Source organism: Pongo pygmaeus, chromosome 3 (assembly GCF_028885625.2).
Source record: "Pongo pygmaeus isolate AG05252 chromosome 3, NHGRI_mPonPyg2-v2.0_pri, whole genome shotgun sequence".
NCBI lineage: Eukaryota > Metazoa > Chordata > Mammalia > Primates > Hominidae > Pongo > Pongo pygmaeus.
In genome coordinates, this window is record NC_072376.2 from 8,584,573 (window position 1) to 8,647,050 (window position 62,478).

General features: G+C 44.4%; 2 protein-coding genes across 7 annotated transcripts; one reads left to right on the forward strand and one right to left on the reverse strand.

Annotated features, from left to right (window-relative positions):
* Positions 1–6,333: 6,333 nt before the first annotated feature.
* ZBTB49 (zinc finger and BTB domain containing 49) lies at positions 6,334–37,764 on the reverse strand. 4 transcript variants are annotated; one of them, XM_054485126.2, is made up of 8 exons: positions 37,633–37,764; positions 27,964–28,134; positions 24,957–26,062; positions 21,912–21,958; positions 15,013–15,086; positions 12,412–12,494; positions 12,160–12,321; positions 6,334–7,446 (listed from the first exon to the last, which is right to left on the reverse strand). In XM_054485126.2, exons 2-8 carry the CDS (start codon positions 28,113–28,115, stop codon positions 6,770–6,772), a joined length of 2,301 nt encoding a protein of 766 aa, XP_054341101.1. In that variant the 5' UTR covers positions 28,116–28,134; positions 37,633–37,764; the 3' UTR covers positions 6,334–6,769. The 4 variants fall into 4 exon arrangements, with proteins under 4 accessions (XP_054341101.1, XP_054341104.1, XP_054341102.1 ...); XM_054485129.2 differs by lacking the exon at positions 37,633–37,764 and having other exon boundaries at positions 24,957–25,737; positions 27,964–28,034; XM_054485127.2 differs by lacking the exons at positions 27,964–28,134; positions 37,633–37,764 and adding an exon at positions 27,020–27,541.
* Positions 37,733–59,923, forward strand: LYAR (Ly1 antibody reactive). 3 transcript variants are annotated; one of them, XM_054485133.2, is made up of 10 exons: positions 37,733–37,949; positions 41,077–41,130; positions 43,858–44,032; positions 45,750–45,864; positions 47,899–48,006; positions 48,118–48,201; positions 52,900–53,302; positions 54,006–54,092; positions 59,014–59,099; positions 59,607–59,923. In XM_054485133.2, the coding sequence occupies exons 3-10, from the start codon at positions 43,911–43,913 to the stop codon at positions 59,739–59,741; spliced, it is 1,140 nt and encodes a 379-aa protein (XP_054341108.1). In that variant the 5' UTR covers positions 37,733–37,949; positions 41,077–41,130; positions 43,858–43,910; the 3' UTR covers positions 59,742–59,923. The 3 variants fall into 3 exon arrangements, with proteins under 3 accessions (XP_054341108.1, XP_054341106.1, XP_054341109.1); XM_054485131.2 differs by lacking the exon at positions 41,077–41,130 and having other exon boundaries at positions 37,805–37,949; XM_054485134.2 differs by lacking the exons at positions 37,733–37,949; positions 41,077–41,130 and adding an exon at positions 41,158–41,216.
* The last annotated feature ends 2,555 nt before the right edge of the window (positions 59,924–62,478 follow it).

Below are 62,478 nucleotides of genomic sequence, written 5' to 3' on the forward strand. Positions count from 1 at the left end.
TCTCTATGGATTTGTCTGCTCTGGACATTTCATAAAAATGGGATAATAGGCCGGGCGTGGTCACCGAGGCTCCCCTGGGAGCTTGGCCAAGTTCACGCTGCTGTCAGATGCGGCGCCTGTTGGGAGCTGGGAGGTGGGGCCCGGGCTGGGTTGCTCCTAGGGCAGCCCCAGCCTGAACGCTAAAGTCCAGGCCACAGTCAGCTCAACAGGGTGAAAAATACTTGACCCACTTCCCTTCTCAGGACACGCGCCTCCAAACTGGGGCAAAAGAGAGCGCCACTCTCCAACGGGCCCCTGGGGGTCGAAGGGGAAGGTTCCCAATGTGCTTGGTCACCTGCCCAGGGTTGCAGAAATGCTGCCTCTGCTGGTGGCGTTAACACAGCGAACAGCCGGGCCACGTCTCTGCCTGTTGCCAGTGGCTATGTTGCCATCTGGTGGCTGGAAGGAAACGCTGTAGCCCTGGGAATTCAGGGAAGAGGGAGCTTGGACGGAGCTCCTCCTGCCTGCTCAGAACCATTGCGGGGCCTTCACAGACGTCCTGAGCTGAAGGGAAGTGACAGGAGTTTCACAGAGATTCAGAGTCAGTGTCGAAACACACGTTTTCTGACAAAGGAAGATGTTTATGGCAATTTGCTACATGAAAGGCAGATTACAAAGTAGGATATATGGTATAAGCTACTTTAAAAAGCGTTCGCTGGGAGAGGTGGCTCGCGCCTGTAATCCCGGCACTTTGGAGGCCGAGGCAGGCGGATCACGAGGTTAGGAGATCGAGACCATCCTGGCTAACACAGTGAAACCCTGTCTCTACTAAAAATACAAAAAAATAAAAAAAGAAAAAAGAAAAAGAAAAGAAAAATAGCCAGGCTGAGGCAGGAGAATGGCGTGAACCTGGGAGGCGGAGTTTGCAGTGAGCCGAGATGGCGCCACTGCACTCCAGCCTCGGCGACAGAGTAAGAAAAAAAAAAAAAAAAAACCTTCAAGTGTCTATATTTCTTTGTGTCTGATTGCAGAGGGAAATGTCTGACAGGAAATAAACCGAGATGTGAACAGTGTGCCGCCATATCGGATTGTCAAGGGATTTCACGAGAGAACGCATGTGATGCATGAAGGCCTTTTTTCCTTTTTACTTCTTTGTATTTTCTGATATATTTTCCTGTTGTCCATGTATTATTACTTGAGTAATTTAAGAAAAAAGAAGTGGCTGGGCACGGTGGCTCATGCCTGTAATCCCAGCACTTTGGGAGGCCGAGGTGTGAGGATTTCTTGAGTTGAGGAGTTTGAGATCAGCCTGGGCAACACAGTGAGACCTCATCTCTACAAAAAAAATTTTTTTAATTAGCCGGGTGTGGTGGTGCCTGCCTGTGGTCCCAGCTACTCGGGAGATTGAGGTGGGAGGATTGCTTGAGGCCAGGAGTTCCAGACCAGCCTGGGCAACATAGTGAGACTCCATCTCTACAAAAAGTAAAAAAAAATTTAGCCAGGCGTGGTGGTACTCGCCTGTGGTCCCAGACTATTTGGGAGGCTGAGGTGGGAAGATCACATGAGCATGGGAGGTTGAGGCTGCCATGAGCTGTGATCACCACTGCACTCCAGCCTGGGCAACAAAGTGAGACTGTGTCTCAAAGAGTAGTTAAAATAACGGGGAAGAATGCAAGACCCTCCTGGAGCCGGATGGGTGATGAGTATCGTGATTACAATAGTAGTAGGTGTGTCTCCAGATCCATCACAACCCGGCAGGTGAGCCCTGTGCTCCGTTCCAGGCTGCATCTGATCCTGGCTTGGGGCTTTGCCACCAGGTCATCCTGGAACTTTGGGACCCAACTTTCCTGGCTAGGTGGTATTGGGCAAGATCCTTGACCTCTCAGGGAGTCACTTTCCCCAACTGTCCATGGGGCAATTATGAGATACACCTTATAGGGTTCTTATGAAGCTTGAGACAACTTGCAGAGCATTTACCATTGAGCTGGCACATGATAGACACAATACGTCCTTGCTACTGTTATTATCCAGCGAGTCACTTCACATTTCAGGGTGTCTGTACAATGTGGGATTCACACTAGATCAGCGTGCCTTCAAGTACTGTCCTTGCACTCCCTGCCTCAGAATCATCTAGAAAACCAGTTAAATGCAGATTCCTAGACCTTACCCCAACCTATAGAATCATTTCCAAACATCTGCATTGTCAACAAGTCTTCCAGCTGAGTCACAAAAGGTTGAAGCCCATGGAATAGGATACAATTGCTAAGGTCCCTTTCCACTCAGACATTTTAAGATGCTGGGGGTTTTCTGATGAACTGCCCAGCCTCTTGGCCTCTACTCCCAACTTGGTAATGGAAGCCAGGTCTTGACCCTGGAAGGTTCTACCGAAACCTAGCCATAGGCCATTCTTAGAAAATCATAGAGCTCTAAATGGAAATTCTGTAGCCATTGCATGTCAGGACACTGAAGACCAGTGAGAAGAGGGCATTTGTCACACAGTCAGCTAGCGATGGAGCCAAGAACACAGTCCTCGTGTCCTGACTGGGATAAAAGGTGAGTGCACACATGCGGGAACACACACACACACACACACACACAGTTATTCTTGCTGTGGATGGCCCATGCTGTGTGTACAGCACAAGGTCAAGGTCTGGTCCACTGTCAGATAATTTGCTGTCCAAGTTTGCATTCACACATATGCAAGCCTTTTCACCTCTTCTGAGATTTTCTTTCTTTAGGATAAGGCTTTGGGGCAGAAAAGGAAGAAACAGGAAATGTGAATGAAGAGAGCTTTGGGGTTTTGGTTTGTTTTTGGAGACACAGTCTCGTTCTATTGCCCAGGCTGGGGTGCAGTGGCACGATCTCAGCTCACTGCAACCTCTGCCTCCTGATTCAAGCGATTCTCCAGTCTCAGCCTCCTGAGTAGCTGGGATCACAGGCGCCCGCCACCACACCTGGCTGATTTTTGTATTTTTAGTAGAGATGGGGTTTCACCATGTTGGCCAGGCTGGTCTTGAACTCTTGACATCTACCCACCTCAGCCTCCCAAAGTGCTGGAATTACAGGCATGAGCCACTGAGCCCAGCTGAGAGCTTTGGTTTTAATGCTATTCCCTAAAGTTTTATTCTACAAGAGCAAATTATTGTCCTCATCAAGCAGATTTATTAAAAAATGTGACTTGGCCTAGGTGTCTTGTTTTCTGAGCCTTTGGCAAATCCAGCGCCTGGCATACAGGAGGCAACTCCATACTTATACTGATGAAGTAAGATAACTCTTAAGGTTTTTAGTCTGAGTAAAACCCTCAGGATTTTTACTCAATAAAATCCTGGAGGAACAGGATTGCCATTTAATAAGGTGGCCATGAATTGAGAAGACAAGGAGCTTGGTCTTGAAAGCTCTTGGTCTGGGGTGTCTGTGAAGACACTGGTAGGCAGCTCAGGACAGGAATCCAGAGTTTTGGGAGAAGTCATAGGCAGACAGTGTGAGTGTAAGAGTTAAATAAAGTGTAAGTGAGTATAAGTCAGAGATGTGAGTATAAGAGTTAAATAAAGAGGAAAGAAACATGAAAAGCCGCTCAACAGTCAAAGATAGGGTATTTTGGAGAATAAACCTGAGAGGGGCTTCTGGCTGAGTTAGATCAGAGGCCCTCTCTCTTACAAACTAAGAGTATTTAAGGGTTCAGGGTGGGAGAGCTTATCACAGGCTCGGAATGTTTCTGTGTCTCTTTGTCTTGCTTATCTGGGAGGGAGAGTTTTTGCGTCTGTTCCCACACATCTTCCTGCAGCTGCAGGCATACCACCCGAGTTTGCTTTTAGCTTCCCTATCTCAGTGTGCCTAAAGAGAAAGGAGTGTGCTTATTAGGGCCCACTGTTTTACTGGGGCCCATTGTACGAGGGTGAAGTTTGGTGGTTACGAAGAGACTTTCCCTCCTCCCTCTGTGCTCAAGCTGTCTTATCCGTGTTTCATTGTCTGCTCTTCCTGGCTGCTTGTTGTTAGAAGTGATTTCCTTGAAATGTATGAGGTTAGAAAGGGAGCTGGAACTTTTGGAGTTGTTTGTCCAAGATGACGGTGCTCCTGCTCTGTCATTGAGGAGATGGCCTAGGGACAGAGCCAAGGCCAGAGAGGAGGTCCAGGGCCTGTGCTCTTAAAGTTGGGGCAGGGGAAGGAGTCCAAGACAGAGCCACCCGTGCATGAAGGGGAAACCTAGCAGGAGTGGTCCTCTTGGTTGTTGTTTCAAGGAGAAAAAAGGAATGCACTTGCTGCTGAAGTGTCATATACTGCCTCAGAGTCATTAGGATGGGGATTGAGAATTCTCACTCGGTTTAGCAATGGGGAGGTCATGGGCCACCTGGGCAAAAAGTATTTCAGTGGAGTCTGATGAACAAGGTTCAGGAGAAAAAAATCAATCAATCTAGGAGGTCCAGTATTTTGACTAAAAAGTATTCCAAAGACATTCATTTGACTATTTGTTACTGAGCATTTAGGGTCAGGCACTGTTCTGGGCACTGAGGATAAAGCAGTGAAAAAAGAGACACAAAGAGTTTACATCCTGGCCAGGCTCGGTGGCTCATGCCCGTAATCCTAGCACTTTGGGAGGCCTAGGCGGGAGGATTACTTGAGCTCAGGAGTTTGAGACCAGCCTGGGCAACATAGTGAGACTCTGTCTCTATTTAAAAAAAAAAAAAGAAGAGGTTACATCGTAATGGGGGAAGATTATATAGTAGATCAGATGGTGATAATAAGACTTAGTGAGAAAAAGCAGAGGTGGGAAATCAAGGGGTTGGGGGCAGGTCGGTTTTAGATGGGAAAATGCAGAGTCCACGGGCACAGATGTGGGGAGGTAGGGAGGTGTTATGGGAGCTTGAGGAATGTTCTATTTGTTTTTCTTTTCCTTTTTTTTTTTTTTTTTTTTTTTTTTTGAGACAGCCTTGCTCGGTTGCCCAGGCTGGAGTGCAGGGGTGTGATCTCACTGCAACCTCCGCTTCCCAGGTTCAAGCGATTCTCGTGCCTCAGCCTCCTGAGTAGCTGGGACTACAGGCGTGTGGCACTATACCTAATTTTTGCCTAATTTTTGTATTTTTAGTAGAGATGAGGTTTCACCATGTTGGCCAGGCTGGTCTCGAACACCTGACCTCAAGTGACCCGCCCGCCTCAGCCTCCCAACGTGTTGGGATTACAGGTGTGAGCCACCACACCTGGCCCCTATTTGCTTCTAGGTTCTGAGAGAAATAGGAAGCAAGGCCATAAGCAGGAGGACAGGTGAGCTGCAGAGGTCTGAGAAGATGTGACACAAGTGCCTAGGGCAGCACGTGGCCTGGATCAAGGAGAAGGGATTGTAGGATAGGGCGGGGGCTCAGGAGAGCTGTAGAAACTGGAGAATGGCTGTTTGTCACCAGCCTGGCTGGGCTCCCTGTGTGTAGTGCTGGAGGTTCACCAGGTGGAATGGATAAAGGGGTTGGTGGGTGAACCATGGCCGAGGAGGGTCTACAGGGACAGCCAAGGGGATGGATGTGCTGTAGGTGCTGGGAGGCTGAAGAGCTACAGGAGTTGGGATGAGGGAGGAGCCAGAGGAGGCCATGAGAGGAGAGGACACAGGGAGGAAGGAGAAAGATCTGCATTCACGTGTGGCCATTGTGTTCCAAGTTCACTCCATGTGTGCAACGGGGACAACAGACGCTCGCTGAGCCAGCCTGGCAGGAGCGCAGTGCAGCTGATGGTTGGGAAACCAGGAATTGCACCTGTAATGGACTTCGGAGCTGGTGCCCTACTCTGTAACTGTGCTGTTTTTCTATGAAAATCCTCTCCTCCTCTCTGGTCTCTCGTTGGGTATCTTGTACTTCTGAGTTAGAGCTGCTCATGGGTATTCAAGGGTGCTCTCCACACAGTCCTCCGTGCAGGCTGTGCTATAAGCAGATCACCTGTGACGTGCCACATCCAGTCTCACCTTGATATTCCAGTGACAGCGCCACGGGCACATCTTCCCGCAGAGGCTGTCAAGCCCGCTGGGAAGGGGAAGTAAATATTTAGAAAGCCCTGTCAAGGGCCAGGCCTGGGCAGGTATTTTCAAGTGGGTGCTCAGATCAGTCAAGCCTTGTAAAAATGCTGGAAGATGTTCCTCTCACACTGCAAAAAAGAAACCCCAGAGAAGATCCTGAGAGGGTGAACAGCTGACCCATGACCTTGCCAGTAAGTGGCAGCCAGGAGTCAGGCAGTTCTGACCACTGAGAAACCCGCTGTACCAGGAGGGAGACTGACTAATGAGGTTCTTATCCTTGCAGAGTGAGTCCTTGCTGCTATTTATTTTTATACCTCTATAGTCTTTAGATTAATAAAAATGCTAGAGGAAACATATAATATATAGAAAACTTTCATTTATTCAAATTAAATTATGGTATGAGTTTCATATACAAATAAATTCTGTGTAAATAATACAAAATGCTACAAATTTCCATCTTGCAAAAATACAAAAATACTTGTAATACTATACATATATAATTCCTTTAACATGACCAACATGCACAGTAGTTGACACAATGCACATGCGCTTCCCCCCAACAGCTGAAGCTGCTGAGACAGCATCAAGCCTTTGCTTCTGTGACGTCAGCGCTCCCTCCCGGCTGCCTCACGGTGAGCCAGCAGGCCCTCCCCCTCAAACCCCCGGCTCAAGATGCTTCAGATCATGAGCCATCATCAGGAGGAACCGTCATGGGGAAACTGGGTCCTCCTATACAGCCTTAACACCAGCCTGCCAAACTGAGAACAAGCCTCTACCGTGGAGAAGCGCGGTACATCACTGGTCTAACTCGTTTTCATTCTGCAGCGTCTTCATCGCTAGCCCCCAGAGAGTCATGCTGGAGAAAAACTGACCCTCTGAGTTCCTGTAAGTGGTGGAAGATGCTCGACTGCCCAGGGGGTCACCGCCGTGGTTGTCCAAAGCAGCCAGAGAGGAGCGGATCATGGCCATGCCATCGGCCTGCAGTGGTTCGCTGCCGGCTGAGGTGTCCGCATCCGAGTAAGCATAGGCCTGAGGCTGTGTCTGCTGCATCTGGGGCTTGGCAAGTTTACCAGGATCCAAACTCAGCTTCTCCTGGTCACTAACTCCATGAGGTTGGATCATGGACCGTAACTTACAATAGGAGCCGCCAGAGTGGCTATCAAATTCTGCCACAGAATTTTCCACTGGGTGGACAGGGAGTTTAACCGACACTGGCATCAGTGTCACGGACGTGTCTTGGGAGAAAGAGTCTGAGCTCTGAGATTTCTCGAGGTCGGAGGTCTCGATGGCTTGGCTGAGCTCCTCCAGCACATCTGGGCTCTCGTCACCAGCTTTGCAGTGCATCTTCTTGTGCCGCCGGAGCACCGCGGAGCGGGTAAAGCACTTGTTACAGATCTCACACGTGTACGGCTTCTCCCCAGTGTGAGTGCGGACATGCCTGCGGAGGTCACCTGATCCCCCAAAACATTTCCCTGGAAAAAGAAAAACAGTTATTTATTTACTTAAACAGGGTCTCACTATGTGGCCCTGGCTGGTCTTGAACTCCTAGCCTCAAACAATCCTCCTTCCTCAGCCTCTCAAGTAGCTGGGACGACAGGCGCATGACACCACGCCTGGCTAATATACACATACGTTTTGTAAAGACAGAGTCTTGCTATGATGCCCAGGCTGGAAAAAGATGCTTTTACAGTGGCCATTCTGGAAGGATTCTCCCCTCCCCTCCCAAGACACTGAACAACCCTGATCTGAGGAGAAGGGGTCACCTCACAGCTCCTGCTCACTCTGGAAGGCTTTCTATTCCTGTGGGAGGTGCTTCTCCAGCTGTGGACCCCTCCAGCAGATGGCCTTTGGGTTTTGAGTATCTCAGCGTCAGTCCTTCGATTCTCACTGAGTCTCCCTGCACATGGGTGCCATGGGCACCTGCCAAGCCCATGCTGAGAAACCACAGCTCTCCTTGTCAGTTCCACTACATGTTCATAAATCTAACACAGCCCATTTATAATTTAGACACATCTTTTCTAAAGGTGTTTGTGTATACAGGTATTTGTCTCGAAAAAAAGAAAAGAACTGCCCAGGCTGGAGTGAAGTGGCATGGTCTTGGCTCACTGCAACCTCTACCTCCGAGGTTCAAGTGATTCTCCTGCCTCAGCCTCCTGAGTAGCTGGGATTACAGACGCCTGACACCACGCCCGGCTAATTTTTGTATTAATATTTTTAGAAATGGCATTTCACCATGTTGGCCAGGCTGGTCTTGAACTCCTGACCTCAAGTGATCTGCCCACCTCAGCCTCCCAAAGTGCTGGGAGTGAGGCGCCCAGGCTGGAGTGAGGTGCAATCTCGGCTCACAGCAACCTCCACCTCCTGGGTTCAAGCGATTCTCATGACACAGCCTCCCGAGTAGCTGGGATTACAAGTGTGTGCCAACACACCAGGCTAATTTTTATATTTTTTGTAGAGATGGGGTTTTGCCATGTTGGCCTGGCTGGTCTTGAACTCTTGGCCTTAAGTGATCAGCTCATCTCAGCCTCCCAAAGTGCTGGGGTTACAGGCATGAGCCATGGTGCCTGGCCCTGTATTCAGCTTTTAACAAAATTTTATGCATTCCTGTCCAGGTTCTATTTCCTTTCTCTGTGAGTATGGTAAAGGTAAGGGATCGAGCTCCACCACTGGAATAGGTAAGATGAGAAGGAACTCAGCACATAACCTTACAAAGGCCACAGACTAGCCAAGAATGAGCTGCACAACTCACACGGACAAACATTTAGAACTTTTTACGTTACATCTGAATTATCAACTATCTAGCTCCAGTCAAGCAATGGCTAGGATATTTTTTTTTAAAGCCTTTGAATAATTAAACTGGATGTGAGCTTACATGCCTAAACTTTGGGCACATTTTCCATATAAAAAATACTGTAGGCCAGATGAGGTGGCTCACACCTGTAGTTCCAGCACTTTGGGAGTCTGAGGAGGGAGGACTGCTTGAGCTCAGGAGTTCAAGACCAGCCTAGGCAACATAGTGAGACCCTGTCTCTACAAAATTTAAAATAAAAATTAGCTGGGTGTGGTGGTGCATGCCTGTTCTCCCAGTACTGGGAAGACTGAGGCGGGAGGATCGCCTGTGCGCAGGAGGTCAAGGCTGCAGTGATCGCACCACTGCACTCCAGCATGAGCAACAAAGAACCCGTCTCAAAAAAAAAAAAAAAAAAAAAAGATTATAAAACCAAAAACCAAAACACTGCAACAACACATCACAGTGACCTTTGCCTTTGTGCTTTCACGTCTGTGTTTTGCCCACAATGTAAGGCTCAGGGTCCTTCACAGAACACTACAGTGAAAGCATATTTAGTTTCTGCGTTTTCCTTATAACACACACTTTACTCAGACATGCGGAATTTTGTGAATTAGAAGCTTCACTGCTGCACATGCTGGCTGCTTCCAACTGTTTGCTGCTCTAGCACAAAGTTTTTATCTTTTTTTGGTTTTGTTTTGTTTTTGAGATGGAGTCTCACTTTGTCGCCCAGGGTGGAATGCAGTGGCACGATCTCGGCTCACTGCAACCTCCGTCTCCCGGGTTCAAGTTAATTCTTGTGCCTCAGCCTCTTGAGTAGCTGGAACACACCACCATGCCCAGCTAATTTTTGTATTTTTAGTAGAGACAGGGTTTCGCCATGTTGGCCAGGCTGGTCTCAAACTCCTGACGTCAAGTGATCCACCTGCCTCGGCCTCCCAAAGTGTTGGGATTACAGGCGTGAGCCACCACACCTGGCCAAGTTTTTATCTTTCTTTACATCTTTTCTTCAAGATAAATTCTCAATAGTTGAATTACTGAACAAGATGGGACAACCACTTTTAGCATCCTTAATATGTAAAATTTTTAGTCATGACAGAGTTTCCACCAAGAAAGAGGTGTATGGGTGTCTCTCCTTCATCTTTCAAGTCGAGAGGAGCTTGGCTCCACCTGTGTCCTGTTGCGAGGAGGGCACAGGGGAACGGCGCCCACCTCCTGCACAGTAGGTCTAGTAGGGGACAGGGGGGTGGGCGCCACACTGCTGTGGGCCTGCAGGCCCCTGAATACAGGCTTGAGGGCTGCCACCCACTGGACAAAAGGCATGCTGGAGCTGCTCTCAATCAGCAGGGGACACTGCCCGGAAAGCAGTGAAACCCCAACGAAGCCTCCCTATAGTAAGCCGCCACTAAACCCAGGGAACCAGGAAAGATGCCAGCTGAACAGAAATGCATGGCTGTGTAGTGCAGGCCTGCATCTGGGAAAGCGCAGTGAAATGCTGGGGGAAGACAGGGAAGGCAGACTTGAGAACTACGAAGCCCAGCACGCACGAGACAGCGAGAGAACACGAGCCTGTGAGCAGTGTGAAACACTGAGAAGCTCAGCATGTGAAACCCTCTTAAGAGAACTGTCTACATATCCAAGAAAATGGAAACACACCCCCACAGAAGCCTTTGTACACAGAAGCCTTTGTACATGGAAACACACCCCACAGAAGCCTTTGTTCATAGCTGATTTGCTTAGTGCAAGAAGTCGACTACAAAATACCCCGTGTTGTATGAGTCCACGCGTAGGAAATGTCTAGAACGGGCAAGTCCACAGACACAGAACCTAGATGAGTGACAGCCAGGGGCCAGGGCTGGGAAGGGGGTTGCTAATGGGTATAAGGCTTCCTTCTGGGATGATGAAAATGTTCTAAAATTAGATTGTGTTGAGAGTTATACAACTTTGTGAATCTACCAAAAACCACTGAATTGTTCACTTTAAATTGGTAAATTTTATGGTATGGGAATATTGTCTCAAAGCTGTTAAAAAATTGACCCTGTCACATAACATTCCTGCTCTCTTCAGCTCTCCCCTATCCCCTAGAAGCTGACCTCATCAGGGTGGGAAACCAGGGTTAGTGAGGCAGGGAAAGGGCAGAACCCTAAGCAGGGCAGAGGGGACGGAAGGCCCCATTCCTCCACTGCAGGGTCTGAGCAGCATCAAGTCCTAGCGGGGGAATGAGGACAAAATTTACCTTTAAATCAAGTTCACAGTTGTGATAATTATTTGGAACTGACATTTTAAATTAGTGATTTGAGACTACATTACTGATGCTTCGAGATGAAGCTCTCGCTGTCACCCAGGCAGTGGTGCGATCTCGGCTCACTGCAGCCTCAGCCTGCTGGGCTCAAGAGATCCTCCAGCTTCAACCTCCCAAGTAGCTAGGATTACAGGCACACACCACCACAGTAGGCTCCTACATTAGTGATTTAAAGTGATGAAACTTCACTTTCTAAGAGTGATCAGAATGGTCATGGAGTTGCCTAAATCTGTATCCGGAAGATCTCTGTACAATTTAAATGGAGGGACAAAAACCAAATTTCCTCTGGTTACATGCAGAAGTCCTGCCGGTTTCAGATTCCAGTTACACTTAGAATGAACCCCTCTGAATGGTGCCCTGAATCCAGGCTCCCTACAGCTGGACTCTGCGCATTTCTTATTTGGTCTAAATAGATCATCATAAAAGTTGCTGTCACTCATAGTTTTGCCCTTGATTCAATAACCACATCAATTACTTGTCCTGGGTACACACGCTCCCTCTTTAGAGGCCATGTGTATAGGAATACTGGCTCCAACGCTGTGATCACAGGTCATGAGCTACCTGACCTTGAGCCTCCGTGTCCTCATCGGAGCAGTCAGGTGCCCTGAAACCGAGGGCTGCCAGCTTTCCACTCTCCTTCCCGGATGCTCAGAACGAAGCATCAAGTGCCCACGAGAATAATATCTGCTCTGTAAGTTTGTGATCTATAGAAGCCGACCCTCCGACCCCAGCATGTGCTCCTAATGCTCTGGCGGGTCCACCGCTCTCCTTCATGTGCGGCCACACATCCTGCTGTCCCCTACTTCCCCAGCCACCCTCCCTCTTCCCATCTGGACCAAGAGCCCTCAGCACCTGGGACTCTGTCTTAGTCATCTTTGTATTGGGAGCGTTTAGGACAGTTCCTAATACCTCAAAGACAAACAGCAAATGCCTGACACACAAATGCAGGAATGAACAAGAGATCATGTGAGGCAGTAAAAAAAACAGGAGAAAACAAAGGGCTCATCCCAGACACGCAATCAGCTAATGAAGGCTGGGGGACAAAGCCCTTCACACACACAGATAACTAGGGGACAGCCAGAAATCCAAACTCACCGCAGGCAGAGCAGCTGTAAGGCCGCTCCCCCGTGTGCCGAATTCTGTGCTTTACTAACTTCCTTTGCATATTAAAAGACTTTCCACACTCATCACAGGTGAAGACTTTATCAGCCGTGTGTGTCTTTTTGTGCTCCTTCAAATTACTGAAGTTACTAAACCCTAGAGAGACCATAACAGGTGTTAAGCTGAAGGACAGAGAACATTTTAATCAGAAATCTTCAAGAAGAATAGGAAAACACTCAGCAGTACCTCGACCACAGATGTCACACAAGTGTGGTTTTTCTCCTGAGTGAATAATAATGTGACGCTGGACGTCGCCAGAGGCTGCAAACCTAGAATGTAATTTGAAAATTCAATTAAGAGCCTTTCCACATTACTGTGGGTCTTTATAACTGCAACTCTCTGAGGGAGGAGATACCTGCTCCTGACACTGCTGCAGAAAGGAATGTGAACCGGACTGCTTTCATCTGAAATGTGCATGGAAAAAATCCTTTTCTATTTTTTTTAAGGAAAGCAGAACATGATGCAAGTGTCTTGTTTTTAAAGCATTTTTTTCTACCTGATTTCATCACACTTTCTTCCTCAGTTTAAAAGAGCACAAGATCAGATACTCTACGGTTTAGCATCACTACCTTAGGAGCTATGAAGAGAGTGAAAAAGGAGTCTCCCCAGTTCAGAGCCAAATGCCTCTTCCACCCTTGCAGTCCTGTCAAGGTTCCTGGGGTCTCATGGGAGAGACCCTAGCTGGGTGGTGCCAACCCAAGGAGGATGACCTTGAGAAAGCCGAGTGAGTTCTGCCCTGGTCTAGCCAGGTGCGACTCTCACTCTTTTCGCTATAAAGTAAAATGCAAAGAGGAGCTCAGAGTCTCAGGGACCAAGAGGTATGGCTGTCACCCTCCACTGTGAATATCCCCAGACAATAAGCTCTCCTCTTTCTGAGTCACAACAGAGACTTATACCTATCAGTCCTAACATTGAAAACAAGGGAACTAAAGGAAGAAAGGGAACCAGCATTCACTGAGCAGATGCTGTGTGCAGGTGATCGGTTACATGTTTAACAACCATTATCCCATCTAGTCGTTCCACAACACTGCCAGGCAGGCATTTTCACCCCCACTTTCCAGATGGGGAAACCAAGTTCTGAGGCGGTTACAACCTGCCTTAGACAGTAATTCCAACCCACGCCCTCAGATGTGGAAATCTATGTTCTCTCCTTTCCACTACGCTTGAAAGCAGAGTATGTTATATTCTGAGGAAGACGCTGCATATAGACCTGGTTTCAAACACATGCCTTGGCAGGGCACGGTGGCTCACATCTGTAATCTTAGCACTTTGGGAGGCAGAGGCGGGTGGATCACCTGAGGTCAGGAGTTCGAGACGGGCCTGGCCAGCATGGCGAAACCCTGTCTCTATTAAAAATACAAAACTTAGCCAGGTATGGTGGCACGTGCCTACAATCCCAGCTCCTTGGAAGGCAGAGGCAGGAGAATCGCTTGAACCCAGGGAGTGGAGGTTGCAGTGAGCCAAGATTGAGCCACTTCACTACAGCCTGGGCAAAAGAGCAAAAACTCTGTCTCAAAAAAATAAATAAATAAAAAATAAACACATGCCTCACTTTGAAATGGAATTCAGAAGGTTCAGATTTCAAACACCATGCAAAACAAGACATGCAGGGGCCAACAGTGAAGTGATGCCATCAGAGGCAGCAGGAGGTCTATGCTCCCAGGCATCTGGAAGCAGTGGCAGATGATACTGGGCCCTGAACTTGGCTTTCAGCGTTCAGGTAGCTACAGCAGAAAGGGAGATGCGCCGCTCGCCGCAGCTTTCGTTTGTTTTCTACCATTGGCAGAGAAATGGTTTTCCTGAAACTTAATGGAGAGTCGCTTCCTCCTCGGCTTTCCCCAGCATGTGCTGAGACTGAATATGAGGACATTGACTTCTAATTGACCCCATGACTATCTCTTGCCTCAAGATGCTTCGGTATGAATCTGTGACAGGCAGAGACTCTGTACTGTTTATTTTTATGGACCCATATAGCACTTGGCATACAGCAGGTGTCTAAAAAATGCTGAATCAATGAATGATTAAATAAATGAATATAAAAGCTACGTAACCAAGGTGCGTACAGAGCTTCATGACTGGTATAGTCCTGGCTGATGCCTGTTGTTCTGGTACAACCACCAGATGATGGAGTACATGGCCTGATTGACGTACAGCCCAAGGACAGGAAGGAGGGTCGAGGGTGCCAGCCTGCACACACAGCAGGGGAAGAGCTCCTCATTTATACCACGTTGCAGAGGAATCGAACTGCCACACACTTTATTCCACCTCAAGCGTCAGATTCTCTTTTGCCAGGTCAAAATTCTACCCACACATCAAGACTTGGCTTCCTCCTCCCCGGGGCGGAGCTCTCACAGGCTGTTCCAGACCCACGGCTTGTGGCACCTTCCACCACCTCCTTCTCTCCTGAAATCTAGTCACTCAGCTGGCAAGTCCCATTTCCCCTACTACACAGTCACCTCCTTGGGGGCATTAATCTATTATATTTTCAGAGACATTTTTAGAATGAATGAAAATATTAGTATAAAATAATTTTGTCGCATTTAAAACCCTATTTCCTTTTTGGGACTCCTGTCCCAGATTTTCTTTCTTTGAATTAACTTTTCTTTTATTATTCTCTCGTGTGTCATGTGCAAAGCCAGAAGGTTTGAATTTACCTGTGTTCTGCAGTGGCAGGGTGAACCCACATGTGACTCATCTGCGAGCCACCACTTCAGAGGACACTGACTGCCAAAGACACTGAGACTAGACATGCTCCCTTCCACACGGAAGAACACGCCCAGCACTGACCTCTTTCCACAGATCTCGCAGATGTATGGTTTTTCACCAGAATGCCGTCGTAAGTGAGTCTGCAAGTTACCTGCCTGCAAAAAGAGGAAAAGAAAAACACACCAATAATGAAAGTTTTTGGTTTTTTAAATTATATAAATTCAAAAGGAAAACTGACATATTTAGCCAGGTTCCAATTCAAATTCCAGATGAAGATGAGCTACACACAACTCAAAAGAAACCATGGGCAGGACCATGAAGAGCAGCCAGAGTGCCTGGCCACCTGCTGTACACGAGATGTGTCTCCACCCCGTCCTCCATGTGAGCCCTTGGCTGTGTCCCAGCTCAGGCACGCACTATGCAGTGCTTCCCTCTTAAACAGCACCCTGTGGAGGCTGCTTTGGTGGTCGCCAAGCCTGGACGTTAAATAGGCCTTGACGTATTTTATTTGGGCCATGTATTTAAAGCATCATTTCAAACAAACAAAAGCACCAGACATCCTTATTTCAGTATTGTTTCTTTCTAAAAAACATACTTCTGTTCATAAAGAAGGGAAGACATTTCCAAAAAGTACTTCCTCTGGCAAGTACATTTGTTTCTTTCTGACAGGTTTCTCAATTTTACCTTTGTGCAAAAGGGCAAATCAGGAGAATCACAGCAGCCTCTCAGGTGCAGGGCCATTGTGTTCCTAATTTCTGAAACTAGCAAGGCTTTGTGAAGAATAACACTGAAATGGAGATCATCAGGTGGATTTCTATGTACTAATCAACAGGAAATCAATATTAAATTACCTAAAGTACAGCGAAATTAAAACTGCAAATGCCTCAGATATTTAAAAAGCTAATTGCTAATGCTTCAAATTAGGTTTGGAAAGTCTTCCATTGCTGTAATTAATAGTCTCAACCTTTATTTTCCCCATTTTAATTTTCTACAGTGTTCTGTTGCAAAAAAAAGAAAAAGAAAAAAAAGGAAAACCTACTGAAATGAGGCAACATACCCAGCGGTAAAAATGAGCAGGTGTCATGCACAAGATAAGCAAAAAACAAGAATGAATACTAGCCAACTAACACACGGGGCTTTTTTTAATTTGCAAATTGTATTTTAAATAAAATGCAAAGATTAAGATTCATGGTTAAGATTTGAAGATGAGTTTGATATCGACTTGTGAATGAAAACTAGAATTCACAAGTATTAAAAAATGCCATCTGTGGACTATATAACGTGAAAGATTCATCATGTCTATCAAATTCTGGGAAACAGAGTTAGACATTACATTTAAGAATATGATAAATGTGGCTTCGAAAAAACTCAGGTTTATTTTCAACAACCAAAGAGAAAGAGTTTGACGAAACTTTGGAAAATGTCCAGCTTTTAATAGAATGGCTACTAATAACAATAAAACAAATATCAACAGCAATATACATTTGCTGAACTTCAAATTAGCCTTTACCATCTATTTTCTTGAGATAATAATACAACTAACACTGTATTCAGATAAACTGTACAATTACCATCGTATTCAGATAAATAAAGTAGTTGTCTCAGTTACATGGTGGGGCCAGAAATTAATACTGGTTGGTGTGAATCTAAACTCCTCTACTTGTGGGGAAACCCTGAGGATGCACAAGTTTCTACGAATGAAATAGTGTGTTTTGAATATTCAATATGACAGTAACTTTGCCACTCAGGAAACACATACTGGAGAGTTAAAAATAATACACCAGTGTTTTAAATTAGTCACTTGCAAATTTCAGAAAAGCTGATCAGTTACATAATAATCGGAATAGCACCATCTGCTGAACTGTTAAATTAGAGCCCTCTTTTTTCAGTTATTTTGTAAACTATGTATTCTGAATGAAATGCATTCTCGGTTAATTCTTAGCAATGTTGCATTTTTCCTTTTTAAAAATGGCATAACAATTACTTGTTTTCAAAAGAAATATAATCAAATGATCTTCCATTTAATATTTTAAGTGGTAGAAAAATCTTTAAATGTTCTTTACCTATTTTGTACTAGAAACAGATAATGAAAATAATCTTTCTCCCTGATACAGGAATGCATATTTCTGATAAATAATATAAAAGCAGATTAAATAAAACTAATGGAATGGGCCATGCAAAAAATCCAATAGTACATTCAGATAATTTATTCCAGGTTACATAGCAAACTCAGGCCCAGATTATTAGAGCTTTAGTCAATATTTTTATTTTTGGTAAACTTTTGATATATTCGAGTACTAAGGATATCTTAGGTGCACAGACCATGTCTTAGAAATCACCTATAGTTGTGTCCATAAAAATTCTAGCAAGTAGGCCGGGCGCAGTGGCTCATGCCCGTAATCCCAGCACTTTGGGAGGCTGAGGCAGGTGGATCACGAGGTCAGGAGATCGAGACCATCCTGGCTAACATGGTGAAACCCCATCTCTACCAAAAATACAAAAAAAAAAAAAAAAGAATTAGCTGGGCGTGGTGGCGGGCGCCTGTAGTCCCAGCTACTCAGGAGGCTGAGGCAGGAGAATGGCGTGAACCCAGGAGGCGGAGCTTGCAGTGAGCCGAGATCATGCCACTGCACTCCAGCCTGGGCGACGGGGCAAGACTCCGTCTCAAAAAAAAAAAAAAAAAAAAATCTAGCAAGTGGTAATAATAGCTCTCATTTATTAAGAACTTACTATGAATGAAGCTCTTTGCTAAACTGTTGCGAAGAGTATTTAACTTAGTCATCATAATGTCTTGTAAAGCAGTATTATCCATGTTTTACAGAGAAGTCAACAGAGGCTCTGAGAGGTAAGTAACCAGACTTGGGTCATAAAATGGGGACTGAATTCACTAATTCAGGTTTGCCTAGTGACTCCAAAGTTTGGACTGTTAAACCTATGTTAAAGATATTAGCAGTAAAGGAACTTTGATCCTTTCTAATACCATTTTAACTTCAGATGGAGTTAGAATTTTTAACAGAAAAACTATGCTGTAGAGAAGAATTAACATCTGCCTTCAGCAATTTTTATAATAAACTCCTTCTGACAGGTACTTGAACCTCAGTATTTAAACATGAACAAACCCAGCATCTATTCCCTATCATGAGCACTCTTAATGGCAGTTGAGTGTTTATATCAAAAAGAGTCAGGAATCGTAATCATTTACAGATAAAAGAGATCCCAGATCTTAAAAGTCAGCTAGCTCAGGAGTTTCAAGACTTTAGGATTTCACACAGCAATAAAATTAAAAACAAAAAAATGTAAGGTTTAACATAGAGATATCACTTAAACAATGACTACCATTTTGATAAAAGGACACTTCACGGTAAAGGTGTGGTAAATATAACCTCAGAGATGAAAATGTAATAGCTTGGGCAAAGCTCATTAAGTGTCCTTATTTTCATGTTTCCACCATGGATGGCTGACACTGTCACCTCTGGCATGAGTCCACATCAGCACCCTGGAAACGCCTCCTAGAGGGTAATCCTGCAGAAGGCACTAGCACCCCCGGACTCGGGCAGACAGCTGGTTACACAGCACTGCTGGCAGAGTACTGCCTCTCAAAATCCATGTCTCTGTACCAGCTGCCCAGTGTTTCTGTTTCTGCCTACTTGGAGGAACAAAAGCAATCCTACTCCTCTCCCCAAAGACAGGTAATTACGCCGCATTTTCTTTCCCGTTGCTCACATGACAAGCACTCAAAACAAGCACTCAAAACTTGTCGCTCTTTTGGTTCTCTCCAGTGCCCTCCAAACAGTCCATGTTCTATGCCAAGAGCAGTCACTTCCCTCTGAGTGACTCAGTCATACTCTAAAGTATGACATGACTCTTCCTTGCAGAGATCTGGACATATACAGTGTCCAGTCACACGGACAGATGCAGCTTCTGTGGTCACTCTAAGATGATGCTAACTTCCTTATGCTGGCATACCATCCTCATAATGAAGGCTGCGGTTAACTATTTTAAAAAGACTAACCCACTAAATACTAAATTCTCAGTAAGCAGGATGAGAGGTTCTTCTTTGCAAATGTTTTTATACAACAGCATTCCAATTCCATGTAACCACAAGCATTTATTCTAGTTCATTACAAGAAAATAATGTTAGGCATACGGTGGAGGATGGGCCAGCGGGCATTCTTCACCACGCATTCCTATGCGGACAATCTGACTGCTTTCTTGCCCCAGCATGCCAGGGATGCCAGGCTTGCCCGGTGCCTGCTTGTCTGCAGGGCTCACCTAAGCAGTCTCTCAAGCATTTCATGGCCTCATGCTGTCCCAAATACACCTTTCAGGTAGAAAGGACTACTGTCTTTTCTTTGCCCATAGATATCCATCAGCAATTCCAAATTTCACTGTACTTAATCATTTACATGTCTGTTTCTTCCTCTAAACAATAAGCTCCTGGAGGCCATGGCCATTTCTGTCCCCCCTCCAAGCACACAGCAGAGCTCACAGACAGCACATGGACACTGTAGGCTTGCAACAAACATTAAAACAGTTCCTTGTTCACAGAAATTCATACTTTACTATGAAAATAAAGTAGCAATATACATCTGAAAACTATCACTATATACGACTCTACAATCATAGAAACCTAACAAAAGTACACAAACGAATACAGAAGGGAAGGGTTTCTGGATCGGGCATGGCTACCCTTGGTAGGATTTAAGAGAGCAAGTGCAGGTCAAGGGCCATAGCGGTGGTTCTCAACCTTGGCTGCACACCAAAATTGCTGAATTTTTAAAAATACTGATACCTGGCTGGGCGCGGTGGCTCACGCCTGTAATCCCAGCACTTTGGGAGGCTGAGGCGGGTGGATCACGAGGTCTGGAGTTTGAGACCATCCTGGCCAACATGGTGAAACCCCATCTCTACTAAAAATATAAAAAATGAGCCGGGCATGGTGGCACGCATCTGTAGTCCCAGCTACTTGGGAGGCTGAGGCAAGACAATCGTTTGAACCTGGGAGACAGAGGTTGCAGTGAGTCCAGATTGCGCCACTGTACTCCAGCCTGGATGACAGAGTGAGACTCCATCCAAAAAATAAATAAATAAATAAATAAAACATCAATACCTGAGCCCCACTCCAAATCACAGAATCAGAATCTCTGATGTGGACACCAGGGATATGTGCCAGGAGACAGGAGTGGAGGTGGACTGCAGCCTGACTGAATGTCTGGTTTTAATTTATATGGTGAGCTATGGAGAGTCAGAGAAGGCATGAGAAGGATGGAACTTCTACTCTCAACGTAATTTAAATGTATAAAGGGCTTTCAGCTCTAGTTTTTCATTTCATTTTCCCACTAGTTCCATGAAGTAGTATTATCCCTATTTTAGGAATTAGAAAAGTGAGGCCCAAAGAAGTCGCAATTGCTAATTATTCATGGTCATTAGTCTGAGTCTCATGCTTTTCCGATCAAACCACAGCTGCTGAGATGAAAATGGTGGGGGCGGGGAGGTGCCTCAGAAAGACCGGCATCTGGGGGTCACCAGGATGGACAGGACAGGAGAAAGCGGATGGCAACAAGGTAGGGAATGCTGGCATTTCTTGAGTGCTTACTATGTGCCAGGCCCTGCTCTAAGGACTTTCCGTTATTACCTCATTTACTTCTCACACTCTATGGGGTTAACTAATCTTGTTATCCGTGTTTCACAGATAAGGAAACTGAAGGGGCAAAAGGTGAGACTGCCCAAAGTCACAGGGTAGTGACGCCCTGACAGAGGCAGAGCTCAGTTCCAGACTGTCCAGCCCCAGAGGCCCAGCTCTGAACCCCAGGCCAGGCTGGCAGGAAGAAGTGGGGGCTCATCAAGAATGGCAGCTGGAGGGATGAGCACTCAGCTCAGTTTATCAAATCCTTCCTGAACACCTGCTGGCTGCTGGGCGTTCTCCTGGATGGGAGAGAAGACATGGCCCCAGGCCCAGAGAAACTAAGCGCCCAGGAGGACATGACCCAACCGAGTATGCGATGGGAGACCGCGAGGACTTGGTGAATCCCAGCAGGCAGGGAGTGAGAGAGTGGGAGGGTGAAGAGTCATTAAGATGGCAGGTTTGGGTACGTGGAACTGACACCCTCAACGGATGAAGAGAAACTGGAAGAGTGTGCTCTACGGGGAATGCGAGCAAACACGGTGCTTGCCATTTCCAAGCTCTGTGGGGCCTGCCTCCCAGCTCCAGAGGCACGCACTGCTGCCACAGGATCTACCATGCTGTGTGTGAGACAGTTGTGCCAGTGACTGTGCCCTGAAGAGCTGCACCCTCACGCCCTGGAGCAGCTTCCATCTGATCTACCTCTGGAAGCCCAGGGCACTGCACATGGCGGTGAATAGTTACCTTCTGTTTCAGAGACAGTAGGTTCCCACAAGCCATTTTCTAGAAAACATTAGGTCTCTAGGTTTCTTTGTGTCCCATGCCCAGCACAGCACCTGGCCCATGGGAGGGTAAAACAAATGTTTCCTCAAGGACTGAATGACTATGTGTCCAAATGACCTTAATGGAGGTCAGCTAAAGGTAGCAGTCAAAACGAGGAACAAAACTTGTTTCATCTTTTTTCCAACATTCTGCAATCTGCAGTCCCAACAAGAATAAGGAGACTACTTGTCTTCAGCCTAGCCCGGCACAATGTGCAGCCTCCAGGTACACCAAGCTCAAGGTGGTTTACTGTGAACTTCATTCACGAAACGGAAGACATATGCTAAGTTTGGACTCATCCTTAGCAAGCGGAAAAAAGTATTGTAAGAATTCACACATGAAAATGCTATTTTTCTCTCAAAGAACTAGAAATCTGTTTCCTTGAAAAGGATTTCTCCTAATTTATTCTGAAGTCTTTAAGTTACAGCTATCATTAGAGGCTTCTCTCACAAGTACAAAAGTATGTCTTATTTCCAATAAAAAAACACTGTGTTGCAGGTTTCCAATTATTAACAATAAATAAGAGTATTCCCACCTGAGAGAAATGTTTCCCACAAATGTTACATTCAAAAGGTTTCTCACCTAAAACAAAACAAAACAACAACTTGTAAAATCATTACTAGTATTTGTTCAATAATTTTTTGTTTAAATGACCTCCTATGTAGTTTCAAAATGGCATTACATTCTGCATCCTAACAGTATGAAAATAAGGAGTGTCTACTACCTTATACTTCTCTCTTGCCTTTATTTCTACACAAAGATGATAAAATATTTTCCTCTAAAAAATTAAACTGTTCTCCAAGCAAAACCTATGTTAAAATCAATGTATTTATTTGCATCCAGAGCAACCCATGTTCTGGAAGTGGTCTTTTCCTGTGGTTGAGTTTTCCTGCTGAACAGCATGATCCCACTCACCTATTCTTCAGCCTGATGCCACCCAACCACCAATCCTAACAGACACAGGGTCACTTGTTCACACCACACAAGATATGAGCACAGAGAGCCCCAAACACAGTGGGACCTCCTGAAGCATGAGTGTGAAAGGCAAAGAGCCCCTCGCCACAGTCTTCCTGCCTTGGTTGGTCACAGGAAAAAGTAAGATTTCATTTCGGGAGATGTGCTCCTCTGCGGACTTCTTTATCACCTCTAATTTCAATAACTAAGTAACTGCACTTGGGGACAGAACAGATTGTAAGAATGGTACTCTACTATAAAAAAAAAAAAACACAGCTGTTCTGAAATGTGGCCTACAGAACATGATCTGAATTTAAAAGCACACTCCATGGTACTGCCTTGAATCTATATAACACTAACGAATAGACTTTGAACATTAAGAACCTCTCATTTTCTCCATTTCCCTGAAATCAAATGGTTTCATTAAGATCTTCAAAAAGTAAAAATGTTTTCCCTTCCTACTATATTGTTGGGGCTTGCTACCTTGAAGAAAGCAGCTTGCTAGCTTTCTGGGCTCATTCTAGGATATTTTTATTTTATTTTATTCTGAAAATGTCTAATGGCTTCCTTGACCCTGAATAATTATATTTCTATTAATTAATAATTATATTAATTCTGTATTGCAATAAATGAAACTGCATTTATGTCTGCAATTATTGGGGGTGACAGATAATAAGTTAAAGCCCCCATAAGAAATATAAGCATTTGAAAAGAGAGAGAGGTCACCAGTTACTAAGACTAATAAATGACCAAGGTTAACAGTCCTACTCCAGTAGGCCTCAGACTTTTTGGCCTCAGGACCCCTTCACACTCTTAAAATTGAGGTCCTAAAGAACTTTTGTTAATATGGGCTATAGCTATTGATATCTACCATATTAGAAATGAAAACAGAGTGATCTTTAGAACAGGTAAACACACACTTCACAGGCCACCAGGGTGAGGACTTCATCACACATCATGTAGCTTTGGGCAGACTAACTGTACACTCATGAGAGGAAGATAAAACAAGTAACATCTTAGATGATTTTGAAAATAGTATTGGCCTCACAGACCCCCAAAAAGGGTTCCCCAGACCATACTTTGAGAATTGCTGCCCTTCTCGGTAGAATATTTATGTGCCAGTAAGCATCTTTGCCATGACTGTATCTGTCATTCAAAGAGGTTCTCCCAGAATAAACAATTTTTGATTCCTTTAAAAGCTAAGCAGGTAAGTTTCACAAATAAAAAATTACATCCATCGGGCCAAGCGTTGTAGCTCATGCCTGTAATCCCAGCACTTTGGGAGGCCGAGGTGGGCAGATCACTTGAGGTTAGGAGTTTGAGAGCAGCCTGACCAACATGGTGAAACCTGTCTCTACTAAAAATACAAAAAAATTGGTGGCGCATGCCTGTAGTCCCAGCTACTCGGCAGGAGAATCACCTGAACCCAGGAGGCAGAGGTTGCAGTGAGCCGAGATTGTGCCACTGCACTCCAGCCTGGGCAACAGAGCGAAACTCCATCTCAAAAAAAAAAAAAAAAAAATTGCAGTAATCATTAGGCTGTAGGAAATTTAGGCAAACAGAATGATCTAAAGTTTTTTCAGGGCAAAACTAAGTCTGTGATATTGCCTTCACGTGGAATAATTTTGAACTACTAGTGATAATAACAGTACTTTATATTCAAATGCACTAAAATGTATAAAGGGCTTTCACAATTATCAAAGAAATCTCCCAATAATACAAGGTAGTAAAATGCAAACTGGGAATCCATAGTGATAACAGAAGGTCACATCAACAAACACAATTACACAAACACCTTAGAAGCAGCTGTTGTGGAAGCGTCCTGTTGCATGTTATTTCTCATGCCCTTATAAGGTAATTGTTGTTCATCTGTAATGTGCTATTAAACTCATGTTTAGTTATAGGAAGAAAAGTAATATATATGTATTGTGTAACACAATGTGTGTGTGTGTGTATGTATATATATAGAGAGAGAGAGAGAGAAAATACCTTAAAAAAATCTTTTGGGAAAGAGAAAGAGGCATGAATTAAGATAACAAAACTTAGAAAATTCAATGTTTAAATTGGAAGAATTTTCTTTTGAGAATATTAAATGGTTAAAGCTGATTCTTATTAAAAAGTTTACTTCCTGACTCCCAAATTAGAATTTTAAAAATTAGATACTCAAATTCCTTCCAAGAGAACTTGTAGAATTATTCAAAGTAAATTATCTTAGTCTAAATTAACCTATATGATGCTTTCAAAAAATAAGCTTAATCTAATTCTAAAAAAGACAACTAAATACAGCTTACCCATTTTATAATTAATTTGAAATTCTGAGTGCACCAAAATTACTATACTTCTTTAGAGACGGATGGCTTGTCATATAAAAATATAGTTGAAATACAAATTAAAAGTATGCACCTTTTTAAAGTGGCTTTATAAAACCATTTACAAAACTTTAAGTCAGATGCATCACCAACCAAAAAAAAAAAAAAACAAAAAGTAGCTAATCCCCCTTATTTTGTTTAAAATCATAATGACATCAAACAATAGCAAAACTTCTTACAAAAACAAGAAGAGCCAGTGGTGTCTGAGCATCCGCATTACGTCCTTCCCTTCTGCCTGTGGGTACTCAATCAGTTACCTGTATGAGACCGTTTGTGAAGCTCCAGGTTGCTTGGGTGTTTAAAAGGTTTCCCGCATAATTCACACGCGTATTGTCTCTGGGACTGAAGTGTCTGGGACTGGTCTTCCAGGGCAGCCGGGTCTTCAGGCCTCTCCGTCTCACTAATGCAATTAAAATTCTCACAACTGACGACTTCTTCACTTTCTTTTTCTTCAGCACTTCCGCTGCTAGCTTTCTCTAGGGTATTTTCACTAGCAGATTCCATCCTCTTTGTCAAACCATCATCCGACTTGGGTTCAGATACTTGCTCTGCGGATTTCTGTGACTTCAGGAAATTGAGCTTCTTCAGATGAATGGCTTTTTTGAGCCTCATCTGCTTGGCAGGTTGTTGGCATGTGGCCTCTGACTCAGGGTGTGGGGCAGACTCATTCACAGGCTGGGCCAGGAAGTTGGAAGGTAAGTGCTCGGGAGACTCCAGGATGCATTCGGAATGACTGACAGCACAAGGCTGGCTCTCTACCGTGGTAAGGTCTGTAGAGGTGCTGAAAGCAAAAGGCTGCTCAATGACTCGCTCCTGACTGGGACCAGCTGTGTGTTTGTGGTACTGCTTACTGTAAAAGTTTCTGAGTTTGTAATAGTAATTTGGCTGTTTGAAAGGCAGTTCTGTGCAGCTGCCGTCTGAAGTATCAGGGGCTTGTTTTGAGATTTCACCTGCGGAGTGATGACGACTAACTGATGGAGAAGCACGCGGATGCGATTCATCCAACGTTTTATCCTGCTGTGCATCTGCCGAACATTCCTGCAGGAAATGAGGGGGGTAGCTGTTTTCACTGATAACACAAGTGGCATCTGGGGTCAGGGTGCTTTGTAGAGACAATGTACTATTACAAGGCATGCCAGGTGGCTGTACTACAGTGGCTGATTTTAAAAATGTGTGACACAGACTCAGAACGTTTTGAACTTGCAAACACTGTGCTGTGTCCAGCATTACTTGTATATTGTCCTGGTTAAGATCTAGATGAGAAGTGTACATGAAGTCCAGGATCTGCCCTATGCCACTGACATTTTTAACATCCAAGTGAAAAACATCATTCTTCTGGCTTGAAGAATTCTGAAAGAGGCTCCTGGTAAAAGAAAGAATATCTGTTTACAGTGTCAAAAATTCACACTGTCTTTTTCTTATAAATAACATTCATATATTAATATTAAAAAATACTATCCTTCCGTGAATGTCAAAACTTTTAACATAAGTACATTTTAATCCTTTAAAACAATCTGGCAAACCATCCAACTAAATAATTCAGATGAATTAAATTAGTGGATTGGGTATGCAGACTTCAAAATGTACCTCAAAGTAAATTTTTGAAATATACTCAAATTTACACATTAAAAGATTACATACAGTAATATGACTGATAAACCACAAATCAAGAAGTTTCTAATTCCCAATATGATCTAAGAAATAAAAGATTGCTCTAAATATTTTTTCAAAAGGCAATTATCCATATATATTAAATACATACTAACGGAGTACACAAAATTAAATAATATATACTTTTCACTATTTCATATTTAGTCTGACAAGTATTATATTTTAGGCCATAAACCATATACACAAATATTTCCACATCTAAGTGCCTAGAAAACTTAAAAAAAAAAAATAGCTAGAATAAACCAAACCCTCCACATACATTCCTTTGTAACCAGTAATTTATTTGGCTGTTAGGTTTTTCAGCCACCCAGTGGTTCAAAAACCAACAGTGAGAAAAACCGTTAAGAGTTAATGAAGACCAAAATGCACTCTAAAGCCCAGGCACTTTATTCTGGGTACAAGCCAAGGTCACAGGTGAACAGATTTGTATTATGTATGAAATAATAAGCTCAGGTAAGTAAGTTGAAGACATTTTGTCAAATACAGTCACCTATTTCCCCCAAACAGCCTTCAGTTCTGTTTTTAAGCACAAAACAGCCTGTGTATCACAATATCAAAATTTAATTGTCCTGAGAAGACAGAAAAAACAGGTGATAGCAAACCCAAGAGTTTGCGACCATTTTTCATAGGAACAAAACCTGCTACCTACCTTAAGAAGCTGATTCATTACAATGTGTAATGTGGCCTATACAATAACTGAGACTCAATTTGATGATTCAGGATTATCAAGGAAAGAGCAAATCACGTCCCATGTTGCCTACTAGAGCAGTAAAATGGTATGCATTTTGGAAACAAAAAGTACTTTAAAAAGAGAGACTTTGTATTTAAAGAGAGAGAAACCTGTTAACAACAAAATGAACTTATGCAGAATCACTTAACTCTAACAATTTTTTTTTTTTTTTTTTTAAGAGGCAGAGTCTCGCTCTGTTGCTCAGGCTGGAGTACAGTGGCATGACCACGGCTCACTGCAGCCTCCACCTCCTGTGCTCAAGGGATCCTTCCACCTCAGCCTCCTGAGTAGCTGGGAATACAGAATAATGCTTAAATAAGCTGAAACACAACTTCTTAGTATTATTCATTATTAATAAATAAATATTTCATATAAGCCAAAATGATTATAAGGTTTTCTTAGAATATTCAAATGAGAAACAAAAACTAAAATGCTTTAATTAAGAAAAAAAGAAAAGAAAAATCCAACACCAAACGTGTTTTTCCCCTGATTTCTTATCACAGAAAAATTCTGACCGGGAACTTAATTCCTGCATCATTTTATCTGGAAAGGATGAGAAATATATGTAGAAGACTGACATTAACCAGAATTATTAAAATGAAAGACAAACCACCAAAATACTTTCAATCATCCCAAATTCATTTTACTTAAGAGACTCTTCTTTTCAGATTACTCTAAACACAAAAGCAAAAATAATAAAAATGATTAACAAACTTAAAAATTAAAACAACTCCTACAAAATCCAATGTGCTATAAAAAGATAAAGATAGTGAAATCCAAGGAGAACAAAATATGAATACTTCCATACTAAAAGAGCTTTACCCTTAATTCACAGCTAGGAGAATGAAGTCTAAAATACCTACCTAAAATACTGGCTGAATGCTGCCAGGACATTCTTATGCGCTTTAAAGCAGACTCCTTTTACCACCAACATACAGTCACAAAGCAGGCCTTGGATTCGCTGCTCATGCAGTTGCTGGAGGAGATGGCAGCTGTGGGTAGCAACAGGGTCCATGCTCAACCATTCAAGTGACCTACAGCAAAAAATCACAGATACGACAGATATTCTTAAGGACCTCACTGGAAACTAAATGGGATTGAAACTTACTGACTGATCTGTGCTTCACTCTCCCATCACAGTTTCTCACATACACACACACACACACACAGAGACATAACTGTTTCTGAGGCATCTAGACCGCTGCTGTTCAACAGAATTATCTGTCATGATGGAAATGCTATCTGCACTGCTCAATACAGTAGCCACTGGCCACACACAGTCACTGAGCACTTGAAATGTGGCTGAGGGATTGAAATTGTAATTTATATTTTAAAAGCCACAGAATTTAAACAGTACAAATCTAGAATATGACCATGTTAATACTGTATGTACTTCTCTGTGTTTACTTAGGAATATGTCAAATGAAAAATAAAATAATATACACATATATAAAGATGTATAAGGTGAAAGAAAAGCCAGCTGGCTAAGATCAAATCCATATTTATCGAACACCTGTACACAGGTCACTGAATTAGAAGTTGGGGAAATTAGGAGCCTATTTTGGGAGATAAGGTACAGGTCAAAATACCTAACATCATCAGACAGACAATGATATAAGAGACATCGCAAAGCAGCAGATCCCCTTACTCGTGCCTTCGTGCCTCTCTAAGAGGCTACTTGGGCAGACGCCTGAAGGAAGGGAAGGAGCTGTGCAGGAACCTGGGCCAGAAAGAACAGCAAGCACCAAGTCTCTAAGGCAGGAGCTTGCTGGGCTCAGGTGTGGCTGAGTGAGTTGCAGGAGATGACATCCTAGAGGGGACAGAGGGTCAGGTCATGCCCAGGCCTGCGGGACCTGTTACGAACCCTGACTCCGATTCCAAATGAGATGAGAAGCCATTGTGTAGACACTGCAAGTTTCATCCTTCAGCCTCTGTTCACCAACTGACTACTGTGTGGCAGGCTGTAGGGTCACAACAATGAACGAAACACGCCAGGTCGCCACTCTCATGCAGCTGAAATTCTAGTGAGGGAAACGCACACACGAAGTGCATGACGCGTGACTAAACAAAACAGTTAAGAGCTAGACGCTGGAATACACAGGCCAGTAAGCCATGGTCTTGGACGTCTAGGGGCGCAGTCTAGTAGGGGATGATTTATGGAAGAGAAATAGTTGGAAGAAATGGAACCAGATTGGGACAAGACTATGAAGGTTAGGCAGTCTGCACTAGGCGTGGTGGTTCACACCTGTAATCCTAACACTTTGGGAGGTTGAGGCAGGAGGATCACTTGAGTCCAGGAGTTTGAGATCAGTCTGGCAACATAGTGAGACTCTGTCTCTATGAAAAATAAAAACAAAAATTAGCTGGGCATGGTGGCACATGCCTCTAGTCCCAGCTACTTGAGAGACAGAGGTAGCAGGACTGCTTGATCCAGGAGGTTGAGGCTGTAGTAAGCCATGATTGCACCACTGCCCTCTAGCCTGGGTGACAGAGAGAGACCCCATCTCAAAAAAAAAAAAAAAACACAAAAAAAGGCAGTATGGTACTAAAAATCTAAAAAGGCATCATCTGCTTTCTTTGCCTTCATTCTCAGTACTTAAGCATTGCTGAAAAACTCACTACATCACTAAGCCCAAATCTAAGCTTTTCAACACACCCCTTACTTCTCACTTAGACTTATCTCCCATTACTCCAAGTATGTGGCAGCCAAAATGAACTGGTAGCTCCCCAAACCAGCTATGTTCTTGGCCAGTGGGTTGGAGACCTAGTTCCACCACTCACTGGCTATATGACTGGGCAAATGACTTCTCTGTGACCCACTGTCCTTACCCTATCTCACAGGTTATTGCGGTTACCTGTGTAAACATTTAGACTAGTATCTGGCATATGGAAAGATTCTGTAATAATCTGTAAGGATCACCTGGGGAGCTTGTTAAAAATGCAGATTCCTGGGTACATCCCAGGGTTTTGTTCTGTCAGTCTACAGTGGAACCTGGTAACTGCATCACAGGCATTCCAGTGATTCTGAGCAGGCGGACTGCAGATCTCTGCCTGTGCTCTCCTCCGAAAGCCTTTGGTTCTGTCCTGGGAATACTTTACTCATACCTGACCCCTCCCACCTTCCAGATCAGGGCTCAGCTGAGCTGTCGCCTACTTTCCCACTATTCCTTTTTTTTTTTTTTTTTTTGAGACAGGATCTAGCTCTGCCACCCAGGCTACAGTGCAGTGGTGCAATTAGAGCCCACTGCAGTCTTAACCTCCTGGGCTCAGGCGATCCTCCTGCCGCAGCTGTGACTACAGGCATGTGCCACCATACCTGGCTAATTCAAAAAATTTTTTGCAGAGATGGGGTTTTGCTATGTTGCCCAGGCTGGCCCTGAACTCCTGGGCTTAAGCAATCTGCCTACCTCGGCCTCCCAAAGTGCTGGGATTAAAGGCATGAGCCACCGTGCCCAGCCCCACGATACTTAACCCGCTCTGGGTTTGGGGTTGCTCCTCTGTGATCTTCCCAGTGTCTTCATTCCCATCACATCTCTTTCCCTCACTCATAAAAATGACTGTGACTTTAACTTCACTAAGAAGGCTGAACCCAGTCTGGCACAGTGGCTCACTCCTGTAATCCCAGCATTTTAGGAGGCTGAGGTGGGCGGATCACCTGAGGTCAGGAGTTTGAGACCAGCCTGGCCAACATGGTGAAACCCTGTTTCTACAAAAATACAAAAATTAGCCAGGCATGATGGCGAGTGCCTATAATCCCAGCTACTGGGGAGGCTGAGGCTGGCGATTCACTTGAACCCAGGCGGGGGAGGTTGCAGTGAGCTGAGATCGTGCCATTGCACTCTAGCCTAGGTGACAAAGCGAGACTCTGTCTCAAAAAATAAAAATAAATAAATAAAATAAAATAAAAGAAGGTTGAACCGATGTATAACTTGATAACCATAGTGCCTTAAATTTTTCTCAGTTCCAAATTTCCCACTCACCCCTCCCTCATTCCCTTAGGCTTCACGGGATGAAACGTGCCTCCTCCTTCCCAAGATGAACCTTCCCTCTCCCCTTGAGCCTTCCTGCCTCCCCTAGAACCTGGTTCCATCAGTGAAGCTTTCATTGCTTCACCCCGTCCTTGGGTGGCTCCTCCAAACAAACACACCAACATTGCCCCATGTCGAAAACAAAGCAAAACAGGATAACAACAAAGCCCTCCCCTTAGGTTCCTCTAGTCATCACAGGCCTCTCTTTCACACTTTTCAAAATAGCTATCTACATGCCCCACTTTACTTTCTCATGACTCCTTTTTCACCTTGTGTATTAGTCCATTTTCATCTGCTGATAAGGACATACCCAAGACTGGGCAATTTATAAAAGAAAGAGGTTTATTAGACTTACTGTTCCACATGGCTGGAGAGGCCTCACAATCTTGGCAGAAGGTGAAAGGCAAGGAGGAGCAAGTCATGTCGTACATGGATGGCAGCAGGCAAAGAGAGCACTTGTGCAGGGAAACTCCCGTTTTTAAAACCATCAGATCTCATTCACTATCATGAGAACAGTGTGGGAAAGACCCACCTCCATAATTCAATCACCTCCCACCAGGTTCCTCCCACGACACATAGGGATTGTGGGAGTTACAATTCAAAATGAGATTTGGGTGGGGACACAGCCAAACCATATCACCTTGCAACCTTGCTGCCACTCACTCCACTGAAACAGACTTTCCCAACACTGACCTTTCCTCAGTCCTCAACTATCCTCTCCAGCTTTCCTGCCACACATGGCAATGTGGTCTGCCAACTCCCATCCTGAAACCCCTCCTTTCCCAGAACTCTTCAGGTTCTCTTCCTATGTCCCTGATCTGTCCCATCCCTATGCTGTACCTGTCTCCCTCAAGCCTTGCAAATGTTGATGGTCCTTAAGGTACAGCACCATAGCCCTCTCCTCTTTCCCTTGACAATCACTTTCATTCTTGGCTTTCACATGTTCTAACACAACTCCTAAATTTGAAACTTTAGCTTCAGCTACCAGTTCCAATCTCCAACTCTCTGCTAAACTTCTTCAATGGCATGCCCCTTCAATGTAGAATCTCTAAATTTCATCCCCCATCACCTCACCTATCAAATCTAGACCTTATTCTGATTCCCCTCATCTCTTTATGGAAAGCTTTGTTTCTAATGTGTAGAGTTTGGGGTATTGGCATGATCTCCTGGTTCTCTGAGTGAGACTCAGAGAAAACTGGAATAAAGAGCAACACTGAGGTACTGCCCCAAACAAGAGTATAGAAAGAAAGGCATGATGGTAGGTGGCGAACACTGTTCCCAGTGCTGAATCCTCAAGGGTAGTAACAGCCAAGTGAGTAATCAGTTACCCACCCCTGCCAAGCTGGTTGCCTGAAAAGGCTTCTAAGTTTATCGTTCTTTTTAGCTATCATTTACTAACTACTTACCACAGACCTGTGCTAAGCATATCATATCTGATATGGTTTGGCTCTGTGTTCTCATCCAAATTATAATCCCCACATGTCAGGGGAGGGACCTGGTGGGAGGTGACTGGATCATGGGAGCAGTTTCCCTCATGCTGTTCTTGTGATAGTGAGTGAGTTCTCAGTAGACCTGATGGTTTAAAAATGTTTGGCAGTCCCTGCTCCCCCAACCCGGTTCTCTCTCCCCTGCTGCCATGTAAAACGTGCCTTGCTTCCCCTTCGCCTTCTGCCATGATTTTAAGTTTCCTGAGGCCTCCTCAGCAATGTGGAACTGTGAGTCAATTAAACCTCTTTCCTTTATAAATTACTCAGTCTCAGGTAGTATTTTTACAGCAGTGTGAGAATGGATTAATACAACATTCATTAACTGAAACAGTCTCTAAGAACCCAATTACCACCATTTACAAGAGAAACAATTGAGATATGGAGACTTTAAGTCACTTATCCAAGATCATACAACTATTATGTGCCAAAGGCAGGATTTGAATCCTGGCCCCCAAACACTGGAGTCTATGCTTTTATGCTACGCTATCACCCATGGGAAAAAAGACATTAAACACACACACACACACACACACAAACACACACACACACACGGACCTAACTGTTAAAATTAGGTAAAATTGTCTAATTATACAAATGTAAATGTCTAGGTATATTAGGTGGATGTCTAATTAGAAAATTAGACATTTTCTAGCTCTATAGAAGTGATAAAGGAAAAAGTTATGTGGAATGACCCTGAGTTATGATGCTATGCCGTTATTAACTGTTATACAATTTACTTTTACTATAAGAATTATAGGCTGGGTGTGGTGGCTCATGCTTGTAATCCCACCACTTTGGGAGGCCGAGGCAGGTGGATAACTTAAGGCCAGGAGTTCGAGACCAGTCTGGCCAACACGATGAAACCATCTCCACTAAAAATACAAAAATTAGCCAGGCGTGGTGATGCATGCCCATAATCCCAGCTACTCTGGAGGCTGAGGCAGAAGAATCGCTCGAACCCAGGAGGCCGAGATTCCAATGAGCCAAGATTGCACCACTGCACTCCAGCCTGGGAAACAGAACGAGACTCCGTCTCAAAATAATAATAATAATAATAATTATTATTCCATATCATTTCGTATAGTTCTCTAAATTACTTAATGATGTCAATCCTGTACCTCCCCAATAAGGTTATAAAGAGGTCTAGAAAAAAATTGTATCTTACATTTCTTATGTGTTCTGTAAATTGTAACTATAAACAAATACGTATCTTATACCTAATAGTAGTAATGATTATGACAAATACTTATGTTTCCTAGATGCCAGGCACTATTCTAAGCCCTTTACACTGATTAACTCATTTACTGTAAGATAGGTGCTACTATTATCCACATTTTACGGGTGAGGACAATGAGGAATTTGGCAGATTTAAGATGGCCACAAATTCTCTGATGATTCTCCCATGGGGTAGTGGAGTCTAGGTCTCCTTCCCTCCTGTGCAGGCTCTGCCTTAATCAGATTGTGTGCTTACAAAGCTGTGCTCATTTCCCAGGCCCAGGCCTTAAGAGCTAACAGCTTCCACTTTCCATCTTTCAGAACAGTGGCTATGGAAGGCCTGAGCCACCTGTAAGATGCCCAGCTAGAGAGAACACATGGAGACAGAGAAGGGTTCAGCTGGCTCCCAGAAAAGCCATCCTGACCTCTCCAGGCTGGCCCCTTCTCCAACTGAATGCCAATGAGTGATCCCAGTTGACACCACATAGAATTGAAGAATTTCTCAGCTGACACCTGCCTGAATACCTAACCCGCAGAATTATGAGATAAAATAGTTTTTAAGTCACTAAATTTGGGGGTAGTGTGTTACACAGTAACAGAACACCTGACCATGTACAGAGAAGATGGTCACACAGCTAAAAATAGGTAAGCAATAAGGGACAGAGGTGGGATTCAGAGCCAGGGAATCTGACACCAAAGCCGCATTCATAACCACTGTTTCCTTTGATCAGAATCAGCTGCCTCTTCAGTCTAGTGCCTATGCCTGATTGTCCAGGTAATCCCACAGACAAGCTTTGCATTAAGGAACTGCACAATTCAGGACTAACATGTGCTACACAAGGTGTTGTAGTGCGACAGAAGGAGCACAAGGTTCTCTTCCATCTTTGCGACTAACTCACCTGGTGACAAGCAGTAAAAATTTTCTGTGGTGAAGACATGGACTCCATCTGTCTTATTGAACAATGTATCTCTGGTGCCTAGCAGAGTGTCTTCGACATAGTAGGCACTCAATACATATTTCTGGATGGATGTAACTCTGGGCCTCAGTTTTTCATCTATAAAAATGGAGAGGTCCCCTACTGGACTAGATGATCTCTTTTAGAGGTTTTTTTCTTGTTCTAAAAGCTACAAATCTATACAAGGAATGTGATGGTGGAAAGATGGTATGAATGGCGTCAAAAAATGAAAATATGAGGGGAAAAGAAACAAGAAAAAGTTTAGATCAATGTGAATGAAGAAATGCTTCTAAAGAAAACAACAACCAGAATGGAATTTCAACCTGCAGAGAGGACTCCTAGAGCAAAGGCCCCTCAATTCTACCAACAGGTCAAATACTACTGGATAGAATTTGTGGATGTTTTTTCAGCACAGCCATTAATAGATTACTTCTCCAAGGGCCCACAGTTCACAAACTTTAATATCAAGCTTACCTCAGAGGGCTCCTAAGGAGTCTGCCCATCATCATACTTTCCAAATGGCTTACTCGTAGCTCCTCACCTCCACCCTACTCATAAAAGCACTGGCTTGAAGCAAACAAACCTGGAATCTTGTCTTAGCTTTATGCTGACTCTTATCATACTGGGAAGGCCAACTCAGTTAAACAGATACTGTGTGTCTAACATGTGCAACAGATTGTCACAAGGATGGAATGCTGACAAACGGAACAGATGTGTTCCCTGCCCTCCACAGGCTCTGTGTCTCAGTTTTCCATCATGCACTTAACTTTATAGAGTGCCCATTGTGCGCTAGGCACTGAAGGTACGATGACAAACACATCAGATATGGTCATCCATGTCTTCATGAAGCATCAGTCTAGTGGGAAAAACAAGTATCGTCGCACTGCACCAGAGTTATTTTTTATTTTTTTCCCGAGACACAGTCTTGCTCAGTCGACCAGGCTGGAGTGGAGTGGTGTGCTTTCGGCTCACTGCAACTTCCACCTCCTGGGTTCAAGTGATTCTTCTGCCTCAGCCTCCCGAGTAGCTGGGATTACAGGCATGCACCACCACGCCCAGCTAATTTTTGCATTTTTAGTAGGGACGAGGGGCGGGGGTCTCACCATGTTGGCCAGGCTGGTGCAAACTCCTGACCTCAAATGATCCATCCGCCTCAGCCTCCCAAAGTGCTGGGATTACAGGAATGCACCACCACACCCGCCTAATTTTTGTATTCTTAGTAGAGATAGGGTTTACGGGATTTCACCATGTTGGCCAGGCTGGTCTCTATCTCTTGACCTCAGGATCTGCCTGCCTCGGCCTCCCAAAGTGCTGGGATTACAGGCGTGAGCCACCGCACCCAGTCCTGTATCAGAGTTATTAAATGGAGGAAGCAGAAATTAATTTGGGAGGGAGGGTCAGGGAAAACTTCCTGGAAGACACATCTATGCTGAAATGTGAGTTAAGTTTTCCAGACTAAAAAAACGAGAGGGCTCACTTTCTTTGAGTTTTCAGGAGGACAAAAAAACAAACAAACAAACAACAACAAAACCCAAAAACAGTAGGAAAGCACAAACAAGACTGAAGTACACATATGTGCCCTGAACACAAAAAACATCTTGAGCACCCTGCTTTTAAGCCTCTTGGCCATTCTGTCACTTCTGTTGGAAAATATTTCCCTCCTTGTCCATTTCTGTGAATTCCTTTTGTTATGGGTAAACTGTTCCCCCAGCACCCCAGAATGTGATTGTATTTGGAGATCAGGCTTGCAAGAAGGTAATTAAGTTAAAATGATGCCATTAAGATGGGCCCTAATACAACCTGACTGATGTTCTTATAAAGAGGAAATTTGGATACAAAGAGAGACACCAGAGATGTGAAAACACAGAGGAAAGACCATGGGAGGGCACAGCAAGAAAGCAGCCACGTGCAAGCCAAGGAGAAACGTCTCAGAAGAAACCAAACCTGAAGACACCTTGATCTTGGACTTTTAACCTCCAGAACTGTGAGAAAATAATAAATTTCTGTTGTTTAAGCCACCCAGTATTTTGTTTGCAATCCTAGCAAACTAATGCACCTTCTATTCCAGGCCCAACACTGCTCACTTTCAGAGTGAAACCTCATCACCCACATACACACACCTTGGGAGTGAAGGTTTCTCACAATACTCTGTGCATCCTCCATTCAACTTTCATTCATTCATTTAAGCAACAAACACCTAGTGACCACCACTGTGTGCCAGACCCTGTTTTAAGGGCTGAGAACAGCTAACGTTTATTGCGTACTTACTAAGTGGCAGCCACTAGTCTAAGCGATTTACATGCACCAACCCATGAAATACGACAAGGTTCCAGCGACGCAGGTGCCGCTATGACAGCCGCTTTACAGATGCGGGGCTGAGACACAAAGAGGCCACACCGTAATGAAACTGAGCTAGGCTGTGGGCTCTGTCGTCTTAAGCGCTACTCTCAACTACAGCGTGGAAGGAAACAGAAGCCGAGAGATGGGCAGCGCGGAGCGGAGGCGGGCCGGGCTGGCTTCCAGCGGGCAAAGCCTGGAGATGAGACGGCGCAGGTGGGGCTTCCAGGCCGAGGGAGCTGCGCCAGGGAGAAGGCCCGGCTCCCAGGCCCGGAATCTGGCCTTCTGGGTCTCAGTCCGCGTCCCCTGTGATGCCCGGCACAGGGCAGATGCTCGCTGACTCTCGCAGGAGCCGCCAACCCCCCGGGTATCCTCGAGTGCCCACAGATGGGAAGGAGCGGTGGGTCCATGTCCTTCTGGGCCACCTTCGGGCGCCCGGCCCCCCTTCCCTTCCGGGCCATTCCCACCAGCGCCAGGCCCGCACGCCTTCGCAAGGCCGGCCACCTTACCCTCGGAGGCCGCTCTCTGCCCCGCCGCCTACTCTTCACCTGCAGCAGCTGCCTTCAAGGCCACTCGCAGCGATCCGCTGGCCGCGGAACCATTCCGACAACGCCCCCTTGGCTTGCCGGAACCACCCTCCTGCTTCCGTTGGCGTCACTTCCACGGGGAGGGGCGTGGCCGCGGTGCGCAGGCGCGCTGGGTAGTTCAGAAGTGAATTCTGCACCGCGAAGCCTGAGAGGCAGGTAGCTGCGGCGCTGGGCTGGTGGCGGCGAGTCCACGTGCTCCCCGCGGCCGGTTGAAACCGTTGGCGGACGCTGGCTGAGAGGTGAGGGGTGGTGGCCCAGAGGTCCGACCTAGGAGGCTGGGGCTCAGAGAGTGAGTAGGGGAGTGACGGGATTTCCACCGTCAGCCCCTCTGGGTTACGCATGGAGGAAGGAGTTCCATTCAGATCTCACTCCTGCTCTGGGGAAGAGGCAGAAGTCCTGGACTTAGGGTGACCAACTCGTTTTAGTTTTAAAACTTAAAGTTCCGCGTCCTGGGAACTCCCTCGGGCCTGGCCAAACCAGGACGGTTAGTCACCGCCCGAGTGGGCTTCAGGCTTGCTGCATGTTGAAGACAGGGCTCTTCTCTGAGCCTTGGGAGATCAGTCCCTAAAGAGGAGGCCTTAGGATATAGCGGTCCAGAGCACATACTTAGGACCAGAATAACTACTGCGTGTGAATCTGGGTTGCCACTACCTGGATGTGGGATGACCTGGTGTAAGTTTTTTAACCTCTTTGTGCCTCAGTTTCCTCATCTGTCATAACATATAGAAGCTAACTCGGAGGACTGTGATGAGGATTACATGCATAGAAATGTGTTAACCTCCTATGAGAGGGCTTGGGTGCTCCATGAATGTTAGGATTCTCTGCAGCACCTACCTCTGAGGAGAGAGGGAGGGGGATGAAGTGGGGTCTGTATTTGCAACCCTGATTTCTAGCAGAGAGGGCCCACTTGGGACTTATTCACACTGTACCCCAGGCTACCAGGGTCTAGCATAGTGCCTGACACATGGTAGTTACTCGAGTGAAGGGATGGTGTTTAAAACAGTGCTGGTGATGCCGTGGGTGGGGTAGGAGGCAGAGAGACATGGCTTCTGTGCCTCAGTTTCTCATCTGTTTAGTGGAGATAGGTGCACCTACTTCCCAGGGCTTTTGCAAGGAACAAGGGAGAGATTCTCTCCTTGTGAATGTCACCCATTGTAACCCTTGTCAGCCTCACACACAAAGGTTTAGGCAGGATGGTGGACGGAGTATGTTTGTCTGTTCTTCTCTTGCGCCATACCCATGGTTTCTCAGAATGCTACCCGTGGAAGGGGCTTGAGTCTTGTCAAGTTGGCCTGACTTCTTGTTTCACAGATGAGAGAACTTGAAGTTTAAAGAGGCAGTGGCATGCTCACAGTGTTCAGTGGGGGATGTCCTGGGGTTGCCAGCCAGGCCCCTCAGGTGGGCTGTTTCAGTGGTAGCGGTGGTAATGTGTAGGTCAGTGTCTGTATGTGCATGCAAGAATATTTTAAGAATAGTCAAGGCCAAGCGCAGTGGCCCATGCCTGTCATCCCAGCACTTTGGAGGCCGAGGAGGGTGGATCCCCTGAGGTCAAGAGTTCACAACCAGCCTGGCCAACATGGTGAAACTCCGTCTCTACTAAAAATACAAAAATTAGCCGGGCGTGGTGGCGTGTGCCTGTAATCCCAGCTACTGGGGAGGCTGAGGCCGGAGAATCGCTTGAACCTGGGAGGCAAAGGTTGCAGTGAGCTGAGATCGCGCCATTGTACTCCAGCCTGGGCGACAGAGCGAGACTCCATCTCAAAAAAGAAAAAAAAAAATTAATAAGTAATACAAAAATATAGAGGGAGGAAGATTAAAAAAAATCATTCCAATCTGGGAACCAAACCTAAGGGCATGTTATCAGGGAACGTGATAGTAGGCACCAATGGGGTGAAGAGCCAGAGAAGGTTGGAGTGAATTTATGAACATAAATGGGTGGGTTGATGGTCATATTTAAAGGAGCATGGGTTTAGGAGGGGGCTGGTTGTAATGGCATTGATGTGCAAATTAGTAGGTCACAGAGAAACCTTTCTACAATTGGGCAGGGATGAAGCTTTCATATCTGGTGTCTTATTTAACTTTCCACCCAATGCTTTGAGTTAGGTATTAGATCCATTTTACAGATAAACAGATTCTGGGAAGTTAAGGTGCCTTGAGGTCATTTAGTTTTTAATGACTTTTTTGACATTAGCAGATGTAGGCTCCAGCTCAGATCCTCTACCGCTGAGTCAGGGCCCTGTCCAACAAAAGCTGGCAACCATCTTGTTAAGAGAAGACTAACAAGTTCCCAGCCCCTTACTGACCACTGGCTGCTGCCACTCAGCTAGCTTTGCTGTCCAGCCCCGACAGCCTCTCCTGTGACATGGGTGGTCTCCTTGCCCACTGCACAGAGGTTTTATAATTAAGACTTAGGGTTCTAATATTTATACATGGAAAGTCATCTTGTAGAGACTTTAATTTTTCTTCCCTTTGGATGAGGACCTCAAGGTCCCAGGTGCTGAGTAACCACCAAGCAAACGGCTAGGACATGGCAGGTCAAGATGGAGGCAGGGTGGGAGCCTGGGCTTGCTGCCTGGTCTTTCAGGCCACCTCTGCCACTTACTGTGACTTCGGGCAGTTCACTTACCCTCCTGAGCCTTGGGTTTTCTCTCCAGATGGAGGTAGTATGATCATAGCAGTCTTAGTTGTGTTGGGTGCAGTTGTGTTCATAAATGGGACACGGCTTTGTAGAGAGCTAATGATCATGTGTTCTATGGTGCAGACCCCGTCGTCTTTTTCGTGGGTATGGCATGTGATGAGAGCTCAGTAAACTGACCATACAGACAGACGAAGACGCAGCGAGGAGCACACGCAGAGGACCTGCGTGAGGGCCCCTGGTGTATCTGGGTGGATAGGATAGCGTCAGCGTTCAGGAAATGTCTGCTGAATTGAGTTAAAGTGACTGAGCAAGAACTGAAGTATGCTCTCAACCAGTCCAAGAACACTGCCTTCTGCCTGCCTTTCTCTTTTAACATGCGCTTATGGCCAGAAGGAAAGCATGTAGAATCTCTCTGGCTGCACCGGGGACTGGACATTGGGCAGAGGGAGTTGGGGAGCCAGGGAAGGAAAAGAGGACTCTAATTAGATCCAGCCCCATAAAAAAACTGCCATCTTTTTACACTTAGGGCTAAATGTTGAAATCTGTCACATCTGAGCCCGGCAGACTGGGTGTCCTCAAAATCTTAATGCAGTTTTAAGCTTTCATGATTTCAGAAGCATGAATGTTCCAGACTTGCCAAAACATCATTTAAAAGTTTAATTAAATTTCCTTCATGCTTATCTAGTCTTGTGGAATTTGAACAATACCGTTTTACTTTTTTGTTTTAGGCAATGTTTGCTGTCTTCCATTGGAGGGACTGAATTTCCACATGACGGCTTTTTGTAAGTTTGTAGCATTTACATTTTTGTTTTAGGCAGTGTTTGCTGTCTTCCATTAGAGGGACTGAATTTCCACATGACGGCTTTTTGTAAGTTTGTAGCATTTACACTTATGAATATTAAGCCTCCACTAAGACCTGGGACACCCTGTCTGCTGTGCAGTTAGGCTGACTTTGAAGCTTCTGATGGTTTTGAGCTTTTCTTTGAAGCCCAAGCAAGTGTTTATGGCATGAATTACAGGTATTTTCGCCTGGGGCTAGGTTGGGTTTGAGGTGTAATCAAGGTGCTGGACTGTCCTCCAGGCTCTGAGTAAGGGAGAGGTAAGCTCCTTACAGACATGAGCTCATTAGCCAAGCAAGTGGACACAGAGCTGTTGTCATTTCATGGCAAGTGTAAAAATCTGGAGGAAGGCAGGAAGAGACAGTTCTGACTTCCTGTGCAGTCCACCCATTCGGCCTTAAACAAGTAAAGACCAAATGAAAATGATGTGAGAGTTATTTTTTAGCTGGACATGTAATCAGATTCTAATCACCTTCTGAATTGATATTTAATTACACTGTAGTGTGTAGCCAATCTCCAGACAGATAGAATGTTTGGCACAGTTACTCTTGAGTATCTTTTTGTCAACATCACTGCTTTCACTGCTTCTTTCAGTCGATATATTTTGTTTCCAGCTTCCTTCCTAGTCCTTTAATTCCTGACCTGCTGGGACAGGAATCTCTCAATTGACTCTTAAGCCTTGTCGAAACCTTTCTTCCTCCCATCTCCCACTCTATCAAGAAATAGAATTGTCCTCAGCAACAGAGGTTGGCAAGCTCTAAGCCATATCTAAGTTTCAGAGACTGTTTTTTGTTGTTGTATCTTATTAGAAAAGTGCTTTAAAGTTTTTCAGCAGATAATTTGGCGTATCACGGCTGCTTTCACCTTGTGCCTGTGATGACAATCTATTTCTTGGTGACTAATAAGTTATTCCTGCTCTTACACCAAAGTGCACCTCCATGCTCTTTGAGAATGTGATGTTGGCTCTTGCTCCAGCCTTTGTTCTCCCTTGTCAGGCAGGATAGCTGCTCTTGTTGCCTGACATGTTGATCATCCCTCTGCCTTTTTTAGAATGGTAAGCTTTGAGGGAGCTGGGTCGTGGGAAACGTGATTCCAGCTCCCAGGAGTTTGACAGTATCAGACATCTTTATAGTAACCAGATGAGAAGATGACAGTTGCTGCAGCACATCGAGGGTAGTCATGTTTTCCTTCCTGAGGATTTGGTGCTAGGTTGTAGCTGACCACATGCTGTCCGCTTACTAACATACACTGATAGTGAGCAGAGGAGTGGGGCCTGGGACCGCGGAGTCAGGGGTCTGTGATTTGTATGTAGCGTAGAAGCTGAGCTGGTGTCTGATAGTGTCCCACAGGGCAAGAGGCCTCCACAAGAGACCAGCTGGGTCTTTGTGAACCCTGGAGATGCAGCCGGGATGTACATTTCCATTCAAGGCTGAATGGACATGAATAACCCTGGTCGTTGCTTGGGTGTGGCCTCACCGGCAGTGATCCAAAACATGCTGGTGGAGAAGCAACGGTGATTTCATGCATGGGAATTCTCTGCAAACCAAGGGTAGATCATTTGTACTGAAAGCTTGTTGGATGAAGTCCTACCCTGAAGTAAATTGCATCGGTTTACTTGACCCTCACCTTTATTTACATAATGAGAAAGAAAGCACTGGGTTAAACAGTTCTCAGTATTTTTGCTGTAAAACTTATAATGTAAAACAACAATGCTGTTTGAAAATCTAGTGATTAAACATTATGTAAGTATGGAAAATTACTGTGATTTCTCTAACACTTCTAGACGAATTTGTGTTTTCCTGAGCACAGTAGCATTTCTGTGAAATTTTACAATGATGTTTATGTGCGTGTGCAGACATACTTCTTGTTGGGGCAGTGCTCGGGACACGTGGGTTTGTGAACTCCAGTAATTCAGCACCCAGCAGTTGGGACACCTGGACGTGGTTCCATTTCTTTCTGACTTGTCTGACAAGCTGCCACATGAAGGAGGCCCCTGTTCATTACAGCTGAGGCGCATGTCCTCATTTTAACCTTTGTAGATATATAGTAATATTGATATGAATGCTTTTAATGCCATAGAAATTGTGCACATAGAATTGCCTCTTCTTCACTTTCTAAACTTCACTCAGTTTTCCTCTTGCTGTGTTCTTAGTATATTTGAGGACCTGAAATAGTTTGTAGTGTACACCTAAATTGCAATGCCTTCTATAAGTTTCATATACAGAGAGAGAGTTTAAGGTATTACGGAAAGTAAGATTTAACACCCTCAAAGCTCTTCATCTTGAGAGCCAATCTGCCAGGTTTAAATCCTGGTTCTGTTAACCGTGCATCCTTGGGCAAGTTATGTAATCTCTGTGTCTCAGTTACCTCATATAAATTCTGAACAATAATAGTCCTTCCCTCATAGGGTTACTGTGGGGATTGAATAAGTGAATACATGTAAAGCCTCTAGAATAGTGCCTGGCACATGGTAAGGACACAATAAATGTTAGCCATTCTCATTGTTAACGTTAGTTTTACTTATATGAATGGTGGAATTTTATGTGGATTGCTAATCAACTTTGACTCTGTTATTTTCATGTGAAATTATGGTTGAAAAGTTAGCTGCATGAGCCATTTATTGAAATGAGAAGTTTCAGTTTATAATGATAATTGTCTTTTTTTCCTTAGGACAAGACTTAAAACCTGTCTTGGATAGAGAATATTTAGCCATTTACCTAAAAATGGTATTTTTTACATGCAATGCATGTGGTGAATCAGTGAAGAAAATACAAGTGGAAAAGCATGTGTCTGTTTGCAGAAACTGTGAATGCCTTTCTTGCATTGACTGCGGTAAAGATTTCTGGTAAGCTTCACAGAATTCATGTAGATCCATAGTAAATCCACATCAGTTTTGGAAGCCTCGGCCCCACAAAGCTTGGAAAAATAGTGGCAAATTTGAAGAACGAAATTAAGACTAAAAACTGGTATGGTCCATTGATTAAAACTGGTGTGATTCTTTAAAATGTGCTTTACTAGGCTGGGCACAGTGGCTCAGGCCTGTAATCCCAGCGCTTTGGGAGGCCAAGGTGGGTGGATCATGAGGTCAGGAGTTCAAGACCAGCCTGGCCAACATGGTGAAACCCCGTCTCTACTAAAAATACAAAAATTAGCTAGGCGTGGTGGTGGGTGCCTGTAATCCCAGCTACTCGGGAGGCTGAGGCAGGAGAATCGCTTGAACTCGGGAGGCAGAGGTTGCGGTGAGCCGAGATTTCATCACTGCACTCCAGCCTGGGCAACAGAGCAAGTAACCCTGTCTCGGGGGGAAAATGTGCTTTATGAAACAATTTGCTTTTTGAGGATATGTTAAAGAGAAGACTAGGGGAAGGGGAATTATGATGATTAGAGCGTTCAGTCAGTTGGTTACACTGGTTGCTATTGCATTGCCACTGTTATCAGACCCAGGGAACTAACTGCATGGAAGACGGCTCCAGGGGTTTAGAGCCAGTTTTGTTAGACCATGGGTATCGCGTGCCCATCCCAGTGGGGAGATGGACTTATGAACCAGAAAGTGAATTTATGAGCTCACAGTGGGGGAGATGACTGGTAGCAGAGGAAACTATGTCCTCCCTAGAAAATCAGAGGTGCTGGTGGAAGTGAGGCTCTTCCTGGCCCCACGGGTGTGTCAGGAGACGCTTCCACTGAGGAGGCCTCTGTGAATGTGAGGAGTTAGCGGGGAGGGACAGGACAGATCCTGCCTTAGACACCGTTTCTTCAGGTGGGTCGTTTGCAGAGGGCTCCCCTCTTGAATTTCATGTTGATTCCCCTTCGGCCTCAGAAGGTCCAGGCAAGAAGCTGGCTTCTGGCTGCATCTGCCCCAGTGTCCTCTGAGGCATTCAGATGGTACTGGCTAATACTCTTTTAATTCATTCTAGAGCAGTGATTTTTTGGAAACTGCTAACCTCTGTTCAGACGTAATCCTAGGAGGAAGCTTGATATATAAAGTAGGTTAAAATTGAGTTTTAATTAGGGGACTTTGCCCTGGACCTTGTCCCCAACATTTCCCTGGAGAACCCCATAGAGCTTTACAAAGATTATATGAGAGAGAATTTAGTTTTCTTTTTTCCCAGGACCCTAAGGGATCCAGAACTGTTGGTAACCTCATGCTACCATTTTATATCTGTTTTTGATTTATTCTACAACTAATTATTGACTGTCTATTAGACATTGAGATTTTTGTAATTTAAGAAAACTACCCTATTGCATAGAACTATTTTCTTGTTTATTCAGTATATATACACTTATGACTTAAAAAAAAATACTGCCTATCAATTTAGCTTAAGGTGTTTATAAAAATGGGGAAAAGTTGGGTGGTGGGTTTTATATTGAAGACTTTGGAGGAAGGGGGAGGTGGTTCTGACCAGGAGGTTGTAAACATAATAAGTGAAATAGATGGGGTGCTTGTGTGGTGGACACATGTGAAAATAGACAGTGTAGACCACAGAAGGTAGTGGCGGCATGCTGGTATTAGCGCCTCCAACTTGGGTATCAGTCTAATGGCGGAATTTTTGATCACTTTAAAGGGGCGATGACTATAAAAATCACGTGAAATGCATAAGTGAAGATCAGAAGTATGGTGGCAAAGGCTATGAAGGTAAAACCCACAAAGGCGACATTAAACAGCAGGCGTGGATTCAGGTAACATCTTTCTAACTCATTGAGTAGCTTCCTCTGACAGCTTCCTCTTTCTTTGGAAGCCCAACAGACTAAGAGTAAATGTGTCATCCCTGCAGACAAGCCCTGGAAACCTCATGTCCTAGGATAGACAGGTTGAACTAAAACCTCTTGAAAAAGAATTCTTTGGCTGGGCGTGGTGGCTCACGCCTGTAATCCAGCACTTTGGGAGGCCAAGGCAGGCAAGTCACGAGGTCAGGAGTTCAAGACCAGCCTAGCCAACGTAGTGAAACCCCATCTCTACTAAAAATACAAAAAATTAGCCGGGCATAGTGGCGGGTGCCTGTAATCCCAGCTACTTAGGAGGCTGAGGCAGGAGAATCGCTTGAACCCAGGAGGTGGAGGTTGCAGTGAGCCGAGATTGCACTGGGCGACAGAATGAGACTCCGTCTCAAAAAAAAAAAGAAAAGAAAGAAAAAAAGTTCTTTATTCTTCTAGCTGTTAAAACAGTTGCGGTGCATTATACCTTTAATCCATGTGTTTTGTTGATTTCTTGAAAAAAAAATTTTAGAATTCTCATTAGCTTTCCCTTGGCTGTAAAACTAAATGGAAGCTTCTAATCTCTCCCTGCTTCTAGTGATAATGCAGCTTTTATAACTCAAGCCATGTTAATCTGTCACATCTGCCAGTCATTAGAATTAGGCAAAATAAAGATACTTTCATCAATGTAGAGAATTTTCTACTTAACTGAAATAGCATGAAAACATGCACAATAGAAATGGCAGAAGCACTGACTCCCTAATTCACTGCGAAGTATAACTCTCAGAATGCTACTGATCATTTACAGAACAGGTAGCAGGAGGAAGGATTCAGAAAGGAAGGTGGGATAATGAAAAGACAGATGTCATCTATTGAAAATTCTGTTTTTCTAAAAACCAATAAAAAGTAATCGCTCCATTTGATAATAGAGTTGAAACGTGAATTTTTCAGACATTAACTAGTTTACTGAATGAGCATACTACTAGGAGGGTATTTCTGTTCACAAAGGACTTACAAGAACAGATTGTGAAGCTGATGAAATCCTGTTTGCACTGGTGACCAGCAGCCACAATTTGGGCACTCTCTGTAATTCTCTAAAAACCAGATGACATTCCTAGACCCTAAGGTTGAGGTGCATGGGCCTGTGAGTTCTGTCTCTGCTGTTGTCACACTCAATGAAATCCTCTGAAGCAGGGGTCAGCAAACTACAGAAACTTATTACAGCTTTGTAATAAGTTTTGAAATCAGAAAATATGAGATCTGCATTTTTGTTCTTCTTTTCAAGATTGTTTTGGCTATTTGGTATCTTTTGAGATTCCCTGTGAGTTTTAGGATGGATTTTTCTGTTTCTGCAAAAACGTATATATACACACACATTGGATTTTGATAGGAATTGTATTGAATCTGTAGATTGCTTGGGTAGCATTAACATCTTAACAACTTTAAGTCTTCCAGTCCATGAGTACGGAATGTTTTTCATTTATTTGTGTCTGCTTTAATTTCTTTCAGCAGTGTTTTTTGGTTTTCAGTAAACAAGTCTTTTGCCTCTTCCGTTAAGTTTATTCCTGATTATTCTTTTTGATGCTGTTGCAAATGGAATTGTTTTCTTAATTTCTCTTTCTGATTGTTTCTTGTTGTTACTTAAAATGCAACTTGATTTTTGGATGTGGATTTTGTATCCTGCAACTTTGCTGGATATGTTTATTCTAACAATTTTTGTGTGGACTCTTTAGGACTTTTGACATATAAGACCACATCATCTGTGAACAGAGATAATTTTACTTCATCCTTTGCAATTAGGATGCCTTTTATTTTGTTTTCTTGCCTAACTGTTCTGGCTAGGACTCCAGTACTATGTTAATAGAAGTTAATCTATATGTTTTTAAGCATAGACATAAGTACAGAATCTGGGTTTAAAACGTGAACCCTTTAGCCATGGCAAGGACTTTTCAACTGGCTTTCATGAAACGCATGTTGGTTGTTTATTAATAGTTTTTCTTTTTTCTTCCCTTTTTGTAGAAAATTACTGAATTAATAAAGAGACCCAACGTCAGCCCCAAAGTGAGAGAACTTTTAGAGCAAATTAGTGCTTTTGACAACGTTCCCAGGAAAAAGGCGAAACTGCAGGTACGAATTGACTTTCTTGAATGGAGGGGGCCGTGTGGCCCATCAGTAACTGAGCTTGTGTGTACCTGTCCAAGTGGGATCAATAGTTCTTTTTCTTTCTGTTTCTTACAGAATTGGATGAAGAACAGTTTAAAAGTTCATAATGAATCCATTCTGGACCAGGTGTGGAATATCTTTTCTGAAGCTTCCAACAGTGTAAGTCAGATCTGATTTTAGATTTGCAGTGTGGCAAAAATAATTAGTAATAATGAAATGGGAATTTCTTATTTTTGGAAGTCAAGGCAGCCTTCTTTTTTATTTTTATTTTTTTGAGACAGAGTCTCACTCTGTTGCCCAGGCTGCAGTGCAGTGGTGCGATTTTGGCTTACTGCAACCTCTGCCTCCGGGTTCAAGCAATTCTCGTGTCTCAGCCTCCCAAGTAGCTGGGACCGTAGGCACGAGCCATCATGCCCAGCTAATTTTTTGTATTTTTTTTTTTTTAGCAGAGACAGAGTTTCACCGTGTTAAGCAGGCTGGTCTCAAACTCCTGACCTCAGATGACCTGCCTGCCTTGGCCTCCCAAAGTGCTGGAATTACAGGCATGAGCCACCGCACCTGGCCCAGCCTTCTTTTTTAGAGAACCTCTTAGTGCCTTCATTTATGGAAAGGAAGAAACTGAATGCACTGCTGAGACTTCCTTGTTGTGAAGAGCAAGGTGTTTCATCCCAGTGTTTGATACTGGTGCCAGCCCAGCATGTAATGATTTGCTTAGTAATCAGGCCAGGAGATAGATACATGGGAAAGAACAGCTTTGGATTTTTGACAGACCTGCTTCAAATCCCTGCTGTGCAGTTTGCCTGACGTTTGATCTTAGGCACATTAGTTAGCCTCTGAGCCTCAGTTTCCTTATCTAAAAAAAATGTGGATAGTAATATTCATTAATTTATTTAATACTTAACTGAGTGCCTGAACAAAAAAATCTAAAGCATCCCAGGTGGTGGTGCATGAGGGAAAATAAAACAGGGTGAGGACGTAGTGACTAGGTGTTCCTCTGGATAAGGGGTGAGGGGTCACAGCGGCCTCTGAAGGTTACAGTTAAGGTAGATGAGCAGTCTGCTTGAAGCGCCTTCCTTCTGGTAGAAGGAGAGTTCCCTTCGAGTAATTAAATCAGCCACCTGTTAGTCAAAATGGTTTAATAGAGACCCTAAATGTGGACTACATATGTAGAAAATCTTGGTTTGGTATCTTTTAGCCACATTGTTGATTACATTGTTTATTTTTGTGTAAATATCAATTTCAAAAAACAGTGGAGTAGGAACCCCACTGGTCTTTCATTCTTGTCAAATTATCGGGAGTTGATTCACTTATGTAGAGACAATACTTTCGGCAACAAGTGGGCATCAAAATGCAAATTTATCTCGGTAGTACACCTAGCGTTTGTCTCTTTCAGAATGTACAAATTGGCCCTTTGAAACCGTATAACTGATCATTAGATTGGCCTTTATGTGGCACCTATTTTTTAAGGTTATTTCTGTTTTAACTAAGAATCAAAGATTTGAAATTGCTTCAAATGCAGGGTTTTAGAAAGTTTTTTCCAGTTTCCCTTTTGAAGTATGAACATGTTAAACATTAAATAAAATAAGGAGTAAACAGCCCCTGGTAAACCCTGAGCTCTGCAAAACGCAGCTTGTCATCCCTTACCTCTGCCTTTGCACCGCGGCCCTCCCAGCATACCCCGTGTTTGTAGTGCAGAGCAGAGGGTCCTGAGACCTTGTCCTCCGTACCTTGGTTGTTTATCCTCCTGTAACTCTGCCAGATGTCAGGTCGGATGCTTTTCTGTCCTCTACCCCATCACAGTTCACCTGATCACTGTGGATGCAACCGTAATTAGGCCAAGGTCCTGGCTGCTTGGAGCTATGTTTTAGTGGGGGAGATAGACACCACATGCGGGTCCATGATGTAATGTCAGGTCCTGATCAGCACTGGGAAGAAGCCAGAGGCATTGGGAGGCCAGGACTGAAGCAGATGCTCGGTTAGGAAAGAGTCAGGGCATCACAGAGGAGACCACATTTGAGGAGAGTGTGTAATGAGGTAAAAAGAAGATGGGGAAGAATTGGTTCACCTATTTATTGAGCAGCTGCCAGATGGGTAAATGTGAGCCTCCCTCCCTCTCTCCAGGTGGCTGAGGAGTTGGTTTAGACAAAGAGGCAAGGCACTAGCTGGAAATCTGGTCTGGATTGTGTAGAAGGGAAGCCAGGGTCTCAGGCTTTCAATGGTTAAAATAATATTTTATGGCGGGCACGGTGGCTCATGCCTATAATCTCAGCACTTTGGGAGGCTGAGGCAGGCAGATCAGTTGAGGTCAGCAGTTCGAGACCAGCCTGACCAACATAGTGAAACCCTGTCTTTACTAAAAATACAAAAATCAGCTGGGTGTGGTGGCAGGCGCCTGGAATCCCAGCTACTCGGGAGGCTGAGGCACAAGAATCATTTGAACCTGGGGGGCGGAGGTTGCGGTGAGCTGATATTGTGCCACTGCACTCCAGCCTGGGTGATAGAGCGAGACTCAGTCTCAAAAAATAATAATGATAATAATAATAATATTTTACTAGAAGATATCGACAGAATTGTAAGACAGATGTGAAGTTTCTTTGTCCCCTTCTTCCTAAGTCTATTTCTGAAATCATCCTCTGCCCTTTACCTCATGAGCCTTGACAACTTGGTGCTGCTAAACCACTGCTACTGAGAAAACTTCAGTTGGTTAGATCAGTATCCATTTTCTTTTTTTCTTTTCTTTTCTTTTGAGATGGAGTCTCACTTTGTCACCCAGGCTGGAGTACAGTGGCACGATCTCGGCTCACAGCAACCTCTGCCTCCTGGGTTCAAGCGATTCTCCTGTCCCAGCCCCCCAAGTAGCTAGGATTACAGGCGCTCGCCACCACGCCCGGCTAATTGTTGTATTTTTAGTAGAGACAGGGTTTCACCGCGTTGGCCAGGCTGGGTTTCACTGCGTTGGCCAGGCTGGTCTCAAACTCCTGACCTCAGGTGATCTCCTTACCTCGGCCTCCCAAAGTGCTGGGATTACAAGCGTGAGCCACCGTGCCAGGCCTACAGTATCTGTTTTCTTTTTTTTTTTTTTTGAGACAGAGTTTCATTCTTGTCACCCAGGCTGGAGTGCAATGGCGTGATCTTGGCTCACTGCAACCTCCGCCTTCCGGGTTCAAGTGATTCTCCTGCCTCAGCCTCCCCAGTATCCATTTTCTAATGCTGCTCTTGTAGCCAAGGATCGAGCCTTAAGGTCTGAGTCCTGAGTCCTTGCACTCTAGTGAAAGCTTGTCCTTTTTTATTTGTCCAGTTTTGAGGGCATAGTCCTTGCTACCCACAATCTCCCAAAGGAGGAAGACTGTAGGTAACTTACCCTGTCCTTTGGCTAGACTAACAGAGATGGAATTTGAACCCTCGCCTGCAGGTGCATCAGCTCAGTGGTTTCTCACACCTGGAAGCAGCCACTGGCCACTCTCTTTCTCTCCGGAGGCATCAGGGAACATGGAGCAGTTCAATAAATTACTCCAGGTCATCTCTTGAGAAAGGGGCTCAGGGAGGGAGTTCAGGAAGGAATGGGACTAAAATTGCTGATGTCACTGTTTAAAGTAGGCTCTATGTGCTGATTTTAATAAGGTAATGCAAGGCCGGGCGCTGTGGCACACACCTGTAATCCCACCACTTTGGGAGGCCAGGTTGGGCGGATCACCTGAGGTTGGGAGTTCAAGACCAGCCTGGCCAACATGGTGAAACCCTGTCTCTACTAAAAATACAAAAATTAGCCAGGTGTGGTGGTGCATGCCTGTAATCCCAGCTACTCAGAAGGCTGAGATAGGAAAATCGCTTGAATCTGGGAGGTGGAGGTTGCAGTGAGCTGATTTTGCAGCACTGTACTCCAGCCTGGGCAACAGAGTGAGACTCTGTCTCAAAAGAAATACATAAATAAGCTAATGCATTTAACAGGGGTAACCATTAGAGAGATACCTCCATACGTAAAGAATGGTGACCCCGTCTCTACAGAAAATAGAAAAATTTTCCGGTTATGGTAGCTTGCGCCTGTGGTCCCAGCTACTTGGGAGTCTGAGGCAGGAGTATTGCTTGAGTCTGGCAGTTGGAGGTTTCAGTGAGCTGAGATTGTGCCACTACATTTCAGCCTGTGCAACAGAACAGAGCAAGACCACTGTCTCCATTAAAAAAAAAAAAGAATGGTGAGAATGGTGACCATTCTTCTAATGGTAACTTTCCAGTCTGAATAATGATGATAATAACAGTACCATTTTCTAATGCTGATAATTCACAAAACTCTTCACACACAATGAGCTGGTTTATTGGGGCATGTGTTATGCTAATAAGCACATGACGGATCTTTCCTCGTTTCATCCGTCCGTGTGTGAGGTAGGTATTACTACCTTTCATTTTACAGATGAAGAAATAGGTTTGGAACAGATAAATAACTTGCCCTTAGTCACCTGACTAGGAATTAACAGAACTGGAACTTGAACCCAGGTCTGCAGACACATAACGTCCAGTGTTCTCTCCCACCCCTAAGTACTCTTCTCATCTAAAAGGTGGATAGTGAGCTGGAATGAAAGGTCTTATCTTCAGCGACATAAGGGTTCTTCACTTTTCCAGTGAAATGAAAATGTCTGTTCTGTGCAGACAGAGGGGTGTGGACTGGGGGAAGTGGTTTCCCATTTTGTATATTTACTGCTACATTTTAGCTGTTGGTGGGGGTCACAGTTATAAAATGGTAAGGGATTAAACCAACCATTTTTCTTGAACAGTTTATGTAGTAGGCCCAGGCAATAATGTGACAACTCTATTTACACATTTAAAATGAATATGTGTTTCTTGCTTTTGCTTAATGATAAGGAGCCAGTCAATAAGGAACAGGATCAACAGCCACTCCACCCAGTGGCAAATCCACATGCAGAAATCTCCACCAAGGTTCCAGCCTCCAAAGTGAAAGATGCCGTGGAACAGCAAGGGGAGGTGAAGAAGAATAAAAGAGAAAGAAAGGAAGAACGGCAGAAGAAAAGGAAAAGAGAAAAGAAAGAACTAAAATTAGAAAACCACCAGGAAAACTCAAGGAATCAGAAGCCTAAGAAGCGCAAAAAGGGACAGGAGGCTGACCTTGAGGCTGGTGGGGAGGAAGTCCCTGAGGCCAACAGCTCTGCAGGGAAGAGGAGCAAGAAGAAGAAGCAGCGCAAGGACAGCACCAGTGAGGAAGAGGCACACGTGGGCGCAGGGAAGAGGAAGCGGAGGCACTCGGAAGGTAAGTGGCTAGCTCACGCTCTAGGATTCGTCTAAAAACTGGGAAAGCTGTGAATTTGGGATATTTAAGCCTGTTAGACCTAGTGTTTTGTGTGTGTGTGTGTGTGTGTGTGTGTGTGTGTGTGTGTGTGTGTTTGAGACAGAGTCTTGCTCTGTTGCCCAGGCTGGAGTGCAGTGGCACAATCTCAGCTCACTGCAACCTCCACCTCCCAGGTTCAAGTGATTCTTCTGTCTCAGCCTCCTGAGTAGCTGAGATTACAGGCGTGTGTCACTAGGCCCAGCTAATTTTTGTATTTTTAGTAGAGATGGGGTTTCACCATGTTAGCCTGGCTGGTCTCGGACTCCTGACCTCTGGTGATCCGCCCTCCTTGGCCTCCCAAAGTGCTGGGATTACAGGCATGAGCTACCGTACCCAGCTAGACCTTGTGTTTTGAACCAAGTAAGGGAATGAGCATAAGCTTTGTGGCCAGGCAGAGCTGGGCCCTGCCCAGGCAAATGACCTCACTTCTCAACTCCCTTCATCCCATCTCCAGCATGGAGAAGGATAAAACCCTCCTGGGGTTTTATAAACCCGGGGCTGGGCAGCTTGGAGAAGAAATGAGATGATACATGGAGTTTGCCTAGCTCGCATAAGATCTCGTTAAATGGTAGCTGCTAGCATAAATGCAAAATCTTCTTTAAAAAAAATCTTTCCAAATACTTAGTTGAAACAGATTCTAAGAAGAAAAAGATGAAGCTCCCAGAGCATCCTGAGGGTGGAGAACCAGAAGACGATGAGGCTCCTGCAAAAGGTATATCACTGCTGTCATTTGAAGAGCACAGCTGGGCACAGCGGCTCTCGTTGATAGTCCCAGCTACTTGAGAGGCAGGGGCAGGAGGGTCACTTGAGCCCAGGAGTTTGAGGCTGTAGTGAGCCATGGGCGTACCACTTTCAAAAAGAGAGAGAGAGAAAAGAAAAGAAAGAAATACACGGTCCCTTGTAGGTTGGGAGAGGGGCCAAGAGATGCGCCCTTCTGGGGAAGGAAGGTGTAACCCGGGCACTTCTAGTAGGGTCTTACCCTCCAGAGGCATGTATAAGAATTTGAAAGTAAAATCAGTTCTCTAGGGTGTGTGAGTCAGTCTTACAGTGCCTCTCACCCACTGTCTTTAAGGAGAAAAGTAAAGCAGTCTGGTTTGGAAATGTATGTTATCTTTGAAATTTAAATAAGCCCAATATAGCTTTCTGAGACCCTGTTCCCTTTCACTCCTCCCCAGCTCTCTTGCCCCTGCCTTTCATTGTTCTCTTAGAAGTCCCCTGAACTGTGCCCCTGCCCATCTCTGGGCCTGTTTCTGGGGTCTCCTTGCTTGTATCCTCAACCTCAGAATCCAGTCCCTGGCCTTCACGGGCCCTCTGAAATGCTGTCTCTTACACAAAACTTCTCTCCTGCTTCTTCAGGCCTGAAGCACTCAACACCTGTCGGGAGGTGGCAAGTCATCATCTCTCTGCCACCTCCCCCAACCCCCAGGAGCCTGCAGTTCAGAACAGGTCCAAGGACTCAAATGGGCCTGCAGCCTTATTAGCAGAGTTCAGTGACTGCCAGCATTGGGTTAGATCTCTAAGCTTAAAACCCTCTTCTCAACTTAGTAAACAGTAGTGTCCCCATATCTGTGGAGTGGAAAATTCCATAAATAAACAATTGATAAGTTTTCCATTGCGTGGTGTTCTGAGCAGCATGGCGAGATCTCTTGCTGTCCTGCTCTATGCCTTCTTCACCACAAGAAGGGTGAGGATAGGACAATAAGGTATTTAGAGAGACAGAGAGAGACCACATTCACATAACTTTTATTATAGTGTATTGTAAAATTGTTCTATTTTATTATTAGTTATTGTTAATCTTTTACTGTGCCTAATTTATAAATGGAGCATTGTCATAGGCATGAATATTTAGGAAAAGACAGTATATATAGGGGTTCAGTACCATCGTGATTTCAGGCATCCACTGGGGGTCTGGGAACTGTCCTCTGCAGATCAAGGGGGACAACTGGAATGGTTATTTTTGTTGTTGTTGTTACATTTTTTGTTTTGAGATCCTTGTAGACTCACATGCAGTTTTAAGAAATAATGGAGACTCAGGCGTCCTTATGTATCCGCGTACCCTTTGCCTTGTTGCCACCCAGGATAACACTTTACACAACTGGTACAGCAGCTCAGCTGGGATGTTGACATTGATACGCTTCCATTTCCATCGCCATCGTGCAAGGCTGCCTCCTGCTGCCCCTCTTGTAGTCACAGCCACTTCCCTCTCACCCCTACCCCCTCCTTAGCCTCTGGCAATCACTAATCTGTTCTTCATTTCTATAATCTCAGAATGTTCTATGAATGGAATCATACAGTATGTAACCTTTTGAGATTGACTCTTCACTCAGCATTTTTCTCTGGAGATTCACCCAGGCTGCTGAACTGATCAATACTCATTTTATTGGTGAGGAGTATCCCATGCTATGCATGCATCACAGTTCTTTCATCATTCACCTGTTGAGGGACACCTGGGTGGTTTCTAATCTCTGGTTATTAATGAAAGCTGCAGTAAGCATTGATATGCAGGTTTCTGTGTGAAGTAAGTCAGTTTTTCTGAAGTGAATGTTCAATGCTGTGTCATACAGTAGTTGCATATTCTTTTTAAGAAACCGCCAGCTCAATAACTAATGCTGGCAAGGCTGTGGAGAAAAAGGAACTCTGGTGCACTGTTGGTGGGAATGTAAATTAGTACAACCACTATGGAGAACTGCTTGGAGTTTCCTCAGAAACCTGAAAATAGAGCTCCCGTATGATCCAGCAGCCCCACTGTTTGGGTATGTATTCAGAAGAAAGGAAATCCCTGTGTTGAAGAGATACCTGCACTCCCGTTTGTTGCAGCGCTATTTACAATAACCAAGATTGGAGCAACCTATGTGTCCAGCAGCAGATGAATGGGTAAAGAAAATGTGGTGCATGTACACAGCGGAGTACTATTCAGCCATAAAAAGAATGAGATCCTGTTGTTTGCAGCAACGTGGATGGAACTGGAAGTCATTACGCTAAGTGAAATAAGCCAAGCACAGGAAGACAAGCATAGCATGTTTTCACTTATTTGGGGGATCTAAAAATCAAAACAGTTGCCAACTCATGGAAATAGAGAGTAAAAGGATGGTTACCAGAGACTGGAAAGGGTGCCAGGAGGCTGTGGAAGAGGTGGGGATGGTTAATGGGTATCAAGAAAATAGAATGAATAAGACCTAGTATTTGATAGCACAACAGGGTGGCTGTAGTCAGTAATAATTTAATTGTACATTTTAAAATAACTAAAGAGTATAATTGGATTGTTTGTAACACAAAAGGATAAATGCTTGAGGTGATGGATACCCCATTTACTCTGATGTAAGTATTATACATTGCATGTCTGTATCAAAATATCTCACGTACCCCATATACACCTGCTATGTACCCACAAAAATTTAAAAAGGAAAAAACTGCCAGCTGTTTCAGGAGTCTCTGTACACATTTTATATTCCCAGTAGCAGTGTGTAAGGGATCTAGTTTCTCCACATCATGGTCAATATTAGGCGTTGCCACTGTGTTGTATTTTCGCCATTCTGATAGATGTGTGGTAACCACTCATTGTGGTTTGAATTTGTGTGGCCCTAATGGCTAATGTTGAGCATCTTCTTCTGTGCATATTTGCTATCTGTATATGTTTTTATTGAAATGTCTGCTCTCTTTTTTAAAATTTTTTTTCCCTATTTTTTAATTTGAGTTGTTTGGGGTGTTTTTGATTGTTGTTTTTGTGGGTTTTTTTTTTTTTAACTGTTGAGATTTTAGTTTTTAAATTTATTCTAAATAGTACTCCTTTGTGGGACATATGGTTTGTGATTTTTTTTTTCAGTCTTTTGCTTGTTTTTTCATCATAACAGGGTCTTTTTAGGGCAAATGGTTTTCATTTTGGTAAAGTTCAGTTTATCAATTTATCTTATGGATTGTGCTAACAACTCTACCTAGCCCTAGAGCCTAAAGATTTTTTTGTTTTCTAAATTATCTTAATGGATAACTTTTTTTTACAAATCAATATTTTATGTAGTTCAGGTGTACAATTTAATGTGTTACTGTATTTTATTTTTATTTTTCGAGACAGGGTCTCACTGTTGCCCAGGGTGGAGTGCATTGGTGTGATCATGACTCACTGCAGCCTCAACTTCCTGAGCTCAAGCAATCTTCCTGAGTAGTTAGGACTACAGGTACACACCACCACACCCAGCGAAGTTTTAAAATTTTGTGACGGAGGTCTTGCAGTGTTGTCCAGGCCTGTCTTGAACTCCTGGGCTCAAGCAATCCTTCCGCCTCAGCCTCTCAAAGTGCCTGGATTACAAGCATGAGCCACCATGCCCAGCTCAACTTAATGTTTTATTATACATGTACATTGTGAAATAGTCACTACAATCCAGCTAATAATCCACATTTATCACCTCACATAGTTTACGTGTGTGTTTGTGTGTGTTGAGAACACTTAAGATATATCCTTACAGCAAATTTCAGGTCTATGTGAAATACCTCCTAATCTTACATTTTTTATTGAAGTCCATGATCCATTTTGAGTTAGTTGTTTTTGTAAGGTGTGAGATCTTGTTTACGCTTTCTGTTTTAACTGGCTTTCTCTCACACGACTTTGGTGGTTGTAGAGGGGCACGGCCTTGTTGCTGTCAGGTGGGGGCGGAAGTCCAGGCTCTCTCCTCAGCCTCCATCCACACCTGAGGATGGCCACTTCTTGCTCCTGCCGGGCAGGGCTCCTGGTGCAGGCTCCACTGACATCACAGCAGGGGCAGCCTCATGACCGGCCTGTGTGGATGAGAACCCTGAATTCCTGCTTGGCCTTCTGTGACACCGTCCCTCATTACAGCCTTGCGAGGGTAGACAGCTCAGGCTCCCCACTCGGCTTTTGCTGGTGCGGGTGGGGGTGGAGCCACCGTTTTTTCTGTGTTGTGTGGCTGCAGTAGGGTTGTTGTTATACAAAAGTTTTCTGTCTTGCTAGGCTGCCCTTTCCCGGTCCTTTGCCAAGAGAGCAGGCTTCTGTTGGGACTGTTTTGTCTGTGCTGTTGGTGTTCAGGTTGCTGCCTTCTTCAGCTCCAGATCTGGGGTACAGGCAGCAAGAAGCTCCCCCCGTGTTGCTCTGCAGGCCCTGAGGTCCCAGCTGGTCTCTACCTTTCAGAGTCTTCTTATGTTTCTTGTGTATATAGTTGCAGGGTTCTCAGTTGTAGTGGGCAGGAGGAATGGGGAAAGTGTGTCCGCTCCATCTTCCCAGAAGCAGAAGTCCCTCTATAACAGTTTGTGGTTGTCTTCTCTCTCATTTCAGGTCAAGCTGCTTTTGCTCATCTTTGTCCTCCCTACTGTGCATGGACAGCCCCATGATCTTAGTGGATGCTTAGGAAATCTGTGTTGAGTTCATTAAATACAACTCTATCTAGGAGTTTGTCGTGCCGATAGCACATGGGCACCTGCTCACTCTAAGAGCCAGTCCTTTGAAGGGTAGTGAGTGCTTCTAGGACACCGGAATTGAACAGATGCTTGGTGCTATGGAGTCCGGTTCATTAGAGAGTTAGCTCATTTCCTGGGAAGCAAATAGGTGTTGCAGAAGTTGTTTCTTTACCCTTCTCGTAGTACAACAAAACGAAATGTCTTAAATATTATTATTTATATTGTAGGTAAATTCAACTGGAAGGGAACTATGAAAGCAATTCTGAAACAGGCCCCAGACAATGAAATAACAATCAAAAAGCTAAGGAAAAAGGTATGGCATATGAACAAACCCACATGTCTAACGGCTGGGGAGAACTGATTTCTAAATGTACAATTGTTTGTTTTTTTCTTTTTTCACGTAAAACACTGAAAATCTGTGTGTGTGTCTCAGTGATTTTCAAGCTGCTCCAAAGCCCCACACAGCCTCAGCCAGGGTGGTGCCTAGATTTTGGGCTTGTTTATAAGACTTTGAAGAGAGGCTCCATTTATTTAATTGTTATTGTTTGGAAATTATTGTTCTAGATGTTTGCTCTCTTTTGCCTATCTCAGAGCGGTGGTTTCTTCTCCTTTATTTCACTTTGTTTCTCAGGATGACTCACACATGGCCAAACCCCCGCACGTGGCTGCTGCCTGGGTTTTCCAAGCAGAGCACGCCGGTGTCACTTGCTCCTGGGTTTCTTTTATTTTTTACTGTTGTTCTGTTTCTGGGTTAAAGACAGAACATTTTAAGATAATTTTCCAGGTCAAATACACTCATTTGATGTTTTTCTTTGTGAAGGTTTTAGCTCAGTACTACACAGTGACAGATGAGCATCACAGATCCGAAGAGGAACTCCTGGTCATCTTTAACAAGAAAATCAGCAAGAACCCTACCTTTAAGTTATTAAAGGACAAAGTCAAGCTTGTGAAATGAACATTTGTGTATTTAAAAATTGAATCCATTTTGCTGACTTCTTCCTTTCACTGCTGTTTATAAAATGTGCAATGAATTCTAACAACTCAAATTTTGCTTTTTGAAGCTGTATTTTTAAGTTAAGAAAAAATATATTTTTGGTATAACTTTTATGAGAAAAATAAAATATATTCTGGCCCAAACTTCTAAATTTGTTGTGGCAAAAATTATTGAACTTTACAAAATAGTTTTGTGTGAAAAATTTTTTTCAGTGTAGTGCAGCAACAAGTAAAAAAGTAATTCCTCTTTTGATCAGACTAAAAAGTATTCATTTTAACCACATCATTTCTACACTTTGTTGTTGTTGTTGTTTGAGAAAGGGTCTCTGTCGCCCAGCCTGGAGTGCAGTGGCACAATCTCAGCTCACGGCAACCTCCACCTCCCAGGTTCAAGCAATTCTCCTGCCTCAGCCTCCTGAGTAGCTGGGATTACAGGCACCCGCCACCACACCTGGCTAATTTTTACACTTTTAGTAGAGCCAGGGTTTCACCATGTTGGCCAGGCTAGTCCCAAACTGACCTCAAGTGATCTGCCTGCCTCGGCCACCCAAAGTTCTGGGATTACAGGCATGAGCCACTGTGCCCAGCTATTTCTACACATTTTTGATTAGAGATGTTTTGTGCATTTGTTTTTTGTGTTGTTAGAATGTGTATGTGAGCTGCAGGAATGGTCATGACAAGAGTCTTGTATGTGTTAATCCTTCTGTAGCCAGAAGTATGGTGCTGTAGAGGAGGCTTCTCTGTAACAGGTTCACCCATCCACACTGGCCCCATCTACCTTCACCCAAAGAGACGAGTTTGTCAGTGGCTGGATTCAGGAGCGTGGCCTGTGACTGGAAGTGAGAGGCACAGGGAGATAGCTCATTGGAGACTGAATCTGTTGTGCAGCTGTGTGGCTGCTCCAGTGCTCTGATTGGACTGAATGCTTTCAGAAACAGTGTTTGAAGTCCTGGTTGATTGTGCTGTAGGACAGCCTTTTTGCCACCTCTTGGATGGTTCAGTAGGTTTTGCCCACAAGACCCTTAAAAGCTGGTCCTCTGGTACAGATCACCCCTTAGCCAGTTTCATTAATATCTCATCAGTTCCCCACAAAAGCAAGTCTGGGACATGGAACAAGTGGTTTAAAGGGTTAGGAGGGAGAGGAGGGGTGAGAGGGAGGACAGAGGCCCTGTCTGAGCCTCTGAGTGCCCAGAAGCCCATGGAGCAGCTTCACTCTGGGACTTGCCAGCCAAGCCAAGCAGCATCTTGAGTTCAGTGCTTATTAGGGGATGTGCCACATATAAGTGTAGTGATGGCATTGAGTGGCACTGTCAGAATGAGTAGGACGCAGGCTTCAGAATCGGGCCCAGAGTCAGGTCCTGACTCTGTCCCTTATTGGCTAACATCTGAACCTCACTTTTCTCAGCTGAACAATGGGGATAGTAAAGGTAGTTTAATTCATGTAAAGGACACAGCATGTTTCTTTATTAAACACAATAGATCCTCTCAGTGGGTGCTGTCACCACTCTTACCGTTACCAGTAACTATTTTTGGGCCATGAGAAGCTTTAGACATTCTGGAAAGCAAAAGAAAACTGAGAAAGTGAAACAACCCAGACCACATACCTAATTAGGGACAAAAGCAGAACAGAGCTGTGACTCCCCAGTCCAGTCCCGAAGTCTTCCTATGCCAGCGCTCCAGGGAGCAGAGGGAGGTATGCTCTGCAGTTATCATCCGGGCACAGGACAGATGCAGGGCCACCCTGCGAGAGTCACATGATACTCTACAAGCACCATGGTATTTCAGTTTGTGATTGTATTAGTTTGTTTTCACTCTGCTGATAAAGATATACCTGAGATGGGGTAATTTATAAAGAAAAAGAAGTTTAATGGACTCACAGTTCCACGTGGCTGGGGAGGCCTCACAATCATGGCGGAAGGCAAAAGTCATGTCTTCCATGGCGGCAGACAAGAGACAGGATTTGTGCAGAGAAACTCCCCTTTATAAAACCATCAGGTCTTGTGAGACCTATTCACTATCACAAGAGCAGCGCAGGAAAGACCTGTAGCCATGATTCAATTACCTCCCGCCGGGTCCCTCCCACAACATGTGGGAATTGTGGGAGCTACAATTCAAGATGAGATTTGGGTGGGGACACAGCCAAACCATATCAGTGTTCTTTATTTTTCAATCAAAACTGTCAGTTACCATGATACATTTAAGGCAAAGTTTTGCAAATGTGATGCAATTAAAAGGTGTCCTTAGCACTGCAGCAGAGTCTTCATTTCTGTTCTTGCCATCCATTACCCAAGGTTCTCGAGAGTTAGAACTTCCGGGGCTGGCTGTGCTGCTCAGGAATTCCAGCAGAGCATCCATCCCACGGAGACTGGAGGTGGCTTTAGCTCCCTCAACTCTACAAGGACAGAAAAGCAAAGCTAATGATGGTGACTCTGATGGTCCGTGTCATGGAAGGGTCTGCAGTCAGTGGCAGGAAGGACTAGCTGTAAGTGCTGTTGCCCCAGGGGTATGGCTGCAAAGCGTGGTCCAGGGGTCATTCCCAATGTCCTTGCAGAGACCACCCTTTTCAGTTTGGGCAGCTGCCTGCCTGACTTGGACTCAAAACACACATGATATTGAAGTTCCTAGGGACTTTAGAAAGTGATCTAATATTCCTGTAAGGCTTTTCAGCTTCATTTTGTCTAAGTTGGGTATATGGTTGA

What these genes read in the sequence shown, in the direction of transcription:
- ZBTB49 (XM_054485126.2), bottom strand. Translation starts at nt 28,115, where the DNA reads ATGGACCCTGTTGCTACCCACAGCTGCCATCTCCTCCAGCAACTGCAT. An exon ending in GCATTCAGCCAGTATTTTAG is followed by an intron (nt 26,063 to 27,963) that starts GTAGGTATTTTA and finishes TTCTTTTACCAG; the next exon opens with GAGCCTCTTTCAGAATTCTT. An exon ending in TGCGAGATCTGTGGAAAGAG is followed by an intron (nt 12,495 to 15,012) that starts GTCAGTGCTGGG and finishes ATTACATTCTAG; the next exon opens with GTTTGCAGCCTCTGGCGACG.
- LYAR (XM_054485133.2), top strand. Translation starts at nt 43,911, where the DNA reads ATGGTATTTTTTACATGCAATGCATGTGGTGAATCAGTGAAGAAAATA. An exon ending in GGAAAAAGGCGAAACTGCAG is followed by an intron (nt 48,007 to 48,117) that starts GTACGAATTGAC and finishes TGTTTCTTACAG; the next exon opens with AATTGGATGAAGAACAGTTT. An exon ending in GAAGCGGAGGCACTCGGAAG is followed by an intron (nt 53,303 to 54,005) that starts GTAAGTGGCTAG and finishes CCAAATACTTAG; the next exon opens with TTGAAACAGATTCTAAGAAG.